A 69,917-nucleotide genomic window follows, 5' to 3' on the forward strand; every position below is an offset into this window, starting at 1 on the left:
CACAGTGTGAGTTTATATAGGTGGCTATCTGCATGCTCATGGCTAGCACAGTGTGAGTTTATATAGGTGGCAATCTGCATGCCCATGGCTAGCACAGTGTGAGTTTATATAGGTGGCAATCTGCATGCCCATGGCTAGCACAGTGTGAGTTTATATAGGTGGCTATCTGCATGCTCATGGCTAGCACAGTGTGAGTTTATATAGGTGGCAATCTGCATGCCCATGGCTAGCACAGTGTGAGTTTATATAGGTGGCAATCTGCATGCCCATGGCTAGCACAGTGTGAGTTTATATAGGTGGCAATCTGCATGCCCATGGCTAGCACAGTGTGAGTTTATATAGGTGGCAATCTGCATGCCCATGGCTAGCACAGTGTGAGTTTATATAGGTGGCTATCTGCATGCTCATGGCTAGCACAGTGTGAGTTTATATAGGTGGCAATCTGCATGCCCATGGCTAGCACAGTGTGAGTTTATATAGGTGGCAATCTGCATGCCCATGGCTAGCACAGTGTGAGTTTATATAGGTGGCAATCTGCATGCCCATGGCTAGCACAGTGTGAGTTTATATAGGTGGCAATCTGCATGCCCATGGCTAGCACAGTGTGAGTTTATATAGGTGGCTATCTGCATGCCCATGGCTAGCACAGTGTGAGTTTATATAGGGCAATCTGCATGCTCATGGCTAGCACAGTGTGAGTTTATATAGGTGGCTATCTGCATGCCCATGGCTAGCACAGTGTGAGTTTATATAGGTGGCTATCTGCATGCCCATGGCTAGCACAGTGTGAGTTTATATAGGGCAATCTGCATGCTCATGGCTAGCACAGTGTGAGTTTATATAGGTGGCTATCTGCATGCCCATGGCTAGCACAGTGTGAGTTTATATAGGTGGCTATCTGCATGCCCATGGCTAGCACAGTGTGAGTTTATATAGGGCAATCTGCATGCTCATGGCTAGCACAGTGTGAGTTTATATAGGTGGCTATCTGCATGCCCATGGCTAGCACAGTGTGAGTTTATATAGGTGGCAATCTGCATGCCCATGGCTAGCACAGTGTGAGTTTATATAGGTGGCAATCTGCATGCCCATGGCTAGCACAGTGTGAGTTTATATAGGTGGCTATCTGCATGCCCATGGCTAGCACAGTGTGAGTTTATATAGGTGGCTATCTGCATGCCCATGGCTAGCACAGTGTGAGTTTATATAAGTGGCAATCAGCAGGTTCATGGCTAGCACAGTGTGAGTTTATATAGGTGGCAATCAGCAGGTTCATGGCTAGCACAGTGTGAGTTTATATAGGTGGCAATCAGCAGGTTCATGGGTAGCACAGTAGTTTATATAGGTGGCAATCTGCATGCCCATGGCTAGCAGAGTGTGAGTTTATATAGGTGGCAATCTGCATGCCCATGGCTAGCACAGTGTGAGTTTATATAGGTGGCAATCTGCATGCTCATGGGTAAAACAGTAGTTTATATAGGTGGCAATCTGCATGCCCATGGCTAGCACAGTGTGAGTTTATATAGGTGGCAATCTGCATGCTCATGGGTAAAACAGTAGTTTATATAGGTGGCAATCTGCATGCCCATGGCTAGCACAGTGTGAGTTTATATAAGTGGCAATCTGCATGCCCTTGGCTAGCACAGTGTGAGTTTATGTAGGTGGCAATCTGCATGCTCATGGGTAGCACAGTGTGAGTTTATATAGGGCAATCTGCATGCTCATGGCTAGCACAGTGTGAGTTTATATAGGGCAATCTGCATGCTCATGGGTAGCACAGTGTGAGTTTATATAGGGCAATCTGCATGCTCATGGCTAGCACAGTGTGAGTTTATATAGGTGGCAATCTGCATGCCCATGGCTAGCACAGTGTGAGTTTATATAGGGCAATCTGCATGCTCATGGCTAGCACAGTGTGAGTTTCTATAGGTGGCAATCTGCATGCCCATGGCTAGCACAGTGTGAGTTTCTATAGGTGGCAATCTGCATGCCCATGGCTAGCACAGTGTGAGTTTCTATAGGTGGCAATCAGCAGGTTCATGGCTAGCACAGTGTGAGTTTCTATAGGTGGCAATCAGCAGGTTCATGGGTAGCACAGTAGTTTATATAGGTGGCAATCTGCAGGTTCATGGGTAGCACAGTAGTTTATATAGGTGGCAATCAGCAGGTTCATGGGTAGCACAGTGTGAGTTTATATAGGTGGCAATCAGCAGGTTCATGGGTAGCACAGTAGTTTATATAGGTGGCAATCTGCATGCCCATGGCTAGCACAGTGTGAGTTTATATAGGTGGCAATCAGCAGGTTCATGGGTAGCACAGTAGTTTATATAGGTGGCAATCTGCAGGTTCATGGGTAGCACAGTAGTTTATATAGGTGGCAATCAGCAGGTTCATGGGTAGCACAGTAGTTTATATAGGTGGCTATCTGCATGCCCATGGGTAGCACAGTATGAGTTTATATAGGTGGCAATCTGCAGGTTCATGGCTAGCACAGTAGTTTATATAGGTGGCAATCTGCAGGTTCATGGCTAGCACAGTAGTTTATATAGGTGGCAATCTGCAGGTTCATGGGTAGCACAGTATGAGTTTATATAGGTGGCAATCTGCAGGTTCATGGGTAGCACAGTAGTTTATATAGGTGGCTATCTGCATGCCCATGGGAAGCACAGTATGAGTTTATATAGGTGGCAATCAGCAGGTTCATGGCTAGCACAGTATGAGTCTATATAGGTGGCAATCTGCAGGTTCATGGGTAGCACAGTATGAGTTTATATAGGTGGCAATCAGCAGGTTCATGGGTAGCACAGTATGAGTTTATATAGGTGGCAATCAGCAGGTTCATGGGTAGCACAGTATGAGTTTATATAGGTGGCAATCAGCAGGTTCATGGGTAGCACAGTAGTTTATATAGGTGGCAATCTGCAGGTTCATGGCTAGCACAGTATGAGTTTATATAGGTGGCAATCACCAGGTTCATGGCTAGCACAGTAGTTTATATAGGTGGCAATCAGCAGGTTCATGGGTAGCACAGTAGTTTATATAGGTGGCAATCTGCAGGTTCATGGCTAGCACAGTAGTTTATATAGGTGGCAATCTGCAGGTTCATGGCTAGCACAGTATGAGTTTATATAGGTGGCAATCTGCAGGTTCATGGCTAGCACAGTAGTTTATATAGGTGGCAATCAGCAGGTTCATGGCTAGCACAGTAGTTTATATAGGTGGCAATCAGCAGGTTCATGGCTAGCACAGTAGTTTATATAGGTGGCAATCTGCAGGTTCATGGCTAGCACAGTGTGAGTTTATATAGGTGGCAATCTGCAGGTTCATGGCTAGCACAGTAGTTTATATAGGTGGCAATCTGCAGGTTCATGGCTAGCACAGTGTGAGTTTATATAGGTGGCAATCTGCAGGTTCATGGCTAGCACAGTAGTTTATATAGGGCAATCCCAGGTTACACAGACAACAAATCTCGTTGGTATAATTTGCATGATGATGTATCCAGCTCAGACCGCGCTAACAACAGATGAGTACATTATCTGCTGGCTGCCATGCACAGGCTCGCCTCAGAACATGCCACATGTGGAGATCAAACAGGAGCTGCGAGCAGGAGGCTAGTTGCCATCTGTCAGCCAGGCTGCAGAGGGAGTGTGGGAGCCAGCAGAGCTGCATTCTCCACTGGGGGAGGGGGGTTGCCCGCAGCTGCTCCACCCTCACTTTGTGTCAGCAGGTAGAGCAGAGCGGCAGTCCCCGGGGAAGGACGGCTCCGTGTCCTGGGAAGAGTCGGGGCGACAGGGTGGGAGGCATCGCTTTCTAAAGGATGTCGCTGAATACGTGCAGAGCTGGAAGCGAGCCGCCCTGGTGTTAGGACCGCGGAGCAGCCACATTAGCAAACAAATGAATGGGCAAGGGGAGAAGGTGCACTGAATCTCCGAGACTGGGAAAGGAATAAACTAAATAGTGTGTGTGAGGGGGAGCACTCCATTCCCTGAGGCCGGAGAGGCCCTGCTGTCATGGAAGGGGGTTCGCGTTCTCCCCTCCCCTGGGGGTGAGCAGTGCCCGTCCCGCCGGAGCGCAGCAAGCCATGGCTTTCCGGGACTAACAAGCCGCACTATGGGTGCCCGCTGCTGGCTGCAGTATGAATAGAGCCCGGCTGCAGCTGGCATCCCTCTGGCTGCTGCTCACGGTGACTCTCCAGGCGGTGGCTTCTGCCATGGGCACCACGGAACGGGAGATGGATGTGAAGGCGCTGATCAGGGTGACCCCGCTGCAGGCGGAGGAGAGCGGGGGAGTGGGACAAGGGAACCTGACTCTGGAAGGGCTGTTTGCCAGGGTGGCAGAGATTAGCCCGGCGGAAGGAAGACTGCTTCAGGTGAGTGCCAGCCGCACCTGCATACGCCTCACACCGGGGAGCTGGGGGCTCTCACTGCCTCGGCACATGGGGTTAGTGGGAGTTACAGTTCTCACAGCTGGATTTATACAGTTTAGTAGTTCCCTCACTCACTGGTCTCGGTTGTAGAGCCCAGAGCTGGTTGCTAGGGGTCTCTTATCAAATCTGCACTGATTTTGTTGGGGTGTGGGGTTCCTGTTGTGCTCCACAAATTAACTGCATTGTTTTCTATACTTAAAGAAAATATCCTCCTAAGCAACTTTCCAATATAGCATCTGTCTTTTTATTCCCTGTACTGCTACTACTTACAACAATGTAGTGTAAGCAAGCTGATTAACAGATCCAGAGGAGAACCGATTTCTGCTACATTTTTTCTAGAGTCAGAACCAGAGAGCAGAGATAAACACACCAAATAATGCATAGCTCTAGCTGCAATTATATTGATGAGTACATTCCATTTTAATTAACAAGTGAGAACATTAAAACAGACTGAAAGCTGCCCTTTCTGTTAACCCTTTCCCTGCCAGAAAGCTCTAATGCAGCACAATACCTCAGTATTTAACTTGTTGGCTTGGTTATTTCTCTGTATTGAGTAACTTACTACATAGGTACACATCTAAGCTTCTCTGGACTGGGTTCTTCCAGCTGTGTTATTTATTTGTGTTTAATTGTACCCTGTGTGTAGATCCTCTTGTCTTACTGTCATGTGCCATGTACCCATGGGGAGAGAAAATATTCACCTTCAATACAGTCAGTGTATGGGACTGGGAGATAGGAATCGCAGTAGAGATCTGTGCAGTACGCTACGTGTTAGACTCACTCCTGTATATTTATATAAAGCACTAACATGTTCTCAGTGCTTTACAACTGTGTGATTCAGTGACAGTGTATTGCTATTTAGTATAATTAAGCTGTATATCAGCATGCTAATGTTGTATACATGGGATACAGAATGGAACTTAAGCTGGAGAGGTAGGTGCCTTTTTCAGGTTGTAGTCTTAAGTGTGGCATTCAAGAGGGTACATGTGTGTGTGTGTGTGTGTGTGAACAGATATGTTGTCATAACTTTGTATCCCATGCTATATAATGTACCCCTCTGTCTCCCCTGATAAAATCTGTTGTTCAGTTGCCATTGGATAATTGTAGCTTTGACTTTAGGAACTCTAAACCAAAATGAATTGGAATAAATTCAACTTAATCTCGACACACCAAAATATGTGCAGAACTCTAAGCTGCTGCAAAGTTCTGTGTATTATGTACATGTGTGCTAGGTTTATTCATATTGAAATGACCTAGAGTTTTGTTTGCTATGTATAGGAATGCATTTAAATAGTTTATATTAGAATTAGGTGGCACAATGCCTAGTTGGAAGCATCAGGTACAAACCAAGGATATTATTTGCTTATTTGCAAAGATGCTGATGGTGTAAATTACTGTTTTGTCATTATATATATATACATACATACACAGAGAAGCCGTGAGAAGCCTCTAAATAATACATTTTATAAATTGTACTTAAAGGGCACCTATTGTACTTAAAGGGCACCCTAAAGTTGTTCCATCACCAAAGGTGCAGGCTAATAGCACCCACTCTCCAGTTGGGGGAAACAATTGCCCCCTACAGTGCTAGGCTAGTGCCACAAGTTGCTCATTATGGGCATGTGACGTAGGTGAGTTGCAGCCTCCATTCCTATATCACGCGCATGCACATAATCCTTATTATGCACATGTGTGCTAAATAACATGGCCGACTGCAGGGTTTTTTTTTTGTTTTTTTTTTTAAAAACTATTATTTCCCCCAACCAGAGTATGGGCAATATTAGCCCTCAAGCTATTTTTGGTGATAGGTGCCCTTTAATGATGTCATCAGTTATAATCAGTGGTTAGCAATGGAATTTGTGTCACATGACTCACTGTTGCTTGTGAATTATAACAAATAATATCACCAGTTGTAAAATATAAAGATATTAAAAGTCACCTCCGAGTTCTATGATCTCCTCCAAAACTTTTAATATGCTTCCTTAGATTACTCTATATATCTCTATATATATATGTATAGATATATATAGATAGATGGATAGAAATTTTTTTTTTTTTTGGTTATTTTCATTTCCCTGCCAATGAGAGATGTGTGGTTGGGACAGCTCAGGTCGTGGCATGTTTGCATGTGGGAGAGGGAGAAGTAGCAGATGTGGAGACTGTGTGCAAGAATTAGGAGTAGAATTGACTCTGTAAAGGCTTTAGGCCTCCTTTTGAAACCTATATTTACATCACTATGGTAAGCCTTGGAGAATCCTAAATCCATTCAAGCACAGAATTAAAGCTTCTAACCATGGGGTAAATCTGGCTCTAAAAGCACAATGGCTGAAAAGTCGCTATTGAAATCCTTTTTAAAATATCACTCATCTGTATTGTCGTACATATTGGGAAGGAGCCGTTTTGATATATCCTCTGGGAACTGTTATATATTCCTGTTAATAGGAGTTTGGCTCCCCAGTATGCTTTCCCTGGTTCACTATACATAAAGATGATAGAAGTTAAAGGGTCACTTCTATAACAGATTGTCTGGCATTATTAGCAGATAGATCAAATATATAAAATTAACTCAGTCCTTTAATTTTTTCGGCAACTGAGGGGGCTTTAAAACATGATCATTTCCCGGAGGCTTTCCAGCCATTTTGGGGGTTACAACTTTAAACATGTCATTAACTCTTTGACTAACGTGGTCCTTTGATCTTGCCGCACAGTGTGCTGCCAGTAAATATGCTGCGCGGCACAGACCAAAGAGAAAGACGGAAACTAAAGATCTATGATCCTGGCAGTTGGGTTATTGACATATGGCACCATAGATTTTACCATCTATGGCAAGAACTTAAACCAAGGGTACTTATTCTGATTACGGTTACCATGCTTTATGTTGGATCCACTTTTATACAGAGATATGTATTGTTATCATAGACATATGTTATGAAAATGATAGGCATAATCTGTGGCATAGCTACTAGGGGTGCAGGATGTATTGGAGGCCCATACCCCTATGGGGCCTGCTGGAGATGTCATCACTGCTGTGATCGCCAAGGTAGAGCATGTGCCGTTATAACCAACCAGTGCTGGACTGAAGCCATTTAGCCCACCAGCAACCCAACTTCATGGGTCACCCCCGGCCCCGCAGACAAGGCTACCACCCTTCTGCTAGCACACACTTTGGCTGTGGAACTTGTGGTAGGTAGCAGGCAATGGGACAAGCTGGGAGCAGCAAGGCTGGGATTGGGATTTTTCTATAACCAGCAATGGGGGAGCATCAGATGACTGAGTCTGTGAAGTTGTTTCTGGCTCCAATAAGATACTATTGATCACAGTGTGAATAACTTTCCCTGGGCTAATAAAGGGATACTGACAAGTTTAGACATATTCTTCTATCCTGCCCAAATGCCAAAAGGATTCTGAACTAGAAGTTCACATGACAGCACAACCATGAATGTTTTTTTTTTGTTTTTTTTTGAAGGGGAAATATCAGGGAAATGATAAGTTTAAACTTGTTAATATCCCTTTAAATGTGAACCTGATACTAATACTGTAACATTTTGACTTTTTGTCATGATTTGGAGATTTTAAATCACACACTAGAATATTACAAAAGTCTGATCGTATTTACTTAAGCCACTTATTCTTTTCTTTCTTTTAAAATCAGTCTTAACTCACAAACCATAATATAGGCACTTTAAAAAAGGGGTTGAAAACAACTGTTAGCTTTATAAATTACAACTGTATTGGAGCAGCCCATAGATCCTCTTGTGTGTCAAATAAGTGTAGGGTGTGTCTTAATGATCTTTGCCCAGACATTAGGATGTGGACATTATGACCTTTAGCCGATCACAGCTCTTAGACCCCCCCCCCCACAGGAAAAGGTGTACTGTGGTTCCTCCACTGCTCTTCTGAGCCACATGCGGCTGAGGAGCAAAGTAGCAGGCCACCAAGATGGGGATGGCTGCCATCCTACAGAGCAAACTCCTGAGTGCCTAAGCAACCTGAGAAAGCTGCCAGGGGAATGGCAGGGTGGTATTTAAATGAAAAGCAGAGGCAAAAAGCAGATTTATCTCTACATGTGGCATTCACCCAGGGATTAACCTGCATGTTACTCATAGCTCTAAACCCTTAGCTTGGGAGTTTGCTCTTAGTAAAGGAAGAGCCTCATGTGTATCTAACAGTAATGCAGCACAGCCCCATGACTGTTTAAAAAATTGATACTGACTTGTCCTTACATGTTATAGAAACTGTGTCAGTGGGCCTCATACACTTTTGTGATTGTTGTTGTTGCTTGTTTGACGAGGTTGCCAAACGAGTCTCCAGGCCAATATTTGGATCATAATGGGGTCCTATAAAGATGCATTGAGAAAGAACTGTATTAACATACTGATATAGTACAGTATCTGGCTGATTTTTGGCCAGATACTTTGGCCGGTCTGGGGGGGCTGAGTCAGCAGCTTTTATAGGCCTGTGTGTGACATTGGACAAAATTGTATAGAACAGTGCCCACTGGCAACCAGTCTGCATTGTCTCATAGGGAACATTTTCCCTTTGTGGATAAATGAGCTTTAATATCCACTCAAAGGATAGACCTTCTATAACTAATAACATCTGAAATCCTGACATAATCAATGTTATGAAAAACCATTAAATTTGCCCAGGTGCAGTAACCCATATTGGTTGCTCTGGGTTATGGCAAAGTGTCTTATATTACATTACACAAAATGACAATCATTTGTATCTGTGTCATTAAAAAAAAACTTTTTTTTGGAACCCTAAACCAAATAGCACTGTTTTATAAATTGCTGTTTAATATATAAGCCTTGTCCTATTCCGGATGTCAACCCAAATTTTTCAAGTCACCTGCTTTGGCCCCCATCGTACACACCAGAGCAGTAAAATTGCCCAAATATTACTTAGCTGTGGGCACTCATTACTTGGCAATCATTGCAATGCATTTGGCTTTGCAGCAACATAGTAATTATATTTCCTCAAGTATCTTGTGTGCACTTTTGCTTGGTGACCAAGCTAGTGGCCCTTCCAGCCTGCAGAAATAAAAAAACACGAGCGTTGCTGAATACTGTGATATCTGAGACAGTGGGAACTGTTGTTTTCCAGTAGACAAAACGTTACCTCCCTACCCCCTGGCATCACACATACTGTTAAGCCTTTTTTAAAATGTCTCTGGTAGTGTTCACTAAAGTATAAGGGCTCATACTCGCCGGTGTCCAGACATACAGACCAGGTGCGATATGGGGACCCACTGGGAAAGAATTGTCACTGATGTGAATGTGGTACATGCTTCTGGGGGGATATAAATGCTTGTGTATTTTTTGTGCTTTTCCTTGTATCCTTTCTCAGTGTGGTGTATTTGCCATGTGTATCAATCTTATGTCAAAATACTACACAACACAGGCTATGTGTCAAAAGGCAGGTGACTAGGTGTGTTGGTACCCAAAGGTAATTGTTATATGTATATTGGTGTGTATCCCTCAAGCTCTCATTGAACTCATTAAAATATTTGCTTGTTTGGTGAGGTTGCCAAACGAGCATATTTTTCACCAATATGTCCACCTTGAGGCGGACAACATTGGCCTGATCAGATTTCTACAGAAATGTGGTCCGGGCCAGGACCACATAAACAAGCTGATGCAGTCAACGTTCTGACACAATTTTTAAACCTGCCTTATATCTGGATTATTTTTGGCCAGATATCAGTTGCTTAGGCCAGTTGGAGGGCCCCATAAACGGGCAGATACACTGCCAACTAGAGGGGCCAAATTGGCAGATAAAATCTGCCCATGTGTGGCTACATTAAGGACTGAATTACACATGAGATTTTGGTCTGGTTGACTATGCTTCATAGTATTGACATGCAGCTGGGTGGGGGCGTGGCCATTACATTGAGGGAGTGGGGCAATGATGTCTGGGGGTGAGAATTCCATGGATCTGAGCTGGATATTAGGTACATTAGGGTTGTGGGGGATGTGACTTTAATTCTGCTTTAAAAAGATGTATGAAGCTTGGACATTTCTGATGATTTTCTACCCCTGCCACTTTTTGTCGGCCCTGTTTTTGTTTTGGATCTCTGTGTACAAATAAACATGAATTTTTTTTGTTGTTGTTCTCTATGTCCATCCTCCTACATTGTTGAGCTGGCTTTTTTAGAGAAATCTGCTGAGGCCTTCCTACGAAAGTATATGTTAGATACTTCTACGTACATCATTTATTCCGTGGTTGCATAATGTGGCGGTTAAGCTGCAGACAATAATCCTGGACAGCGACGAGGCAAATGATGCTGGTTTCTGAAATGCCTTCACACATATCATTATGATTCATTGTGTTTGATGAAGTCATTTGTGGCACTTTTAGCATGTGGGTGAAACACACTTGTGCCAAGGCAGTGTCTCATGTGCAGGAGTCACAAAAGCCGCTTATTTTCAGCATTTGCCTGACTACACACACGTGCCGTAGCAGCTTCCACTAAATCTCAACTACACAAACCTCCTGCCAGATATTTCGTAAATATTTAGGGACCTTGTAAGCATTCCTTACAGCTCTTAATATAATGTCCACATGAATGCCCTGGTAGGATAAACATTGTTGCTAGAGCTGAAGATTGGTGTTTACATTGAATTTGTGGTGGAGCAGCGGAAAAGACTGGGATGTGAGTGGATTAAATGTTTCAGATGTACAGAGAGAAAATAAATATGGTTATGGTGAACGGGGCAGAATGTCGCCTTTAGGACAGAGAGAAGGGGGGATGCTTGGGAGTGATACAGTAAAAATAAGATTATCAGGCTGTACTGACTGCTGCTTTTGTGCAGTGGAAAAGCTAACTGTGCACAAAACTTTACTACATGCAGAGAAGGAAAGTTATTTGGCCACTGATAGTGGAAGACTTGTCATCTATGTGATGCTGATGATCTATCAGTGTGTGGATTAATTGGGGTTTGACACGTATATAAAACACACTCTTCGCAACTTATTGGTAATTAAGTCATCTGCATTGCACATATAGAAGTGAGTTCATTCCTCATTAAACATGTCTGTCCTGTGCTATATTTTGCACTGCTGCTTCTGACTATTAATAAAAAAAAATGTAGTAGAAGGCAGCTTATTAACAACCCTTTGAAGAAGACAGGCATGTTGGTGAATGAAGTCTTGGCTCAAGGGGACTGAATTCTGCTACACTATTTTAAGAGTCAGAAACAGCAGTGCAGAGAGGGACAGAATATGACAACTTTTACTTGTGAGCTTTTGTAAACAAGCGTTATCATGTCAGTGGTGGGGCTGGAACAATAGAATGAGCTTTGGGAGTTTTCTGGCTGGCCGCTAATACGCCTCTCTATGTCAGTGACCTGCCTCTGGGCCCTTGGTCAGCCCAAACCAACCCAAGCCATGGGTTTTGGGAACACACCACCAGTGTGCATGCCTCTTTACATTATAAACTACTCATTCTGATGTCAGAATATGCCATCTATATAATATCACCTAGGTATTATACCTAGGTGGTAATAAACCTGACTAGGCTTTAATACAGGTCATGGAACTCCAGAACTCCGATGTGACTTATAAATTTGTTTTATAATTTTATTTTAACAGGGGGTACATATTTATAATAATACACAGGTATCAGTGAGTCATGTGACAGAAATGACATCACTAAGCACCATTTATAGGGATATCATTTATAGGATATTTTTGTATACAATATAGTGAATAAAGTACCACCTATTGTAAAATATATGATATTATAAGTCACAGAGGCGTTTCATGACCATTTAAAAGCACAAGAGCGATGGCTGAGGTTATGGAATCCCCATATTTTGCAACAGGGGTCTAATTTATTTATCAAAATATACCGGTTTTAGTGAGTCGTGTGATATAAGCTCCGATTATAACTGATGACCTCACAAAGCACCATTTATAAGGATATAGTTTACAGTTTGGTCCCATAGGGAAATGACTAAACTTTATATTATAAAGATATAATTTGCAGTATGGGTCGCTGGAAATTTATTGGAGATAAACATACACAAATATATTCATACATTCACAAAAAGTGGTCTTTGTGATGCAACTTACTTAAGTAGCAACTTTCCTTGAGTTTTAAACATGTGATTGCTGAACAGTGTAGATTTATTAATTGCACCACACGGCATCGCAAGTATTAAGTAATTGCATTCTGCCCCGTGGGTCTATACCCACTAGGGTGGGGACCCAATAATACATATAAAACCAGTCCTTTACTATATAAATCATATTGCTTAATAATCACATATTCAAACCTATTATATATAATAGAGCCAAGGCGTTTTATTGTTGTAATAAAATAATACATGCACGACATACAGATACATAAGGTGACATGAGTTTAAAGGATCTATTTTCTTGGTTGGTGTCAGAAACAGTGGTGATTTTTTTTTTAACCCTCTGTGGCTTGGGTAACCTGTCCTCGCTCAGATGAGCAGGTAACTGTACTGCCCTTCACTACAGGCAGGTTTAGAGAACTAAAGCCTAACTAAATTAGTGGGGCAGAAATGTTGTACATTGTTTTGGGTTCTGTGCCTCCACAGATGCCCCCAGTAGCATTCTATCTTATAGAAAATGTATTTTTCAGACTGGCACACCCTTTTTAAAATTGCAGTGTCTTTATTGTGAGCACATCGCATAAAAATCCGATGTTTTGGTCCTCACTAGGACCTTTGTCAAGGATTAATTTAATTTGAATTTATTTGACTGAGCACTATGATATATCTATAATATATTATTACATCATGATGGCAGCTTAGCAACCAGTGCAGTTAGTATCAGAATTTAATAATCAGCCCTATAGCATCAGCGTCTATGACAGGTGAACTTCATTTTCTGCTTGATATTTTGTGACAACCCCTAAACTCAAACTCTCAGCAATTGTCCAGAGCACACTGAGCATGTGAGTGTTGCAGACACTTTTCAAGATGGGGAGCTCCTGTAAGACATTTGATTTCCTGGATCATTGCTGATATTGAGATGCTGAAACTTTAGGCTGGTGCAATAAGTACAGTATAAAAATATGGCATTTTTAGCCATATTCATTTGTAGGTTTTCCATTAAAGGGGAGCTAAAGTCACAGGCTGCTACAGGGAAAAATAAACCACTTTGCAATCCAAAAAATGGATATTTAAAAAAGAAATAAAGTGTATTATTTCTTTTTTCAATATCCATTTTTATAATTCTCCAACAGGTTCACAACCAGAAAGCCACTGGCAGCCAATCAGAAATGCGTGGGTATTTCTATCATTGCAGAATGCTAATTTACTATTGGCTTCTCAGTAAACAGATGTTCTGTTAGCCAGAGGATCAGAGTCACTCTCAGGTTAAAAACAATATGAGATACTTAGAGAGATTCTGTTTTCCTGTCCAACAGTTGCCAATAAAATATTTATTGGTGACATGTCTAATTTTGTAATATGAAGGTTTTAAGCCTGAATGTGTGAAGCAATTAATTGCCTAACAATTAAGTACTAAGACCATTGAATTCTGAATAGAGGATTAATATTATCATTGCTGACAAGTATCAATAAAACACCAATGTATTCTAGCGCACTGTGCAATAACCCTAATTACAATAACAGTTTTTTGCCAATCCACTTTTTTCCAGCAATTTTTAGCTAAAGCTGTCTGTACACAGGCCAGTATAAACTGTTTATTCAGCCCACCTAGACTCATTCAGTAGTTTACTGGCCCATGTATGGAGCTTATCGAATAGCCTGACCAACAGATACCTGGGCGAAAAACCAGAAAGAAAGCTTGCAGGCAGGTTATACAATCTCATCTGGTGAAGGCAACATCAACCTTCTGATGCTGTCCTCTCCTGACAAGTCTGCATAGGCCCCTATTAATGATACAATCATTGGCCAGGGGCCTAAACAATCAGAGCCGCTCTGTTAGGCCCAGCAAAAAATTGGCACATCTTTATGTGTATAAGCAACTAATGGCCATGCAAGCAGCGTAGACGGAGGCAGGTTGCAGACCATAAGGTGGTGGTGCAGCATTTGAGTTCTGAGGACCAAACCAACAGGCTAGCCCCCAAGAGACACAAAGTGAGAGTAAGCTAATAAAAAAAAACACAGGAAGGTTAATTGGTCCCTGATAATGTGTGTAAATGTGACTTTGGCTGTAAGCTTCACTGGGGTAGGGACTGAAGCGAATGATGTATGATCTCTGTGCTGCAACATACAGTGGTGTGAAAAACTATTTGCCCCCTTCCTGATTTCTTATTCTTTTGCATGTTTGTCACACTTAAATGTTTCTGCTCATCAAACACATTTAACTATTAGTCAAAGATAACACAAGTAAACACAAAATGCAGTTTTTAAATGAGGGTTTTTATTATTTAGGGAGAAAAAAAATCCAAACCTACATGGCCCTGTGTGAAAAAGTAATTGCCCCCTGAACCTAATAACTGGTTGGGCCACCCTTAGCAGCAATAACTGCAATCAAGCGTTTGCAATAACTTGCAACGAGTCTTTTACAGCGCTCTGGAGGAATTTTGGCCCACTCATCTTTGCAGAATTGTTGTAATTCAGCTTTATTTGAGGGTTTTCTAGCATGAACCGCCTTTTTAAGGTCATGCCACAACATCTCAATAGGATTCAGGTCAGGACTTTGACTAGGCCACTCCAAAGTCTTCATTTTGTTTTTCTTCAGCCATTCAGAGGTGGATTTGCTGGTGTGTTTTGGGTCATTGTCCTGCTGCAGCACCCAAGATCGCTTTAGCTTGAGTTGACGAACAGATGGCCGGACATTCTCCTTCAGGATTTTTTGGTAGACAGTAGAATTCATGGTTCCATCCATCACAGCAAGGCTTCCAGGTCCTGAAGCAGCAAAACAACCCCAGACCATCACACTACCACCACCATATTTTACTGTTGGTATGATGTTCTTTTTCTGAAATGCTGTGTTACTTTTACGCCAGATGTAACGGGACATGCACCTTCCAAAAAGTTCAACTTTTGTCTTGTCGGTCCACAAGGTATTTTCCCAAAAGTCTTGGCAATCATTGAGATGTTTTTTAGCAAAACTGAGATGAGCCATAATGTTCTTTTTGCTTAAAAGTGGTTTGCACCTTGGAAATCTGCCATGCAGGCCGTTTTTGCCCAGTCTCTTTCTTATGGTGGAGTCGTGAACACTGACCTTAATTGAGGCAAGTGAGGCCTGCAGTTCTTTAGATGTTGTCCTGGGGTCTTTTGTGGCCTCTCGGATGAGTTGTCTCTGCGCTCTTGGGGTAATTTTGGTCGGCCGGCCACTCCTGGGAAGGTTCACCACTGTTCCATGTTTTTGCCATTTGTGGATAATGGCTCTCACTGTGGTTCGCTGGAGTCCCAAAGCTTTAGAAATGGCTTTATAAACTTTACCAGACTGATAGATCTCAATTACTTTTGTTCTCATTTGTTCCTGAATTTCTTTGGATCTTGGCATGATGTCTAGCTTTTAAGGTGCTTTTGGTCTACTTCTCTGTGTCAGGTAGCTCCTATTTAAGTGATTTCTTGATTGAAACAGGTGTGGCAGTAATCAGGCCTGGGGGTGACTACAGAAATTGAACTCAGGTGTGATAAACTACAGTTAAGTTATTTTTTAACAAGGGGGGCAATCACTTTTTCACACAGGGCCATGTAGATTTGGAGTTTTTTTTCTCCCTTAATAACGTAAACCTTCATTTAAAAATTGCATTTTGAGTTCAATTATGTTATCTTTGACTAATAGTTAACGGTTTTTGATGAGCAGAAACATTTAAGTGTGACAAACATGCAAAAGAATAAGAAATCACACCACTGTATATCATAGCTATATAAATAAAGCATAATAATATTGTACAGTGAAATTGCAATCCTGCTTATCAGTTAATCTCCAGCAATTTCCTGTTGGTAGAAATAGAGATCTGTGGCTAATTGCTCTGGCAGTAACAGACAAGTGTACTTGTGGGAGCCCTGCTTGCAGCATTGCACAGTGGACGCTTTTAGTGGCGCTTGCTCATATAGATGTAAGGTGGCAGTAGTCACAGGAACCCGGCACAGCAATGACTGTCACAGAATAGAATTTGTTTTTGGGATGTAGAGATGTGTAAGTGGAGGAACCAGTCCATCAAGGCACCAAGAGGCAGGTGATCAGAGCAGCAAAGAGTTTATTGAGCTGGGCAGGTGCTGTTTAGATAGAAGCATAATAAAGGTTCCTATAGAGTAATAAGCATGCTTTGGTTTAATAGACCTTCGTTGTAGCATGTCATCATTCCCCATTAGCAAAGAGGTAATCTTTTTATACTCCTTGTTTTTTCTGTGGAAACAAAGAACTGATAGTGTTGTCATGGAAAGTTGATTTGCAAGGAAATATGTAAAGTGCGTGTGAGGAAAAACTGGAATGAACAAAGCTTCCACTGACTTATGAGTACAAGTGTGTAGGGCTGGGCGATATACGGTTTAATACCGAATACCGGTGTTTTTTTTTTTTAAACTATATTAATTTTTCAGATACCGCAATACCGGGGTGTCAGGGTACTCACCCGTGCGGCCCGGTCTCGCGCGCCTCCTTGTGTCAAAGTGCACGTACATGTCAAAGCGTGCACGTCCGCGACGCGCTGATGGCGCCGGTTCTGCGCATGCGTGGGGGGTATTTAAAGCTATCAAACGCCTCCTCCTGTGCTATGTTGTCTGCGGCCTTGCCTGGGAAACTAAGCCTGCCTGATTTACCTTACGACTTTCTATTGCCGATCCTTCGCTTGCCTGACTCTGATTTTCAATACTGCAGTAATTATTCTCTAATTAGGAAATGGGGTTAACACCTAATCATGCTTGAAAAAAAAATACCGTCAAATGCCGTGACACCGATATAATTTTTAAAAATACCGTGATATAAATTTTTGGTCATACCGCTCAGCTCTACAAGTGTGGTACGGTACCCCAGAGGAGACAATTCCCCCACAGGAACAAGTGCTTGATTTCCTTTTTTGCTATTATGATATGTTTGAAATTATTGTTCGTATTTATGAAGCTCCAACACATCCCACAGAACTGTACAATAAATAGATAATAAATAATAAACTGAATATAGAACAAACAGGGCCCTGCTCAAATGAGCTTGCATTCTAACATTTGCATTGTTAGGTAACATTTGCAGAATGGTCTCCCTCAGAGCAGGAGTGACTGGAGGAGATGCATGCTTTAAAAACAAAATGCACAACATGGCTCCAAAGGATCATGAGGAAAAAACTATTTTGTTACATATGGAACTGAATTTTTGATGGCTGAATATAAAAAGCTTGCTACCATTACACTGAAGGCATATGGCCAGGATGATGGGCAATTTGTTTTGCACCCAAACTATTATTAGAAGAGGACATAGGGTGTTACTACACTTTATATAATGATTTAAGTAGAAATAAAAAGAATACAAGAATCTATTATCCAAAATGCTTGGGACCTGGGGATTTCCAGATAAGGGATCTTTCTGTAATTTGGATCCCCATACTCGTAGTACAAGGTACTGATTTATTACAAATAAAAAGGAAATAATTCCTTGCTAAAATTTGCTCTATGGGAGATGGGTTTCCAGATAAGGGATCCCATACCTGTATTGCTTTGTGAGTGGATTTATTTTTCAGTTCTTTCTAGAACTATCATTGTTAACTTGCTGGTTGAAAAAAGACTGCAAAACGCTAATGGGATTCAGGTGCTTGACCTTTCACTCTCCGTTTTGAAGTTGCAACTCTTATCACTGTAACCATTACAGAAAGGTAACTGGTTATGTATCCATATCCTGGTTAGTCCATAACCTACCAGGCCAATGATGATGCTAAAAGTTGCCATCCAGTGATTAGTGCAGGGTTCCCCAACATTTCTTACCCTCTATGCACACTTTACAGGAGGCTTTATTTGGTAGTAAATCTTGTTTTTATTCAACCAAAACTTGCCTCCAAGTCAGGAATTGAAAAATAACTACCTGGTTTTGGGGGCACTGAGAACGACATCCAAGGGGTTGGTGAGCAGCGTGTTGCCCCCGAGCCACTGGTTAGGAATCAGTAGATTATTAGTGTGTAGGTAAGAATCCTTGTGTTCCTTGCGCTACTGGAAGCTACCCCCCAAATGTAATAAGAGGCACTAAGTTTGCCCAGTAGCAGTAATCCCTAACAACCAATAAGATGTTTGCTTTTAAACAAAAAGCAACAGAACAACAAGTGGCCATACAATGTGTGACCCCTCATACAGTCTTCATCCATTCACCCAAGTCGAAGACCATACAAGATTGTCCTGTGCATTAGAAAGTCTGGTAGCAGGAGGATGTGCAGCCTCCGAGCCTGCATGTGAAGGTGCAGGCAAATTATTAACTACTGATATTTCTACGCTGAACAATCTGTTTAGCTAATGGTTGCTGGGGTCCAGGCAGGCAGAAGCTCACAATTGGTCCAGTAACTAGTCAGGCAGCATTCAGCTGTCACTATAAACAAAGGGGTCCATGTGTAATAGCCTTACTTGGGGTCCGGTCCTGAAGTTTACCTTGGACACAACTCAATAATATTAGAACAAATTTGGCCATTCAATACACTAACAAGCAAGGGTTACAGAATGAAACATTATTATTAGTGATACCTGTCTACAAGAGCTTGCAATCTAAAGGTTATATATTTTTTCTGTGCTATTTGTGTGCATTTGCAAACAGTGTTCCTTTGATCCCTTCACCCAGGAAGTGTTGGTAAATGAGTTTGGCAGAGAAAACAGCAAAGCAGGACACAACCTTTCAAAGCTTATCGCTTCCCTAATAAAAGGGGGTAGGAAGGGATACATCACAGGCTCCGCTCCATTTGCCTTTTCTTTTTATTACCACAGAGACAAAAGAAATTGTTTTATAGCCAGGCTACGTGCAGCTGCTGGCAGGAATGATTAGAAGGAACATGTAAAGAGAGAACCGCAGAACATTCCCAGCTCTACCATAGCAAAGTTAGCAAAGGATTCTGGGAGCTTACAGTTAAAGGGGAACCACCCCTATTTTAACAATTCAACACACTGGACTGGATATTTTATAAAAAACACAAATATTTTTTTTAAAGTTGTATCTATCTATAACCATTTATTTGTGAGTTGCCCAACCTAACATTTTCCCCTGGCTTCAACCAACATGCTCATGCTGTGAGTCACTGAGGCTTTTATGTTGTGCTGTAATTGGCTGTTTCTAGCATTCAGGCAGCAGTTTGCAATGCAATACTGACATTCAGCACGGTTGAGCTGTTGACAGTAGAACAAAGTGTTATGTTGAGGATGCACGTTAATAATCCCAAAACTATAGGAAAATAATCATATAAATGAATAACATAATTCTTTAGTTATCGAGCACTCTCTACAACCCGATCTTGTTTTCCAGGGGGCGGCAGCAAAATGGCATAAAATCTGGGTACATAAACTTTGGGTTCTACTGCAAATAAATGATAGTAATAATTCAATACCACTAACAAAGGTGGATTGTTAAGTTGCAGCTGGTTAGAGTACTGTGCAGTGCCCATGTGTTCACAGTATTCAAGCACCAGAAGTAGAGAGAAATTATTTATTAGGCAACACACACATAGGATCCTATGGAATGTGAGAAATTCAGAACATGAGAAATGTTTGCATTTGAGGCCGCGTTATTTTCCCAATAGGTGCCCATACATAAGCAGAAATTTTTTGCTGGCTGAACCTGGCCATTTCCAGGGTGAGAATTTATTGGACTGTTGGGTGCACTGTGTGGTCGTCCTTTGAGCATGGGGCACCTATATGGTCTAAGCATTGGTACTAGGGCCAAACAATGAACCCAATTTAGCAAAGATTTACTACCCGAAAGATCTGCTGTTTGGGCATAAATTTGGACCACCACCAAGAATAACTGCACTGAATTATTCACGTGCTGCTGCCCTAGCAGGTTTCTGATCACTGAAATCTCTACAGGGATCTAAGAATCAAACAATCAGGTTCACAAGCAAGAAAAGGCTTTTAGGAGATAAGATAATGTAAACTTGCACTTTTGCCCCGCCTAGTGATCAATCAGGAGGTAATTATGTGAACTTTTTATTAACTGTTGAATTGTCTGTATATACACTACTCCACTACTACTTACATAGTTGAATGTGCTGACAACAAAATCACACAAAAATTATCAATGGAAATCAAATTTATCAACCCAAGGAGGTCTGGATTTGGAGTCACATTCAAAATTAAAGTGGAAAAAACACTACAGGCTGATCCAACTTTGATGTAATGTCCTTAAAACAAGTTAAAATGAGGCTCAGTAGTGTGTGTGGCCTCCACGTGCCTATATGACCTCCCTACAGCACCTGGGCATGCTCCTGATGAGGTGGCGGATGGAAAATTCATTGAGATGGAAAAGTGCTGTTGCAAAATGGGATATTATAGCTTTGCTATTATGTTATAAATAATGACTGGGACGGAACCCTGTACTTTGCATATATGATAAACTGTGTTATCACTGAAACGGGAATGGAACCCTATACCATGTATTTATGATATATTATGTAGTCACTTCCCCTTTGTGGATTATAAATAGTTTCCTTTCGGAGTATGCATATGGAGTTACTGCCCACAAGCCTCGAAACGTCTCTTTTTGTCTACAGTATGAATATGATTTTTTAATACATGTTTTGCACTTTAATGTGTGTGCTGTCCATTTTTCAACTTATTTGTATATAAGGATATCGGAACCTGTTTGGGACATGCACCACGTGTTGAAAAGTCTGAAAAGTCTGAAAATTCAAGCACACTAAACAAAAAAAACCTTGGTGCTATCCAGGCCAGTAGTACACAAAATCAAAATACAGTTGCACACCAGGTATTTTTAATATGAAAAAAACTTAACTTTTAATTAGCATCATTAAAAAGAAAACAGGCCGACGTTTCAGTTCCCCATCTTGGACCTTTCTCAAGACACTGAAGTCACTGAAGAAGATAGAGTGGAGGGGAGCAGTATTAGGACTGCTGCCTCAGCGCCAGAAATGACACTGGTAGGTATAGCCACCTCCCTATTCAATAGTATACCCTTACCAAATCCATTGGAAGTCTCACAACATGAATTAGTGCATTAAACCTTTGATGAGAGATATACACACAAGTGTTTTAGATCACACAGGGTTCCTTCATCTGGTTGCACCCTAAACATGTGGTGCACTTATTCTGGTGAAGGTGCCCACTCAGGCCAGACTTGCATTGCAAGTAAGATAAAGGCTGAGCGCAACAGAATCAAATCTATAAAAGGGATCCATACCAGCATTCCTCCTACTTTAGTTCTCCCACAGTGCACTATGTTCCCTGGATGTTTGGCTTAAAGGAAAAGTAACACTAAAATTTTTTAAGTAAAAAATCTATTCTACCCTGCTCCAATAATTGCCCTATCCTTCCCAGCGTCGGCGATACGGTGATCCAAAGAGATGCAGAATCCACTATGTGACAATCAACATCTCCTCCTAGCCTTCCTTCTGTACAGGCAAACAACTGACTTTGAACTTCTGGAGTCGGGCTAGGAGAAGATCGTCACATAGTGGATTCTGCATCTCTTTGGATTGCTGGATCGCCGTATTTGAAATAACCGGATGCAATGTTTTACAAGGTATTTTCCAATAAAGAATAGAGAATAATAAGTGCTGGGAAGGATAGGGCAATTATTGGAGCAAGGTAGAATAGATTTTTTACTTGAAAAATGTTAGTTTACTTTTCCTTTAACATCACCTTGTAGTATGAACATGAAAGAATAGGAACAGCACTCACATATAAAATTGCCTCTGCCAAAACACACACAGAAACAATTATCAGTTAATGATCAGAATTGTCTATTTTTGTAGCCGTGACAAGTAGCTTTTACTAGTAGCTCCGTTTGTCTTCACCCTTAGGCTCCGTGCCCTTTATTTCAAGCCACAGTTTGACCTACTGATGCAGTCCTCAACCCGACAGCCTACATCCTGCCAATGTAATTTGATATTTTGGCCCTCAGACCAAAGGATTGGATCAATCTCATTCCTCTCACCTCAAGGTGTACATATCGGGGAAAGATCTGCTCGTTTGACTACCTTGCCAAATGAGTGAATATCTCTGTATTTAGCCACTTTGAGGTGGGAGATATTGTACCACCCAAAAACAACATGTTGCATAATGAAAGAAACTGTAAGATTATAATTCTAAGAAATTTTCCAATATATACGACTTACAGATTTTCTGTGGTTTTAACGTCTGTAGCTATAACAGCGGTGCTGCTTTGGGGGTTTTGGTTTTTGCAACAATGTAGCAGAAGCCAGCAAATTAAAAGCCATATAAAGATGCTTGCATTGCAGATTTCTATTACTTTGTTTCAAGAGACAGTACCAACAGTGTAGATTAACAGTACATGTATGTATGTATGTATGTATGTATGTATAACTTTATTTAGTGTCACTAAGTGCCACAAGGGTACGCAGCGCTGTACAATCTTACAGAATACAAAATTACACACAGGGAAGACAAGTGATATAATAAATAAATGCAATAAATATATATATAAGTGCCATGTGGTATGAGACACAGTAGGAAGGAGGTCCCTGCCCCGTAGAGCTTACTATCTAAGTGATTGTAAAGTACTGCTTGCAAATACATAAAGAAACAGCATTTAAAATGTTTCATTAATATATAAAATGTTGCTTAGAATTACACGCTTTATCATTAGGTACATTTTTTTTTTTTTTTAATGTTCCACTGAGGTACCAGTGTAAGCCCACAGGGCTCATTTACAAAGCGCAGTTGCAGTCATCAAAGATGGCCACATTCATTGCGTGAATCAACACCATTTATTACAGGTATTAGCACCCAAAGCCACACAGTTTGTTTATCTCCCACTGGCAAATGCAAAGACGCTGGAATCAAAGGCAACAAAAGCTGCTTTGTGCGTTAAAAACATGGTGACTTCTGCCGAAGTTTCCCTTTGCGCACTTCACTTGCAGTCGTTAATAAGCCCTCATATCTTCTATGAAATATTTGATGGCTGGGAATGATTTTTTTTTTGGCTGATTCAGATAGTTTTCAGGGGTGTATACCAAGCTAAGTACATTAGAGGCTCACTCCTCCCATGAAGTGGCAGCCGGCACAACCAGATCTTTTATTCACCTTAGATCTCCTCTGTTTTGGGCACACAGCGCCCTCCTGTTTGTGTGTGTGTGTGTGTGTGGCACTGCATTGCCAGCCTTTGAAGAAAGGAAGACCAGGAAACAGATTAAGCTTGTCTGCAAGCATTAGTAGAGTGAAACCTTACTTCACACCTGTATGTTTACTACAAAGCTGCATTAATAAAAACATTATTCAAGAAAAAGTGAGCATTTCTCAGATATATCCCCACCCACTGCCATAGGGCTGGAAGTCCGACGATAAGATGGAGATAATCGAGTTTGGAATACAGAGGGCTACACATTGCCAGAGTACAACTTAGTAGGAAATCTGATACCGTTCCCTTCTCCCCCCAAAAGAATAGTTGGGCTTGTTCAAGCAAATGAATTCTTTTGTGCTGTGAGTGGTGATTTGCCCTGTAGACATGGAGATGCTCAGTAATATATGGCCTTTTCCACACTCAGCTCCCTGGCTGTTAGGAGGGAAGGGAACTTCAAAGAGAGTAAAATCACTGGGAAATGATTGTTTAACAAACATTTATCACCTGCTAACATGCTCGCAGGCACTGCTGCACTATGCTATAGGAAACGTCAGCAACTTGTGTGTGTGTGTGTGTGTGTGTATATATATATATAAACTACACAATATCCTTATAAATGGTGACTTACTGAACAAAACTTGTGTTTTATAATAAAGTGCCACTTGTTGAAAAATATAAGGATATTAGCAGTCACATCAGAGTTCCTGAGAACTGAATCCGAACCAGAGGATTCAAGTCTCAGATTATGTAGATGCATTGTTAGAATACAGACCAGGTAGGAGTTGATATTGGGAACTCATTAAGTTCCCATGAGTTCCCAGATCTGCTCGCCCCAAGTGAGCAGATGTGGCATGATTTGCCCACCTACATGCTGGCCTAAATCAGACTGATCCAATAGTTGGTATTGCATCATCTATCAGAACCTACAGGAATCCCATTAAACTAGGTCCAAATGTTTCTTGTTGATTTTTAAACCTGTCGATGGATATCTGCTTTAAGGGATACTGTCCCAATTTTTATGGTATACTTTTTATTTCTAAATTACACTGCTTACATTGCAAATAATTTACTCTACCATTTTAAATTTTATTCTTGAACAAACAATGTATTTTTCTTTAGTTGTAATATTGGTGTGTAGGTGCCATCTCCGTGCATTGTGCCTGAGTCTGAGCTTTCAGAAAAAGCCAGCGCTACACATTAGAACTGCTTTCAGATAACCTATTGTTTCTCCTACTCCCATGTAACTGGAGGAGTCCCAAGCTGGACTTGGAATTCTTACTATTAAGTGACATTCTACTTGGAGCTGCTGTCTTGCTCCCTTCCCATTGTTCTGCTGATTGGCTGTTTGGGAAAAATGAGGGGGATGATATCACTCCAACTTGCAGCGCAGCAGTAAAGTGTGACTGAAGTTTATCAAAGCACAGGTCACATGGCTGTGGCACTCTGGAAAATGAAAAATATGGCTAGCCCCATGTGAAATTTCAAAATTAAATATTAGAAAATCTGATTGTGTTTTTGAAAAATGGATTTCAATGCAGGTTTCTGCTGGAGAAACTCTTATTAACTGATGGATTTTGAAAAAAAATGTTTTCCCATGAAAGTATTCCTTTAATTTTCAGCAAAATATTGGTCTGTGTGCCCCATATACAGGACACTAAGTTGCTGATTTGGGCTGGAGGGACTGCGTCAGCAGCTTTTGTTGGCCCATGTATGGTCACTTTTTATCTGCAAATCTCTGCTGTGTGTGTATGTATAAGAAAGTAAAATAGCTTACATTCATTAGGGTGAAGACACACACAGCTACTAGTAGCAGCTACTTGTTACGGCTACAAAAATAGACAATGCTGATCATTTACTGAAATTGTCTATATGTGTTTTTTTACAAAGTCAATTCTCAGTATTGTCTATGGCAGAGTATTTTCTGGTGTTTAGTAGCTGTGATAAGTAGCTGCTATTAAGTAACATCCCAGCCCTATGCAAGAACAATTGAATGTACATGAGAAGATGGCAGCCATTTATAGATACCCAGGGTTGCTCATGTACCCCCTGGCAAATTACTAAGTCTGCCTATATAGGAGCAATATTTAAGTCTTTATAGTGTACTGTTTGTATGCCTTTAATTATCTGTCAAGCCCTTTCAAATTGCTGTGCTTTGCTGCTGTAAATATGAAGTCCAGCTAAACAACATAACATTCCACAGAGTTGTAGCAGCTCTGCCCGGGGAAGGAATAACACGGCCCTACCTTACAGGTACAATATCACAGCTGTGATTGTCTGCTATCTCCAATGATCAAAGGCTGCCCTGAAAACTTCATTTCATACCTGAAAAATTTCTAAATGAGTCGACACGGAAAGTACAAACACCCAGAGTTCAGTGTTACCAGTTTTCCAACTTGAGAATATAGAAGCCGCTCTTTACACATTTACCTTTCATTGCTCATGACTGCTTTATAGAAAAGTAGGGAATGTATGAACATAACAATCCAGGTGCCAGGGTAATCATTAAAGGCAAATAATATCTAGTCGCCAACAGCACCTAAGGAAGGTTCAGGCAACTTGTGACCCAACAGATGTTGCACTACAAATCCCATCTTGTACCAGTAGCATTTGGATGCTGGGAGCAATAGTAATATTAAAATTTAATGCAAAATAATACAGTTTGGAAGAGCTTTTAATCCTTGTCCCTCTATATAGACTATCCACTATCTATATAGACTATCCACTCTCTATATAGACTGTCTAATACACAGGACTGGTGTATGTATCTGATGATACACCATCCCTATATAATACACATACCAGCCTTCAAAATTGTGATGACTTATCTGCACCTGGGGAGAAATATTGGCTCAATTCATGTTGCCAGTTGGCTAGCTATGAGCTAAAATGTTGAAGGGTCTGTATTTATATTTCTAAGATGGCTTGTACTTGGCATGTCTATAATCTGTATGCATTGTTTACATAGTGGTGACAGCAGCCAGTAAAGTGCTGATTGTTTGGACCAGGGCTGTCCAGCTGGAGGCCTGCAGGCTGAATGTGGTCCTCCAAGAAATGAATGATGTGCGGTCCTAGAGGTGGTTTCAGATTACCACTTCCAGCATCAAAATAATATCCAAAGGCTGTTGTACAAGATAGAATTGCAGTCCAGACAAAGACAAGAAATTCTCTGCTCTCACCTATATAAACATATATGTACATATTAATTATTCAGCCCCCAAATATATACAATGTCAAGTAACTGGCCAGTAAAATAGGACATCTTAGACAAGGCCATTAGAAAAAGCCTGTCCAACAATTACAGGAAGATATTTATTTTTAGTTTTCATAGGTTGTAACTGTTGTAGCACTGTAATTTTGAGTGTTCCAAAGTGTAGATCTGAAATTTGGGCAATGATGTAAACCTATGGAAGTGCAGAGCTCTTTAAAGGAACAGTAAATCACTCATACACAAGAGCTCAAACAAGATTTTTCTCTAAGCTTCCTTACACAAAGGTTTCCATATCATGTTTGACCTTCTGAAAAGAGTGGCGCCAGCTTTTGTGTTTGGCTTAGAAATGTTGTACTTGGATCATGGTCCCACTTAAAATGTTTATGATCCCGTGAAGCAGAAACCACAGCAGTATTATCATCATTTTCTGAGGGCAAGAAGCAGCTTGTTCATTTATAGCATAGGACATGCTTATTCCATGGCAGAGCAGACTTTGGGAAGGCAGTTCCCTTTGGCACACTTAACTTCCTGTTCATTAGGCAGCATTGTGCTATGGTGAGATTTGGGCAAATTACAGGCAATGGCACAAAAGGTGATTTTGAATATCCTGTCGCCTGTGGCAGTTGATCGTAGCTCAGGAGTTGGGGACAAAATTATCTTGGTCAACCCCAATTAGCTACTATGGAAAATCATCTGCAATCACGGGTTCTCTTGTGACACAGCTATCAGCTGGAAACGTGGACTAACTGCCACATTTCTAAGCAACCATTTCCTTTTTCAGTGGACCTGAGCTTGTAGGGAAATTCTATAGGAATAAATATGGTGTGATTTTGAGCATTTGGCCCCTGCTTCTTAAAGTCTTAGAGGGAAAACACACGCCGTCATTTTGTTATGTTCTGTAGAAAAGATGCTTAAACACTATGTGAGCTTACAAAAATGTTTTATAGATACTACCTGATTCCTTAGAAAGGAAACCATAATAGTTTGCCTGTGCTGCAGAGACCAGTTTCAAGATTCAAATAACTTTATTAATCCCAAAGGGAAATTGCTTATGCTCGGTTACAGGTGCTCACAGTTATCTAAGAAAAGATAATAAATAAATAAAAAACCTTCGTAAAACAGTAAGTACCAACTTGTAGAAGACCACTCGTAGGTATTGCACAGGTAATAAATAAATAAAAAAACCTTCATAAAACAGTAAAACCCCCACACAGTGATCTGAACTCTCACTTTGATTGTAAAGTCATGGCTTCCAGAAAATCTCTTCACCAACCACTATGGAAAGCAAAGGGACTTCAAGTCCCAGAATCCTTCACTTTACTATAGAACAAGAAGAGGAAGGGATTCCGTTACACTGTGAGCCTAAGGGATGTTGGGAAATCTTTCTTAAAAGTAACATGGCTTCCTTTCAGTCTGTGGAATCAGGTACATCTGTGAAAAAAAAAATATATATCTATTTCTGGAAGTTCAGATAGTTCTTATGTGCCTTTTCTACATCATCGCAACTAAAGGTGCTCATCAGCTATCTTGCCTTTAATACCCGCAGGCCATAAAAAGCTCAACATTGGCCCATGTGCCATAGCCCTTAGCCTACTGAGAAACATCACACAGAGTAGTACATATCCAAATTCCTTTCTAGTGGCAATATTTACATACATATTTGTAAATGTTACAACACGCCGCTTCACAGACGAGTAGCTGTGACGCTCCCTTTAACATTGCCTGAATGTAGGTAGGAGTAAAGCAGGCAGATACATGGCATCTTCAGTCAGAATTGCAGAGGGCAGCACAGTGGCATTTCCATGGCTTACACATGGCAGGGTTAATGAGTGTAGGACTGAGTGTACTAGGCCTCACTTGTGATCACAGGGCATATTTAGATTAAAGGATAGCAAACATGCACATACCTAGGCTGCCTTTCCAACAGAGCAAGGTACATGGTATTGCTGCTGTTATATGACTGTACCTGGCTGGGCAAAATGAAAGCCCATGGAATAAAAGAGTAAAATGCAGGCTTGAGGAAGGGAGAGGGGGAGGGTCCTGGGCCTTGGTTCTGCGGCTACCCATGAACACTCCTTTTATCAGCATGTTGGCTTCTGTGAGAATGTGCCACGGGTGTGTAAGAATTTGGGCTGCCGGCCAAGACACACAGAGCCTGTAATCGTTAACTCTGCTCTGCAAAGAGTTCAAACAGCATTAAAGCGACCGACAGTTAATACAAGATGGAAGGGGAGAGAGGGAGGGAGGCAGGCAGGTCACTGCCGAGGGAAAGCGAAAATCTCAGCACTTTGCTCTCCTTTCATCTAGTTTTTTTTTTTCTCCTCTCCTTTTCTTCTTTGGCTTTCTCCGCCTGACTTTGCCCTGTCCCTTTCAGGCTTTTCAGTACTAACCCCTCTATCTGTTTGTGTTTGGAAGAGCCGAAAAACACACACTTTATTGTGATGGTTCTGTAGGAAGGTGTATACGCCCAAATTTCATCTCTGTTTCCATTACAGCTACTGACCTACTGCAGTGAAATCATTCTCACTGCCCTCTTCTTATCAAATGTATTAAAGAAAGTAAAGCAATGTATTAAAGATTAAAGCCCCACATAAAGCTGGGGTGAAACTTGGCGAGAATCAGGGAAACCCCGAAATAGAAACATAACCATTAAAAATGAAGCCTCCCTTAAACTGCTCTGCCAGGTTGGACTGACTGTACCAGGTAGAAAGCAACAGAGCCGGGAAGAGCAAAAAAACAAATAGAAGAAAAAACAAGATTTTCTGTGGCTTCCTCCTGTCAAATTGTATGAGAAATATCCTGTCAAAGAACTGTCAGGGTCAGGAATTGAAAGCAAATTCTTATGGTGCACCTAGGGTTTGGTTGTACAGCACCTTTACTCTGGCCATACACAAGCAGATAAATGCTCTCTACTCAGCCCCTCCAAACTAAGTTGGTAGCTGAGTATGACTGATATCTGTCAAGGTATCGGTCAGGCAGGTTTGAAAATCTAGTCAAGCAAGGACACCACATTGATGTGGCCTCTCCCGATGGATTGCAATAGGCCCCTGCCTTGTGATTCGATCAGTTGCCTGAGGGCAAAACAGTCACATCATTAAAAGGTGGACAAATTGGGCAAAGACCTGCTTGTTTGGCAACCTCACTAACTGAGCGAATCTGTGCATGTTTGGCCAGCTTAAGGCTAGGGTGTGCAGCAACAGGCTCATGAGATTCATGTCACTGTCTATATACATGGGGGCTTATCCTGAAGGTTAATTGGGGAGAACACCTATTTGTTAGATACTCCTGATGATAATCCCAATTTGAAGGTCACTTAAGGTAAGATTTGGGATAAAAACCTGTTTTTCTTATATCTGTAGCCTTGTTTTAAGCTAAAAGTTGAACTTACAAGGGTGGCTTAAACTGAACCTTCTGGTGATATAAACCCTTTAGCCTCATTTGCTCTTATTTTGTTTATGTTGGGGGTGGGGGTTCATTTACTGTATTTATAAATTTTAGATAAGAGAATGACATTATCAGATGCTAACTGTACAGCAAAGGGGTTGAGCAATTCTGCTACTCAGTGTTGGGGTCTGCTTTGGATTTCTTGCCTCTACAAATGTGTGGTTCTTCAGGTTGTGTGTGTTGTCAGTGTGTATCTTTGTTGCAGGTAAAGTTGTTGTACTGTGTTAGAAAAAAAGTGGCATGAAGGTGATGCCTTCATTGTCTTACTAAGATATTTATAGCAAGCTTTCAGAATCAGACTGGACCGCCCAGGCCCGATCCCCCCAGGGCGCTCCACCGATCAACCGGTCTCCCTCCCCTGACACGCTGCAGGTTACTTTACTTTATGCACACTTGGGGGAGGGGGGAGGACGGGTGGTGGTGCCCGTGCAGGGGGTGGGGGTAACAGCAGCGGGGGGCCCTTGGGGGGTGCAGCTGCCCCTGAGGCAGAAGCCCCGGTGGGCACAGCACCCCCCAGTCTGACCCTGTTCAGAATGTTTTAGTTCCTTAAGGTTTAGTGTTGCAGGTAGATGGGAAGTCCTTTTCTAGTTTTGCCATGAAGAGATTGGCACATTGGGGTGCAAAGGGTGTACCCATACTGGATCCTTATTGGCCAAGTTATTTAACTGCATGGGGGGTAGTGGCAGGGACTAATGTGGATAATAAACTATTGAAATGTGTTATTTGTTGGCACTATATTAATAAAGAAGTATAATGTTGACAGATGCGGGAAAAGTGAACTGAATGGCACATGTCCAGATGTGCAGGCGTAACCTGGCATGTCGCTGAAGTACTGGAGACAAAAGGACATTTGCACTGACCCACCCCTATGAATGAAAGCTAATGCCCAATTCCCCCCTACTGAGATGCAGGCCAAACCTGCATTTTACTGTGTTTTACTATGATCATGTTCCTTTGAAGTGCAAAAGACCCTAAAATGCATCATCATTGCATAGTTACATTTTAATGTGACCGAATGGAATGTGACCAAATGGAATGCATCTCTGAGAGCTGCAGTATGAGCCTGTATCGAGCAGAATCTTATACTGAGCTACAAACTGCATTTATTCCAACAATGGCAAACAGCAGGTGTCAGAATCATCGATACAGTTTTTATCTATGTTTTACACAAGCATCTTTGTGTAATTAATGTATCATTTCTAGTGTTACCCTGTAAAACATGTCTAACTCACTTCATTTGATGTAAACTGGATGTTGTTACATTTGTAGCCATCGCAGGATTATTTTGGCACAGCGAGTTTCTGTAATAAAGTTTTTACAATCTTAGAGGCACAGGTACATTGTGTCTTGTTTAGTGCCTCAAAGACAGGATGAAGTAGTTGTTCCCAGGTCTTATTCTGAGACTGGGATTATGATGTTTCCTTCTGGTTGGGAACAGAGGGAAGGGTGACCTTTGGCATGCACCGACCTTTAACGCTGCTTTGTAGACCCCCTGCATATGTTTACTTTTATATATAACCAACAGCTTTAAAAGTGAAACATGCAAACATTTATTGGCTCAAATTGATGAAGCACCCAATGGTGCGAAATGCGGAGTATGGGGACCATGTGGTGCTGGGATGCAACTGTTTGTTGCTTGGTATAGTATGAATTGTTTTTGAATTTTTGTTAACAATTTGAGCCAATAAATGTCTGCATGTTTCACTGCTAAATCTGTTGGTTAATGATATATTTATATTCAGGACCTTAACAGTGAGATATAGATATTAGATGGTCTTTTTCTCTGTCTATTATTTATTGTTATGTTTACTTTTCATGCACTGTAGCCTGACTCTAGTATGCAGATACAAATAGGGGGGGGTGATTTACCTATGCCCTGAAGCCCGTCAGGCCCAAGGCAGTCCTGTACCTACAGCAGAAGCAGTTTAAAGGGATGGATAGGAGGTGCCTATGTGCCACCACCAGCCCATCTTTCAAGCTCTACCACAAGCCGGCTGTTCTGTATCCAGGGGAGAAGTTCAGTTCTGGAGCACAAAGAGCAACACCTTGGATTCTAAGTTTGGGACATGGTACAAAAAACATGGTGTTTGATGCCTGTTGTTTGCATTTGCCACATGCGCTTATTAAATGACCCTTATGCATCTAGTATGTCAGCAGTGATTTAGTAAATCCAAAAAAACCCATCTTTTGGGGGAATTTCAGGTTTAAAGGGTAAATATTTGAAGCCACAACTGGGTGTGTGACCTTCAGAAGAGTTGCCAGCAGGTAATTCTCAAAAGGCTGGTGGTTTTAATGCTTTCTTGCAAGAACAATAGAATATACAGAACTAAATGTAACTCTTGCAGAAGTAATTATAATGCTCTGAATAGAGAACAGTGGCATAAATAGTGCTGCCAAACATTAATTTACTGAAGAAGACAATAAAACAGAAACATTGATTGGCAACTTTCACCCCCATCTCTTCTGGAGGGTCAGTGGGCAGTAGTATCTGGGAGTTAAATCTGTTGGATCCACTCCCCAATGCTGCAACAAATAGATTCCCTCTCGCCAGCTGGTAATAATGATGGATACAGGGTGCACTTCCATGTTTTATAGGTGTCCAGTGAGAATACAGCATTATTCCACCTGAATTTTAGGGCAGCGATTATTTGAATACACCATTTTTTAGCTGTTGTTATATCGGTGAAAGAACCGGGTCCCTAATTCACTCCCATTGACCTTCACCTAGTGCAGGTGCGTTGAGATCTCCACAGCTCAATAACAGGTGTTTTTGAATAGGCTCAGTCTTTTAATGTTCCCAAGCAAGGTTACCAACAAGTATCTTAAAAAAAAACAAAAAACCCGCTGCGTGCGTGGCTGCTTTGAAACCAGTGCAGTACTGTAGGTGTAGGTATGTATTTACCCACAGGTGTTTATTACTTGTCTGTCTTTTGATGTGCAATGAATTTTCATGCTCTCCACTCTACAGAAATGCAAGTGTTACATGATCCCAGTCTTCTCTGAGAGTTCATATTAAAACCAAAGGCAAAAAAAACAACCTGTTTCTTATCATTTTGTTACCATACGTGGAAGGTGTGAGAATCTGCCATATATCAAAACAAGAGTAAAAACACGTGTGGGCCCCTTACTACAGATTGTTGTTGGCAACCCTAAAAGCAGAAGGTTGGGCATTATCTTTTAGTTTTAAAGGGACAGTAACACCAAAAAATGAAAGTGTATAAAAGTAATTACTATATAATGTAATGCTGCCCTGTACTGGTACAACTGGTGTGTTTGCCTCAGAAAGACTACTATAGTTTATATAATAAAACTTCTGTGTAGCCACGGGGGCAGCCATTTACAGGAGAAAAGGCACAGGTTACTTAGCAGATAACAGATAAAACCCCATTATATTCTACAAAGCTTTTCTGTTATCTGCTATGTGCCTGTGCCTTTTCTCCTTTTCCCAGCTTCATTGGCTGCCCCCGTGTTGACATAGCAGCTCATTTATATAAACTATAGTAGCATTTCTGTTGCAAACTTACCAGTTTTACCAGCACAGGGCAATTGTACATTATATTTTAATTACTTTAAAACACTTTCATTTTTTGGTGTTACTGTTCCTTTAAAGTGTCCTAACTCTGTGTTTACTATAAATGAGGTTGAGTTTTTTGAAGGGGAACTCTACCTACCACTGTATTTTGTTTCTTCAAAAAAGAATGAATAAATACAATTTTTATATGCTGAAATCCAGCTGCAAAACAGTTCATCTCTTCTGCTTCATTTGCCATCCTGGCAGGGGAGGAGGGACTAAAACACTTGATGTTACAAATTGTAACAACTTACAGACAGCTTTGATGTTACTTTCCTTATTGGCATCACATGTGCAGGGAATTGTGGGATTTGGAGGATGCAGGCTGAAGACAGACTGAGGACATTCGACTACTGTTACTTTTTTTTTTTGAGTCTCAAAAGTAGTCAGCCAGATCAGCAGGGGAACATGGGGGCAGGCTTAGGTAACTGTTCCAAACCATATTATTACATTAAACATCATGAAAAAGCTGCATATGTTTTTAATTGATGTATATTGCAAAGTTGCTTGAAATTATGTTTACATTTCAAGTTGTTTTTGGGTGGAGTTCCCCTTTAATAAAACATGAATATTAGATTGCTAATTAGTCAGCTCAGATGTATTCTGCAGACTGCAATGACTTTTGTGTAGTCCTGTGATGAGCAGAAGAATTTCTCTTTGGGCATGAGTACTGTATAGGTGTCTGAGTACTGTATAAATGTCTAGATTTAAACTTATGGTTTGGGAACTCTAATACCATGCTTAAGTACCAATAAGGTAAAATCGGCATTTCAAGGAACCAGTGCAGTTGGCAGAATGCATTAGATTAGAGATAATTAAAGTCAGCAGATATCTTGTCAGGCTTTTAAATATCTAGGAAGTGAGTGTTAAGTGTTAATGGATTGTGTTTGTGTCTTTGCAGTTTCACCCCCTGTCTCTGTGCAACACCAGTGAAGATGACCAGACCAAGCCTGGCTTCATTTCCATTGTCAAACTGGAAACTCCTGATCGTGATACCCAGCCATGCCTGTCCCTGGCCAACAAGGTATTTATAGCTGAATGTCCTTAAAGAATGGGCAGAAGGGCAGGATTGTCCTCGAATTATCTTTGAGTATGATAATAATGATGTTCTGAAAGACGTTATCATTGGCCTGTTGTTAAATTATTTCTATTATTTCTAAGCTGCCTCTTCTGTAAAGCGCTGCGTAAATTAATGGCGCTATATAAATAATACTAGTTCTAATTAATGCTAAGCTTTCTAATACTAAATATATTTTCCAAGAGGTGATTGAAATGCACATAACCACCGATGCAGCCCACCAGCAACCCCTAACACAGAAAAACATATTTCATTAATAATTAAAATGTAATCGCCCACAATTTAAGACTGTATCTTTAGTAAGCTCTTGGGACCAGGGCCCTCTGATCCCATTTTTATTCTGTACCGTTGTTTACTAAATAATTGTAAGACACTAGGGTTTGTTATAAATGAATGATGATGATGATGGTGGTGGTTAACAGGGCTAAGTTTTTATCTCGTAGGGCCCCAGAAATGGCCAGTCTAGGCTACTGCAGACTGCGCTGCCTGTATATCTGTGAAATTTTACAAAGCACTGTTTGCTTTCATCTCCCCGGGGGCTTTCCAACTGCATCTGATCACACAACTGCCTTCTGACCTTTCACCCTGCACCTGAGGCACTGAAAAGTAATTGAAGAAGGCTGTAAAATCCATTTGCCTACCCCACCATACACATGCACACAAACATCAGCTGTGCATACATACTTACAGCAATATTGCACTTGCATGTGCCACAGGGCACAGCTACAGGGCAGGCTGGTTGGATAGACTGATCTGACACAACAGCATAATTTTTAAGACATTAAGTACAAGGAAACCCAACAAATTTCCTCTATTGTTCGGACCTTACAGTAATTAGTCTCTGTTGATTGGTCCCTTTTACTGAATGATAACAGGTACTCAGTGTTCTTATTTCTTCTTCTTTATTTGTGCACACTTTTAGAAAAAACGCTGTGCCCAGGACATAATAAGTACAAATGTATGTGTTTTCCATCAAAGTTCTTTGTGCACACCACAGTTTATTGTGTGTGCATGCACAAGCACACTAATGTGTCATTAAAGGAAAATATATCAGTAAAGCTGTGGGTTATCTGGAAATTATTATATTCTTTTGTTTCAGTGCTATTCTGCTTACTGATCCCAAAGAGCAAAGTCAAACAAACCAGCAACCCACTAAGAAGCCCCTGTATCAATAAAGCCTGTTATCTAAAGATGGCCACACACGTGGCAATTTGCGATCTTTCATGCGACCACGAAACGGCAGATAAGGAGGTAGAAACAATAGGATTTCTACCTCCTTCTGCCGATTCAGCCCTGAAGGCAGATTTTGCTCAGGCACCTTCTATGGCGCCCGATCAAAATCTTTTAACCTGGCCGATCGGCAAGTTGACTCGCCGACTTGTGCCATACACGCACCGAATATCGTACGAAACAAGGTCAGCTTTAGAACAGCTCTCAATACACAGATTTCTCAGTGGACTGCCAGTTTGCTTGACTTTGCTCTTTGGGATCAGGAAGGAAATTATGGCTTTAGTTTTCTAATTAAAAGAATAGGCAAATAGTATGTTCAGTGGAAGCCCTATTCATTGCACCAGTGTTGAAAAAGGCAGTACCGGTATGGGATCCGTTATCTGGAAAACCGTTATCAAGAAAATTGTGAATTATGGGAAGACCATCTTCCATAGACTCCATTATAAACAAATTAATTCTAATTTTTAAAAATGATTTCCTTTTTCTCTCTAATAATAAAACAGTGCCTTGTACTTGATCCCAACTAAGATATAATTAATCCTTATTGGAAGCAAAAAAATCCTATTGGGTTTATTTAATGTTTAAATGTTTTTTCGGTGAACCTAAGGTATGTAGATCCAAATTATGGAAAGAACCTGTATCCGGAAAACCCCAGGACCCCAGCATTTTGGATAACCAGTCCCATACCTGTATATTGTCCCTTTAAGGCTTTGCCATATTTGTCAGCAATTTCTTCATCCTAAGCCACACATAGCTATAGGCTGGGCACTGTATTATACAGCAGCTGGATTGAAACTGGTTTGCCATGGGGCAAAAGGGTAGACACTGGCTTGCCATGGGGAAAAAGGGTAGACACTGATACTGAACTAAAATGAGAAATCTACACATCCTGATTTGTGTGCTTGGTAACAGAAATGAGAGTCTAAAAAAATGCAAATAATGCTACATTACTCTGTGACTGTATGTTGGCAAGGGGAAGCAGGGGGTCACCACCATAATAAAAAAAATAGCAACAGTAGAGTTTTTCTAGGCATAGTGATTTATTTTCATTAAAACTGGAATGTGTCACTATCCCTTTAAGGGAAGCAATATATTTTAACGCAATTCTCAACTAATCTATTTATTTCCCAACTTTCTGTTACTGCATCCAAACTTATACAGAGTTCCATACAGGGTTCACTATTCATAACTGGGTCACTGAATTGGGTTCAAAGATTTGAACAGAAAGTGGTTTGTACCTATGGACAAAGTGCATGTGGGTTAAACACACCCAAGGATAAGAAACTATTAGCACCCATTAAATTCCCATGCATAGATATCGGTAACAGAGGGAGTGGGCACAAGCACGTGGCTAGAATACGATAGGCAAACACTCATATCCATCCATAGCTGAGTGATGTTTGTGTGTACGCACGTCTATTTACCCGACACATTATCTCTTTGTTTCTTTAAAGGTGATGTGCTTTGGCAGGTGAATGGCATCACTTGCTCAGTACACAAACTCTATAGTTCCTATGAAGCAATGCCGTCAGATGCATAACGCTTGGGTTGACAGTCACACCTGTACAGGTTGTTTATAACCACAGCGTGCACATTTCTCTATCCAGCCACAGCCCAGTATCATACATAGCACTTATCTCAATGCAGCCAGGCTCCATAGGCTGCCATTTGGTTTTACGAGGGCTAGGCACGGCTTTTGCTCTTGATCTTCTTGTAATCCCAGCATTCTCAGCCAGCTGCTGAGTGATATTATGATTAGGGGTAAGCAGATACAAGTCATGTAGTAACATGAAATAAGGCTGTGTACCCATAGGCCCCATGTGGTCAGCATCTGAATAGCTGGGTATCCGTGTAACTGATTGTTACTCTAGGACTTATGTTCATAGGTGTCAGCCTTAATCACCACTTATGGCTTATAGAGAAATTTCACCTTTAAATTAACTTTCAGAAGGTTACACATGGGCCTATGTCTAAGCTGCTTTCAGCTGGCTCTCATATTATACTTTTAATGTTTTGTGCTAACTTTCCTATTCTGCGAGGCTACAAGTGAAAATGGCTGGTTAATGTTCTGGTTGACATGACAATAATTTAAACTTTACTCTGAACAGCTGCATAACGAAAAGATAATTAGAAAAAAAAACAAAAAATGCGAATGTTATTACAGGTATGGGATCCCTTTTCCGGAAACTCATTATCCAGAAAGTTCTCCCATAGACGCCATTAAAAGCAAATAATTCTAATTTTTAAAAATAATTTCCTTTTTCCCTGTAATAATAAAAAAGTATCTTGTACTTGATCCCAACTAAGAGACAATTAATCCTTATTGGAGGCAAAACAATCCTATTGGGTTTATTCAGTATTTAAATTGTTTTTAGCAGACTTAAGTTATGGAGATCCAAATTACAGAATGATCCCTTATCCGGAAAACACCCGGTCCCAAACATTCTGGATAACAGGTCCCATACCTGTACTGTCTAACACAATGCTAAAAGCTCTCTTTTGTTTATGTAAAGGGCCTGAGTTATATTCCTTCTGTTCAGACCAAGCAATACCCCTAGCAATGCCTGGCATAGGGGCTAGAAAATCAAAATGTGTTCCAAAGTGATATAAAGCATCCAAGCACCGGTGCATAATATGTTGACCTGAAATTGAGCAGAGGTGGTAAAGCAGCTATGGCTGGAGGGCCATTCCAGTGCTTGGATGGATTTATGTTTTTTTTCTAGTAAATGATTGCTGCATTGCTAAGAATCCAGATAATTACTTTGCAAACCACATTGGATTATTTAAATGTACTTCGCCCCAGGCCTTCGCTCGGACATCCCAGCTTCCCTGACCACGCTAGCCAAACATTAGCATGGAAATTTAAGAGAAAGAGGGTCAAAACAACTTTTTTACAGGCTGCATCAGGCATGAACCCCTTTGAGGTGTTCTAGGATTTCAACAAAGTCACTGAATTGTGGATTATATGTTTCTGGTTTTAAAGGGGCCTATCAAAGCCCCCATAACTGTGTGCACATAAATATGTAAAATAATATAAATGATTATGTATATATAGTTATATCATATTTAATTCACATCTACTAAATGCAAAACCTTACTATGTACCATTTCCTACTCTGAGTTATAGTTCATCTACCTGTTTTCAGGTTTTAATCCCCCAGTGTTAGCTAGGGGAATGGAACCTGAAGCAAAAAAAAAAAAATAGAACCTTAGATCAGTAGCCAACAAAGAAAGGGCAAATCAGTTCTGTGAAAGCATGGCTTGCACATACTGTAAGGCCTGGACATTACTGTAATGTATACGGGTGTATAGTGATTCCTTGTGTGTTTGTTTCAGGCCCGGCTGGCGGGGGAGAGAGGAGCTCATGCTGTACTCTTTGATATTACCAACGACAGGGGTGCCCTACAGCAGGTAGGTATTGTTTGTGCTTACACTTCCACGGCAGATCCATTCATAAAAGTGAACACCATGGAAGTACTTTGTAACTGGGTATAAGAAGTAATAATGCATAGGTTGATAATTTGCTGGCCCATGTCTGCCCTAACCAGGTCCTCATATATATACCTGATCCGCATACAGCAACTCTATGCAAAAATCTACTATCTATATCTACTTTATATCTACTGTGCTGCCATGTTAATTCCACCCAGAACCAAACACCTGCAGAGAGCTGTGCCCCAGGAGGTGGCAGTGGTATTTGCATGGTTCTAGCGGGGGGACATTAGGCTAGTTAGGTCGGGAAAGTGAACAACCTCAGTTGAGATAGGGATGATATCTTTACTTCCATAGTACTGCTGTACTGGATAGCAAAACAGAAGCTGTGGGCTTGTGGACTAAATTATATGGAGATCTGCACACTGTACTGTACACTGACAGGCACTAGGACTCGTGTTCTAGTCCTATTTGATTAAATGGTTAATTTCATCAGTCCGAAAAGCAAATTTAATTTAAGGGGCAGATCACCTTTAACTCGGTGGCCATACATGCACTGACATTATCATAATCAGTAAAGGTAGCCTTACATGTTCGTTGGTCTGTTGAGGGCACCAAACGAGCGGATCTTTTCCCGATATGCCCACCTAAGCTGGCTGATATCAGGCTAATTCATTTGTTTGGCCCTCAGTTAATTGAGTTTCTCCAGCAGAATCCTGCATTAAAATACATTGCAAACACTTCTTTTTTTATATTTCATTTTTAAATTTCTCGTGGGGCTAGCCATATTCTTCATTTCCCAGGGTGCCACAGCCATGTGACTTGTGTCTAGGAAAGATCATATTTGTAACGTGTATGGACACCATTAGTATCAATATAGGAAGATCATTTTTAGCTGGCTTTGGAATTATTTTCTGTTCTGCACTTCTGTAGTTTGTAATTAACATTGTTAGCCAATATGTCCCAACCCTAATAAATAGGCAGTGGACTGAATAGCAGATTTGTAAAACAGAACAAAGAGGGTCTGAAAAATGTTGACATGGGAAATCCATATAAAGAAAACACCTTTTATTGGGAGGGGGGAGCTTTTTATTTCAAGGCTTTAATAAATGCACTTTTTTATGTTAAAGATGAATGTAACACTATTTTTAAGTTCCCCTCCTGTGACATTAACCTTTTAGCTCCTACTCTATGTACAGCAACCTTGACCCCAGGCTCCAAGGAATCCCCTGCTCTATACACAGTACAGACCATTTCCATAAATCTATGTACTGTGCATCCGCTGTGTTTGAGCTTACAGAGGGGTTACCTAAGAGCTAAGGTGGAGGCTGTTCACTGAGTGCAGAAGAGGAGTTACCTTGTACACTGTTTATTCCATATCCCAATACCATTGCATTCATGCTGCTCTGTACATTCCCTGGAATTTGCTGCAACATTAACTCTAAAGCCCTCTGTTCTGTTTGCCCACTTGCCTCACTGATGATGCGGCATTGACACCAAACAGACACTAACAGGTTGCCCTGTATTTCAGCCAGTTCCCAAGGAATAGTACACGGAAGTGCCATACAACAAAGGAAGCACCCAAGAAACACAGAACATTATGTTAAATTAATGAAGCGTAGCTTGTATTTTGGATCATACATTCCCTTTGATTTGATTGTGCAATGCTGAGAGAGAAATACTCTGTGTATTGTAGGCCTCTAAATTGTAGCTTGCGTGTTTAGTTAAGAAGATAGTGTTCTGAAGGTTTCTCCTGCTACAGTTCCCCGTATGGCTGAAGGGTGCTTGTTTATTAAATGCTTTTACTAAGGCTTTAGGGCAAGGGCACATTAAGCATATTCACCGTTTTCCCTGCTGTTTTCACTGCTGTTCTCCGCAGGCATATGTATAGGCGCAGGGAAAAGCAGATCCACTCTTATTCACACACCCCCATAACTTCAGTGACAAGCTCAACGTTGGCCTATGTGGAGCAACACAGAGTGGATATCAACACAAAAATGCATGCACTGTCATTTTTTGTGCCAATATGCGCTCCATGTAGCTCACACAGGCCAACACCAGGCCTGTCAATGAAGCTATTGGGGTGTGCGCTTACGAGCAGATCCACTTTCCTCTGTGTCTATAAAAATGCCTGCCAAGGACAGCAGTGAATCTGCTTAGTGTGCCCTTGCCATTATAATAAAGGTGGCCATACATGCCTAGATTTGGTCCAGTGTAAACAATACAGCCCAACTATTTGGTCATGGGTTGCCAGTTGAGGTCTGTATAGACCAATAATCCTACAATCCATGTGGATCAAGCAATACCAGTGCCAATGGAAAATTGCAATGTGTATGGTTTGTCCCTTGGGTTTGATCCCTGGGTAAAATAGTTAGATATCGTGCCTGGTTGGTCTGTGTATGGCCTTCTTATGTTGTACCAAACAGACACATGCTCCCGTCTCTGCCCACAGTAGGGCATGCTGCCATAGGTGGCATTTGCCATAATGGTGTTAAGTGTGAATGGACAATCTGTTCTCTTGGGATATTGTTATAGAAAACAGGCATTGAAGTAACTATGCAGCCAGTTTCCTAATGTGCTGTGAACTCTCTGTATGACATGCAATAATATCATATGTAGTGAATACATGTTTATAACCTGCAGTATATAAACTTGTATACTAACTTGTATTTGTCCTTACCTCCTCCTCTTCTCCCACACTAGTTGCAGCAGCCAGCTGGCATTAACCAGCCTGTGGTACTGATCTGGGGCCCTGATGCTGAGAAGCTGATGGATGTTGTGAACAAAAACAAAGAGGCTCTGGTGAAGATCGAGGTGCAGGAGCAGCCCAAGTGGGTGAGGCAGGGTTTCTAGCAGCACTTGGAGGGAGCGGGGAGCTGTGGGATAACTGTATCTCTATGTTTGCAAAGTGATGATTGAGTTGCACTGATGGATCCACTTATCACTTGCAGCTTCATCATGACATCTGGATCCTGCTCACTGTGGCTGGCACGGTCATGTTCTTTGTCTTGTATGCAGTTGCCCGGTTACTCTGCAGGCAGCCCCCTCCACAGGTAATACATTCTTAAATAAACCCATCTATTGGAGCAATATGGCAGTACTGTTATTCATATAAATTAATTTTGAATTACAAAATAAGGGATATCATGTAATAAAGGAAGCATATACATAATAGCATGTGTAACTAGAGCCAAGAGATAAAGTTATCAGAGGTAAGTAGGGTGCCATTACCATATAATGGGTGCCATAATGCTCTGCTCTCACTCATTGTCTCAGTTAACTTCTTATATCATAATATTTCCCTTAAAAACACCTTAATGTCGAGAATTAAGGAGAACTCCTATATAGAGGGGGAAGGATATCTTCTTTTATATAAAGACTGATGCACCCCATTTTGAAAAATATAAAGACATTAGAAGTCACCAAGAAATCAGATACCATATAAGCCAGATGGGAGTCAGATACCATATAAGCCAGATGAGAGTTAGACATCTCTAATAATACACAAATTAGTCAATGTGCAGTGCCTTTATTGGTTCCGTTAACCTGCTTCTAAGCTTACACAGATCTGTGCCATGCTCTGGGAGCTTGCCAAGTGCCAAGGCATGCTTTAGTTGCATAAAAACCAGGTGTACTGCCAAACAGCGCCTCCTGTAATCTGCCAGTCCACTTAGGGACTACCAAATAGGCAATCACAGTCCTTATTTGGCACCCCAGGAACTTTTTGCATGCATGTGTTGCTTCCCAACTGTTTTTTCATTTAAATGTGGCTCACAGGTAAAAAAAAAAAATGTTGGGGACTCTCGAATTGCTTTAAAGTCTTGACTTGCAGCTGGGTTATTTTTATTGTCCCAAAATTTCTTGTTCCAATTAAGAACATGTTTATTTTTTTTTCCTTTTCCTTTTATCCTTCGCAATGAGCACACACTGACTAATCCCTTAATTTCAATTAAAAAAAGATCCAATGCCATATACAAAGTTCCTTGTTTCAATATAACAATATAAATGTTCCCTTTTGTTTTCAGTGTTAAATAGCAAAACATATTAAAGAGGCATTATACACCTATGTACATGTTTTAGCATAAATAACACAAATATGTACACAAATAAATATATATATATATATATATATATATATATATATATATATATATATACTTTCTTAAATAGTTGTAGAGTAAAAGTGCAAAGTGCCAAAATGGATGCAAACGTGATTGCACATTGATGCTTTTTCAAAAGGTACTTGCATCTATACAAGCTCCTTGGCAACTTGCAGTGAGCATCAGTTTGGCCCTTCCACCTGCTCTGATGAATTACTTGCAACTGATGCAATCAAAATCAGATGCAGAATTAAAAGCCATATTCTCTGACTAGCAGGACTAATTTGCATTCATATTGGTGCATTGCATGCAAGTTGCAGGGGATACAAGTTAAATCCAGCAATTGTTCTAGAATTCCAGGAAACCACCACCTTGTGGTGCCTCTCCTTACACTTCTGTAAAGTTGAGCTTGGCACAGGCGTGTCCATCATGCCTCCTATTCCAAATCATGTGGAAGTCTGTGTGTTACTAGAAATTCCACCAGCACACCCATGCCTCCTCCAGATGTAAATCCAGTGCACAGCCTAGAGGGTTGGCACCCTCACCAGAACACAAAAAGAGTTGACTGGCACAACGAGTATAATGAAAGGAGGGCTTAGCCCCTGCATGTTTATTGAAAGTGAAGCAACATTTTGGGGTGTACCCCTTTGTTTGGCATGCAGGACTGCACTGCACTCAGCAATTCAGATGTTTGTTTTTTCTTAATAAGTAGCAGCTGCCGGTGTGACCTCTGGTGACCAAATTATAAAAAGCAGTAAAAAGTTACGTACCTGTACCAAGAGGTACACACTTCACTGATTTAGATATTAAGGAACTCTGTTGGGTTTTTTTTTGTGTGTTTGTTGTTGTTTTTTTTTTAACCAAATCATTTCTTTTCTCTGCAGGACTCTATACAACAGCAGACCCTTCTGGCCATTAGCCGTCTGGGTACTAGAAGATACCAGCAACGGATGTTAAAAGACCAGCGTGCAAGTGGGGGTTGGGTAGAAACAGCCAGCACTAGCAGTTCTGTGCCAGTTTGTGCCATCTGCCTGGAAGAGTTCACAGATGGGCAGGTAACTGCTATAACCATTTTATATCAGAGAAAGTGTGGGAAAGCAATCCTCATCCGCTGCTCTGAGTATCACATTTCCTTTTGCTTGTGTGTGAGAAACAGGAGCAGAAAGCCAAGCACAACCTCTCCCATCTGGCCTTTATCTTCCTGATTTCCAAGCCTATGGCAGAGGAATATATTTTGCAGGGCAATGGGCATTGATTGTTTTTTTTACTGTTTAAGTGTTTTTTAGAAGGACATATAATTCTGGGAGGAAGATGAGATTATTAACTCCCTTAAAATGTTTTATGCCTGTAATGCAAAGCTTTTTAGCATTGTAGCGTTCTGAGCACTGTTTTTGTTGTGCAGGAGTTGCGCATTTTGCCCTGCTGCCATGAGTACCATTTGGGTTGTGTTGATCCATGGCTGAGACAGAATCACACCTGCCCCCTCTGCATGTATGATATACTAGGTAAGTGAACTGATACTTATGTAGTAACATTGACTTCGTTCAGTGATCCCCAACCAGTGGCTCGTGAGCAACATATTGCTCCCCAACCCCTTCAAAGTGCTCTCAGTGACCTCAAAGCAAGTGCTCATTTTTGAATTTCTGACTTGGAGGCAAACTTTGGAGTTATAAAGATCATGTGTTCTGTCAAACAGAGCCTCCTGTAGTCTGTCAGTCCACATTGGGCTACTAAATAATCAATCACAACCTTTAGCAGTCACCCCCTAGGAACTTTTTTCATGATTGTGTTGCTCCCCAACTATTTTTATATTTAAATGTTGCTCACGGGTGAAAAAGGTTGGGGACCTCTGACGTTTGTTTTTTGCAGAAATCCTTAAGGGCTCTGGCACACGGGGGAGATTAGTCGCCCGCGACAAAACTCCCTGTTCGCGGGCGACTAATCTCCCCGAGTTGCCATGACCCGCCATCCTGCCGGCGAACATGTAAGTCGCCGGCGGGATGGCACATGTGGCGGCGCGATTTCCCGAAATCGGCGGAAAAGACTCGCGAGTCTTTTTCGGCGATTTCGGGAAATCGCACCGCCGCGTGTGCCACACGGGACTAATCTCCCCCGTGTGCCAGAGCCCTAAAACCCATATAGGCCATACAGAAAGCCCTCAAGCTCTTGTGAATTGCTAGTCCCTCCTTCCACTTTCACTCCATGTAAAGGCTGGTTGGGTAGTTCTACCCCCAATGCTGGATTATAAAATTTGTTAAATACTGGAACTTAAAACTTATAGTGGCTGTGGGTAGTGATGGATAACCACTCACAGGATGGTTATTCTTGGAGGCTGTATGGAGTTAGCTTTATTTGACCAATGAATACATTTAGCATTAATCTGGATATTTTAAGTCACCTTGGAGAATTAACAGCAGGGGAGGCAGAGGACTGAAAGCGGCCTACTGGGACCCTGATTGCTGGACAGTGTTATTATATGTTTGTAAAAGAAGTCATGTTGCCAGAGTTTTGGTAGCCCTTAACTAAATTTGTTTTGGAGCCCTTTATATTCTGTTTGTACTACTGCCTTTGTAATTGATTCTCATGTTGACCCCTGTGATGCTTTTCATATATTTACATAGCCAGGGGCTACATTCTGTTATTCATTTAGAATAAATATAAATTGCTTTATGCTTTCCATTGAAGAATGAAATGGTTTGATTAGAAAGACATTAGTGGGTCTCTTGCTAATATCAGGGTGGTATTACTTGCCTTTAGCTAACATTTTGGTCCTTACTCCAGACAGTGGGACCCCACCCCGACCTCTGGCTCACAGAGCACCTTCACAGACGCAGCTATGGGGCCGATACCCAGGTTCTGCTCGTCTCATGTCTCACCTGCCGCCCCATGGAACACCGATGGTCTTCCCTACCCCAAACAACAGTCTATTCCTGCCAAGAGCTCCATATTATCTGGACCATACACATCACTGGCAAATGCCAGAGCAAATGGCTATGCAAATGCGCACTCATCGGCGAGGAGCAGAAGGTACACGAGAGTTGGGCATCTCTCCAGGCTGCCAAGACTCCAGTGGCTACTTGCCTGATGACCCAGGCAGTGATAGTAGTTCAGGACCATGCCATGGCTCTTCCAGTGAGAACTGCACAGATATAAGCCTGCACTGTTTGCATGGTACCTCTTCTTCCTCTGTACACAGCTCTCAGAGCAACCAGGAAGATTCTTCCCCACCAGCACTTGCCTCTTATCTGCTACCTCAGGGTGAACTCCCAGCACTGAACCCCCTTCTGTCTACACAGGCTTCTTATGCTAGCCATGTTCATTTTCATCAGCACCGTCATCACCACTATAGGCGAAACCAGCCTAGTATGTCTCACTCTCATCCCCACAGGTCCAAAAGGAGGACCAAGGTTTCTAGGGCAGATCCCAGTTATTACAGGGAGCACAGACATACAACTGGAGCTAATGGCGAGTTAAGATCACTTATGGTTCGCAGAGAGCCCAGACCTTCATGTTCAAGAACTTGTTTTGACCCCAGGACTAATAGGGAGCACCCAAGGCACCAACAGTCCATGCCACAGGCTGCTTCAGTAGTGCAGGGCTCAAGTGAACCTGATGTAGCCACCTCCCTTAGGGGCTCAAGAACCGACCCACCAAGTAGGACTTATAGAAAGAAAAAATCCTCTGCCCCTTCGCACCTCCCATTGTTGTACAGTCCCCGACACTGCCACCCAGCTAACAGTGTTCAGATGTCTGAAAGCAGCCACCCGAGATGGGCAGAAGAGGTTCGACTTCTACATTCCAGGGTGAACTCGCATCGAGAAAATACAGCAATGATGCACCTATATCATCCACCTCATCACAACCAAGGTGAGTAATGAGTGTTTGTATGAACATCTCTTACACAGTGCACAATAATTATCTTTCGTGAGCATTATGTTTGTGCATAATGTGTTCTTTATACGAGAGGTGTCATTTACTAACCGCAGACGCAGTGTGCAAAGAACCCTTAAAGACAAAATTGCCTTGTTTTTTTTTACCTACAATGGAGCATTTTTTCCCAGAATACTTGCAGAATTGTTGCAGTGGCAAGGGGGTATTGTGCCTGACACCAGTTGCGGCTGATGCATCATAATTTATACAGTTACAGCTATACAGCTTAGAGCTGCCTAGTTGAGGCTGGTTGCAACACCTCAAGAAATAATATGCTTCAGGCCTCCCCAAGGGTTCTTTGTATAGCATTATAATCCAGCCCTTTAACATGAGGTATGGTGGATAACTGGCTAATTTACATCATTTTTATGTGATAAGCATACTTTGTATATGTATAAGTGACCTGTTATACATGTTTCGAATTGGGGAAACAAACTTCGCTGAGGCATTTATTATGATTACTTTGGTAGCTTCACCTCTCTTATATTGGGGGGCAGCTGTTCAGTGCTTGTTGCTGTCTAACATTCTAGCTCCCATGTGGCTAATGCCATTTCTTTTGTTGTAGGTGCCACGGAGGAGATAGAAGCTGTGTGTGAGCATGCAGTGTAACTGCAGGACATACGAGCATGTGTGGCAGGACCTAACAGTACTGGATGCAGTAACATGGGCCACAAAGCTCTCAATGTTTTGTCTCCTTCCCCAACTTTCCAGGTCCCGCCATGACCTCCCAGACTACATTAGGCTTGGTTCCTGTCCCAGCAGACTTATGCACCTGCTAAAAGGTCCCCAAACACATAATCGGAGCTTTGGCATGTAGGTTTGGCTTTTTTCCTTTAAGTACCCTCACATTTTTCTATCGATATGTAATATCTAGTATCTTTCTGTGCGTTTCCCCTCTTATATGGCCATAATAATGAGCATTAGTCTGAATTCCACCTACTTTTAAGCGAAGCCCTCGTGTCTGGAGCGCTTGGTGTTCTATGAGTGGGGATTTGAATACCATGGTTACATTTAGTTACATGGTTGCCAGTGTAAAGGATCCTTGGTGCTGGCGCTACCTCCATATATCCCTGTTTAACATATTCCCCCGTCATTCCGTTTGAGACTCCCTTCCCCCAGCTGTCGGTTTCCATGCTTGCCCCCTCTCTGGATCTGACCCCACAGCTGTCTCACTTTATTCCCTGCTGAGTCAATGTCTTTCCCTCTGTCTGTCTCTCTCGCTCTCCATTGGAATCCTGCCTGTTCTATACTGTACCTCTGTCACCAGCTGTTTTTTCTCATTCTTTGTACCACACTCAACTCTTTTTGAACCCTTTCCTATGACTAAATCTGTCTGTTCCACTGTGATTGCCCCCAGCTCTCTCCCACTCTTCCCTGGTTCTCTTTCTATCATCCAGTAGTTTTGTTTGTTTCTCTCTGTCCTTCTGCTTTCTTTATGCCTGCTGTAATCCATCCATGGGAGGCTGGGAGTTGTAGGCATAGCAGCTCTAGGGGTCCCATGTTTGACAGCCCTAATTAGTGGAGGGAAGTGTCCCAAATGCTAAGTGCAAAGTAGCTCAGTGGATGCAGAGCACTCTGTACATCTTTGCAGCCAGCAGCAGCTCAGACTAATGCAGCAATACTCCAAATACAGAGCAGGGTGGTAGGCAATGGTACAGAAACTCGAGGCAGAAATCTTGTAAGAGCTCCATAAGGCTATAAAAATGATACAGTTGAAAACACCCCAATAGAAAGAAGAGTACTTCTCTAGCCTAACAGGCAGTTCATATTCATTGCATTGTGATGTTTAGTGCAGCAGCTGCTTATAGCACTCGCTGCTCGACAAGATCTGCCACCTGTGATTATTCATGTGCCCTTTTCATGTCTTAATCAACTGTCCCGAAAGTTGGCATTGTGTTTCAGCCCCTGTTAAACAACCCCCCCCCCACCCACACACACAATAAAAACAAATCTTTGGGGGGGGGGGCAATGCACAGTCCCTTTCTTAGCCCCCTTGGCCACTCACCTGCTTGCTTGTTTGCTGTGTGGAACAAAGTTGAAGGGGCTTGGGAGGGCAACTACTAAACAACAGATGCCCTGGTCTGAGCCCCCCTGTACCAAGCCCCCCCCCCCCCTTCCTTATTGCAGGGTCTGCTGCTTGGTAGTTAAGCAACTGACAGTTTCATATTCATAGAGAATAAGCTTTTAGTATAAGCATATAAATCATTCTCTTGCATAAAAGCAGTTAGTACTTTTACTTGAACTGAAAAGTATTTTTACTTTTGAATATACCATGGTCCTTATTTACCCAAATGGGTATATTTTGTGCCTGGCCTGTAACATGGCAACAAATCAGTAATTAGCTTTGATTATTTTGTAGTATAATTAGAAAGCAAGTATCTGTTTGGTTGCTAATGGTTACTGCACTGGTGCAGGTTTGTCCCCAGGTTAAGAAACCAAGGCCTGTAAGCCATTATAAAAGAGAAGCTTTGCTGAATGATTGGGGCAGCCAGAGCAGCATTGTGTGCCACACAATTAAACCCACTAAGGCAGGATCCATTGAGGCAAACAGTCTTTCATATTAAAGAAAAGAAGAAGAATGCATGTTATTATGGTGTGACACATTCCCATCATAGAGACTTTATTATAGGTCTGATTTCCTGTGACCACAAGCCATAGAATATTTAAGGAATGTTCATGTTTGCGTCACGTTGTCAAATCTTGGTTTTTGCTTTACCTCTTTAGGGAGCCTACCTGTAATGGGACCTCACACTTCAGAGAACTTTTCCTTGCCCCCCAAGAGTGGTGGTAGAATCTCTGTGGAGCATCTTAAGAGCATTGCTGCCCATGATCTGCAAGCAGTTCTTCCTATGCCAGCAGGATAATCAAGGCCTTCGTCTGAGAAATATCCTCTCTGAATCCATTCCACATCCTCCCACGAATGCCTTTGCTTGGAGAATCATTCCCGATAGACCCCACCATGGGCATCACCTCAATGATGTTTTATACAAGGGAGTCGCCGAGTTGGTTATTCACTTCTTACAGTTTGAGTTTATTTTGTTAAGCTAAATTGCCAGCCTGGTGATTCTTGCTCTTCACAATTCCACACTACACTGGTACATTGTTGTTTTCCTACCTGTAATTTGCACTTCTTAATCATTCACTTTTGTATACCGTCCTATTAGGAAAGTCACACTGTGACTATGATCTTAACTCGTATTGCTGCCTCTGTCCAGAAAGCTCTGGTATGTGTAGTATAAGGAACAGAGAAAGGCTTGTGGAACTTTAAAGGGCCAGTAACACCAAAAATACCATTGCTATTGCTATAGGTTGAGAGGTTCTAATACACTTCATGGCCAAAAGTATCCAGACACTCAGTCTAAAATGGCATATCCTCAGTTGGACACTTACTGCTGAGTTGTCTCTGAAAGCAGTCAGTGCAAGAACTAGCGGGAAGTTAGATATTATTTTCTGGCAGTAGTTTGGGTTCTTTCCTGTTTCAGCACGATAATGCCCCATGCACAAAGCAAGGTCTATACAGAATGGACTTGCTTAGATGGGAGTGGAAGAACTTAACTGACCTGCCCAGAGTCCTGGCCCAACCAGACATCAGTGGGATGAAATGCAAGCCAACTGTGAGCCAGGCTGTTATATTTTCCTTTTAATACTCTTGGTTTGGGGGGGGATTTTGGACAGGCAGGTGCCAGGATGGTGATATAGTGTATGTTTTATAAACAAAAAAGTAAGCTAAGTGGTTGCTGAAGTATAAAGGATCTTGTGGGGGAAAACAATTGCTTCAGTGCTATTTATTATGGTTTATTCATATAGTGCTTTACCGAGACTGTACCTCATCCCTGCTCCACTTTAAGTTCCCTTCATAATCACCATGTGTATACTGAGCACATAAAAATATATCATTCAGAAGTGAGTTACATATAAATGCCATAATAAATAGGAGGAGTAGCAAGAGCATATTATAAAAGGTGGCAGCTACTATTTCCACAGGGTAACGAAGAATATAAAGGGAAAGCACACTCTAAAAATATATATATTTTTTAATACAAACAAAAATACATAAAAACATTGCAAACAAATGCAATAAAACCTCCACTGACAATAGATGATAATAGAAGTTTTATTACATTTGATTTTAATGTTTTAATGCCACTTTATTTCAGTGCATAATATATTATCAGTGGTGTTATTTCCCTCTATATTTGTAGTTACTTATCACTTGGGCTCTTACACACAGCATTTTGTCAGTTCCAAACACAACCCTTTATTCTATCATCTATATGACACATGTCAAGCACAAGAAAATGCAGCAAAACTCAAATGCCATAAAACACAACTCTGAATGCTCATGAATACAACTAGGAATAACATAATGGAACCAATTAGATGATGTGTTTAGGCGCACCCAAACCTGTGTTTCAAATGCATAAAAAAAATGCCTGTAAGCCCCTAGGGACACTGGCTCAGAATGCAAACCACTTACAGACCATTCTCTGATTGGATCTGAACTCAGCACCTCAGGGTTAAGATTTGGATATTCATGTACCATAGGTATCCAAAACCTGAATATCCAAATATTTGGTCACTGCAACTTGTTTCTAGAAAGAAACAAAGATTTATGTGATAAATCTGTTAGGTTAGCATTAACCTTTAGGCCATTGTCACACACTAAATTTGTATCCCAAACAATGCATTCCCAGCAATAACATTAATCATTTGACTTTTTAATAACACAGCAGATTTGTGGGTGTTACTGGCTCTTTAACGTTGGACCCCAAAGGTTATTCCAATGACAAGATGTTCTGCCTGTACCGGACTAAAGTCAGTACCGTGCCACACTGTCCTGTAAAGGGATGACTGTTTACAACAGGAAAGTCACAGCATTTAGTGGCTGCTGGGAGTTGGGGGTCCTGCGCAGCCCATTGGGAACCCCTGTTTTACTGATCAGCCTTGTACAGGCCTGATATGCCTGAATCTAATGTTTAAGCTCAAAAGAACCTATATTCCAGTTGCCTTTATTTAGGTGCTATGCCTACAAAACTGTGAAGCCTTTACAGTGTTTGCCAGCCTGTGTTTCCAAAGCTGTTGGTGGACTACTTTTCCCGGCATTCTCCACCTCCACCAGAGAAGTTGGGTGTTGTAGTCCAGCAACAGCTGGAGAGACAAAGGCCGTGAATTGCTATTTTTTTTTTATACAAATAACCTTTCCTGTGCCTCACATACCAACATTAGATTTTAAGCTATTGTGCCTCTGTTCTTCCTTGTACAAATTTGTAAAAAAAATATATATTTTTGTATATTTGTAAAGGTATTATATTTATGCATAACAACGTTCTGTGAAGAACCAATGAAGTCAGTTTTCCTATGGAACTGCGTTTTGTGGTCATTTCATGTTGATAATGGGAATGCCAGTGGCTAAACAGGAGCACCCTCTAGTATCCAGTGTTTGCACCTCCCTGTCTCAGTTTTAAGGTGGCCATACACAGGCAGATTTCACATGCCAATTTGAGTCCTTTAGGGCCGTGACACATGGGGAGATTAGTCGATCCGCAACAAATCTCTGTTGTCGCGGGCAACTAATCTCCCCGCAATGCCACCCCACCGGCTGGAATGTAAATCGCTGGTGGGATGGCAGACGCGGTGTCGCGATTTGCCATCCCATCGGCGATTTACATTCTAGCTGGTGGGATGGAATTGTGGGGAGATTAGTCGCCCGTGACAATGGAGATTTGTTAGGGCACAGAGCTACTTAGTAGCAGCTACTTGTCACGGCCACTAAACTCCAGAAAATACCCTGCCATAGACAATACTGAGAATTGCCTCTGCTAAAACACACGTAGAGACAGTTATCAGTGAATGATCAGAATTGTCTATTATAGTAGCTGTGACAAGTAGCTGCTACTAGTAGCTCAGTGTGTCTTCACCCTTAGACCAATTCAGCAGCTTATCTGCACACTTTTGGGAACCATGATGGCCCTACCGGATCGATATCTGGCCAAAAATCAGCCCGGTGTCAGTCGGAAAGGTTTGATTTCATAGTTGGATTGGGGGCCACATTGGCTCATTGATGCGACCCTCAATCCCCTGTCTACATCAAGAGGGGTAATATTTGCATTTAAAGTTCTTAGGCCATGAATCCACTGCCATTGGTACCAGTGTTCAGCTGTACCAGAACATGTACTCACATCTCAATGGGTCGCTGTCACTAATGCTTGGCTTGCCCCTGATGCATTCATATTCCTCAAGATACTGTAGGTCTAGTATTAATGCTGCAGTGACATTCCAGCCAAAGGAATGTTTTTATTCTGTGAATAGGCTCTCTGCATCAGTGTTTCTATACCCAGAACCCAGAATAAATCTGTCCTGGGGGCCCAAGAATTGGTTTAGAACTAATTATGCACTTTATATTTTTGGGAAGGTCTTTTACTATATTAAACGGTACCTTGGAGACCCTCTTCCTTCTTAATCCATGCCGGGCACCCAAGGCACACCCTGCCTCCCAAACGCCCCATCCCCACCCCCTATTTTCAACTAACAAACTGGCATCCACTCCTCCTTGACCCCTCTGGCAATGCAGCAAATCTTGTCTTCACCCCCACCTCCAGCTCCCTGTGCTGACAGACTGGCCAGACCTAGGGGTAGGCAGACAGAGAGGCTTTTCTGCCTGTCCCTAGTTCCGTCCCTGCACCCAAATACAGTGTAGCGCAGGGAACCATTTTTTGGTCCCAACATATAGTTTGAGAATCTTTGTTGTAGATCAATAGCTAACCTGCTTTGTGAGCCTCTCAGGTACCAAAGAGTAAGTAACATGGCCATAATTGGAATATTAGGCCTGGCGCTTATATCTGAACCTTAGCATCCCTAGGTGTGCTACTCCTGCTTTAAAATCAAGACTTTTATATGGCGGGGAGAATTACGTTTTTCTTTTAACAGACCCTGTCACAATGCAACCCAAAAGGGGATATATACACTTCAGTTTGACTTATTGTAATATCCCTCAGACTGCTCTTTTGAGCACTTTTGCAATTTTACACTATGTTTCAGATTCCATAAATTTGCAGTTTTTACACTGAGCAGAAATATATAGCAGATATGTCACACACCATTTGCAGTTCACACTTTCAGCAATGTTATTCTTCTGTGCCCCGGAGCCATCTTCAAAAACACAAGTTCCCAGATTGTCCTCAGGGTAAGTCTGTGGCATTTCTTAGAAAGAAACTGCGCTGGTAGCGTCAAACTTCGCCAAAAGCCTGGAAAGTTGGTTTGAAAGCACCCCATTAAGACATTGGGTCAAGGGGGAACAGTCTTCCCTATCGGTATAGTCAGGGATGTGTCTGTTGTTGACAGAAGTGTATTCTGGCTTCAGCAATGAAAGCTTCCCTGGTAGTGAGGGCACTGCATATTCCATCTACTGGAGGAAAAGGGGCGTTGCAGCTGGCAGACATTAAACAAAATGGCATCTGGTTTTCCTAGGGAGAAAAATAAACTAGCTTTTGTGCAACTAGGAAACTTGGCTAACTGCATAGAGGATTTTTGCACAAATATATTAAAGAATTTGATGCACCCAGCATTGCCAAGGAAAATTTGATATTACATCATTAAAATTATAGGATGCATTTAAGAAAAAAGTTGCTGAGAAGTTCTCAAATGGAAATGCTGCAATGTCATTGGTCAGATGGGCAGGTGTGTGATTTTAGGGTTAATGGCAGATTGAAACTCAGCACCTTTGAAAGCCCTGGCTACATGTTTTGTCCTTTGCCACAATGTGCTGCTTGGTACGTCTCAGAAATTATGGAATAGTGCTCTCCGATTGGTCAGTTGGAAGGGATGCAGTCACAATGTCCTAGGTATGGAATGGCGCAATCCAATTGGTCAGATAGACAGATAAAACAGGTGACAGAATTAGGCTTCAGACCTTTAAAACAGAGGTATATTGTGTCCTTTGCTACAATGAGCTGCTGGGAAGTTCTTTAGAGTTATGGAGTGGAGCAATCTGATAGGTCAAATGAGAGGCATATTATTTTAGGATAAACAGATGGCAACATTAAGCTCAGCACCTAGGTATACATTCAATTGCATTTTGTCCAGGGGCATAACTACAGAGGAAGCAGACCCTGCAGCTGCAGTAGGGCTCAGGAGTGCAGGCGGGCCAGTAAGTTTCTAAGCAATTAGCCATTTCAATATATCTTGGTAGAACTGGTCAACTTAGCAATGTTTCTGGCCCTAAATTTGCTGTGGGGCCCAGTAGCATCTATGTACGCCATTCATTTTGTTGCACCTTATGTAAAGCTAAAGTCTGATTGGTCAAACAGAATAGTGAAAAGTCCATCTGTAGTTACACTTCTCCTGGATAAGGAAATTCACAGCAGAAACATGAAATAACCCACGAGACAAGGCATCAAGATATCTTTTCTGCCAGTTTATTATATATAAAAACCCATCTCATCTATTCAGCCAATAGCCTGGCCATGCAGTTCTACGATACAGATTTACCCTTATGTGCAGAACTCCAGCATGTATATGGGGGGTTGGCAAATTCCAAAGACTCTAGTGAAATAATTCTTCTTACACAGGCTGATTGCACAGGCAGCTTGCCATTCTCAAACTGAAATATCTGAAATATTCAAAGCATTATTGGAGTCAAGCCAGAAATCAAGAGTCTGATGGTAAACAATTGGCTTAGCCCCTATTTGGGGTGCGAAGGGACAAGGAGCTCAGTACAGACATAGTATCATCATCATTTGAAATAAGACATGAGGTGTTTAATTAGGAATGTATCCATTGATCCCTATGTCCCCTGCAGCACAGTTCATTATACTTTTGATGTATTTATAGATTTAAAATATACACAGCAGTAGCCATATCACAGTAAAAGTTGTGGATCGTGAGTTTCTTTCATTTTGCTTGTCTCTAGGAAATGTCATGTAAAGGAACATATATTCTCTTAGTCACATAAGAGGGGTTTTTTCTAAAGTTAGTAAGTGCACCCACAGGCCCAGATGTTGTACAGAATTCTGGGTTCCATTCCAGAATGTATAAATATTAGCACAGTGACTGAGAGCTTTGGAGGGAGATAACTGAATTAACTGCAAGACAAACTATAATCTTCAAAAAAGGTCACACAAAAAACATCTCCCAAAATTTGAAAATCAAAAATCTGGAGTGGACAATGCAGCTACTCCACACCCTGTTAGTCGCAGGCACCTCCAAACCCTCCAAACCAAGTGTTATTTGTTTATTGTGGATCCAAGATGTTTCGCTTTGGCTTCCCCTAAAAACCCTCGCCTTAACAAGTAACGAATTTCCCATCTGCTTTAAAATGGTCCCTACACATTGTATCAGGAAGATGATATCCTGCACCCTCTTTTGCTCATGCCTGTTGACTCCAAAAATGAAGCAGTTGCTTTGGTAATTTCTATAATTTTTGGCATTAAAGGACAAAGAAAATCAAATATACCAGGGGGGGGGGGAAATTCTTAATATAATTAATATAATTGCTAACCTTGGATCCTAGGGCAGTGTGCCCTTTGCTATCTCCTTTAAAGCTGTCCTATGTTTTTTTTTATTCTGCCTCCAGAACCAGTATTCAGAGCTTTCCCAGGTATAAAGCAAAGAGGCAAAAAACTAAAGACAAAACACACACATAGGGTTTATGAATGAAACCATGTCCGCCTATGAGACCATTTGTATGCATTGTCTCATTGCACCTGTGTAAATCCTGCTCCTCGCCGTGTTACTAACTTTGGAAACATAGGGTTTATTTTACACTTATGCTCTTTTTGAAATGCAAGGGATAAAAGTATACAGAGCACACTTACATTTTCCACCTTCAAAGTCAATATGTGGGCGGCTGCGCTGAGTGTAAGAATGTGTGCCGAATGAGCTTTGTTGCCGGCCATGCGTGACTCAGTTCTCTGATGCTGCATTCACTAAACTTGTGCCCAAATCCCTTACATCTTTCCTCTCACAGGCTCCTAGCTCTGCATCCTAACCCTGTTCCTTAAACATTTCCAGGCAGTTAGATATTTTTATGCCAACATTTTAAAAGCTGCCTTGATTTTACCAGTTAGTTGATCAAGAGGAAAGCAAAAGAACCATGTAAAGCCTCAGAGCAAATTTGCCTCAGAGGCAGAAAAATTCCTTCAGGGTCAGACAGGGCCAGCGGGCACCGGGGAGAAACCATGAAGGGTTTGTGGTTCAACCAAATCCCAAAATAGTGATTTTAGTGCCTCCCTAATTAATTGGAATGGGCACCCTTGTGTCTACTGGAGGGACCTACTGGTAAATAAAGCATTAGAAATATATTTTTTTTATATGATTACATATTTTTTATATCCCCCCTCAAGTGCATCTTCTCCAGCTTAAAAACCCCCAACTTGGCCAGTCTTTCCCCATAACTGAGACTTTCCATACCCTTTGCCAGCTTAGTTGCCCTTTTTTGGAATCTCTTTAATTCAACAATATACCATTTGAGCATTAAAGACCAACACTACATGGAATATTCTAGATCAGGGGTCCCCAACCTTTCTTACTTGTGAGCCACAGTCAAATGTAAAAAGACTTGGAGAGCAACACAAGCATCATAAAAGTTCATGGAAAAATAAGGGCTATGATTGGCTATTAGGCAGCCTCTATGCACACTATCAGCTTACAGGGGGCTTTATTTGGTAGGAAATCTTGTTTTTATTCAACCTAAACTTGCCCCCAAGTCAGGAATTCAAAAATAACTATCTGGTTTGGGGGCACTGAGAGCAACATCCAAGGGGTTGGTGAGCAACATGTTGCCCCTGAGCCACTGGTTGGGGATCACTGTTCTAGATTTACAAGCTTACCAGTTTATTAACAGCGCTCTGTAAAGTGGAAGTATCGCCCCTCCTCCCATCTATGCCCCTTTTACATACATTCCAAGGGAAACCTACATAGACATGGGGAGACCATGCAATCTCCTTGCATATAGTGCCCCGGCTGGAACCAAACCTGGGACTTCACACTGCAAGGGAGAGGTTCTACCCACTGAGCCACTGTGCTGCCAACCTGTGCTTGACATGATAGTAAAAAGTATGGAGTGCATAGTAAGAAATTAAACACTGGAATGCATTTAGAATTGCAATAATATCAACATGGTTTTACCAATAAAAAAAAAAAAAAAAAATCTTGCCAGATCAACCATTCTGACGCCTATGAGGATCCAGTCAATATTTAGATTTGTCTTTGCTAAATCTATTGACACAGTAAATAAAGGAATACACATGGATAGAAAGATAAATATGTGAAGGAAAACATCAGAGTGTTTCTTAGAACTTATTCCTGTGTCGGGGCTCCTTCATTGAGAGGGATTTAGGTATTACTTTAGAGCAGTTATCCCCAACCAGTGGCTCGGGGGCAACATGGATGTTGCTCTCAGTGCCCCCAAACCAGGGAGTTATTTTTGAATTGCTGACTTGGGGGCAAGTCTTGGTTGAATAAAAACAAAATTTACTACCAAATAAAGCCTCCTGTAAGCTGATAGGGTGCATAGAGGCTGCCTAATAGCCAATCTTAGCCCTTATTTTTCCATTAACTTTTATGATGCTTGTGCTGCTCCCCAAGTCTTTTTACATTTGACTGTGGCTCACGAGTAAGAAAGGTTGGGGATCCCTGCTTTAGATAATTTGCTGCAAGAGGATGCACTCTAATTTAGTGTTCACAAAAGCTAATAGCTTACAAACTATGTTCAGGAACTGTTGAAAACTGAGCAAATAAACAACCTTATAAAAGGGCCAGGGACCGCCGGCGAAGGAGCAACATAAGAAGAGAAGCAGCACAAGGAGTCGGCGCGCGTATGGGGGGCTCTGTGTATGGGGGGGCTCTGTGTATTGGGGGGCACTGTGTATGGGGGGCTTTGTGTATTGGGGGCTTTGTGTATTGGGGGGCACTGTGTATGGGGGGGCTCTGTGTATGGGGGGGCACTGTGTATGGGGGGCACTGTGTATGGGGGGCTCTGTGTTTGGAGGGCTTTGTGTTTGGGGGGCACTGTGTATGGGGGGGCTCTGTGTATGGGGGGGACTGTGTATGGGGGGGCTCTGTGTATGGGGGGCTCTGTGTATGGGGGGCTCTGTGTATGGGGGAGCACTGTGTATGGGGGGGCACTGTGTATGGGGGGCACTGTGTATTGGGGGCACTGTGTTTGGGGGGCTCTGTGTATGGGGGCACTGTGTATGGGGGGTACTGTCTGTGGGGGCCTGGGGGGCACTGTGTATGGGGGGTACTGTCTCCCCTGTGTGGGGGGGCAAAACTGGTAGATAGTTATAACTCACTTATATTTATTATAACATTTGTCCTCCCTGTGTGTAATTGTGTATATTGTAAGATTGTACAGCACTGCGTACCCTTGTGGCGCTTTATTTATAAAGTTATACATACATACATACATAACTGACTCCCTTCTCTCTATATTTGTATTTTATATGTAGGAGTTGCTATTTTGTTTTCCTTAGGTAGTACAGTATGAGGGTATAGCACATTTGCATCTGATCCCGCCATTTCAACTATATAAAAGGAGTATTTTTAGAAAAAAATGGGGTGTGTTAATTGGGGCGTGGTCACAAAAGTGGGCGTGGTCAGAAAATTTGCTGCGCGCGCCAAATCTTTTTGTCCCTCTTTTTGTTTTTCAAATGTTGGGAGGTATGCAGTACTGGAAACTGGTTTCTGTATAGAATTGAACAGGTAAGTACCCCTGGTTTAGCCAAGGGACACAGGTTCCACCAATGGATTACAGAGGCTTAAGCTTGCTGGTGCCACTACAAGTAACTACATAATAGAAACTTAAGATGGGTGGGCTGCATTCGTATGTGACCTGCTCAGGCTTTCCCTATGTGGCTAGAAGCACCATTTTCAGATTTTAAAAAGATATATGTGTGAAGGAAAATCAGATAACAGGGGAGTGCCGCTGATGCACCCTATACTGACTACAATGACTTAGTAACCATGGTTTTGTGCTGTTGAGATCCACAGCTCAGGTCCCAGTTAAAGGGGACCTGTCACCCAGACATAAAAAGCTGTATAATAAAAGTCCTTTTAAATTAAACATGAAACCCAAATTCCTTTTTTTTTTATTAAAAAGACATTTAAAAATCTCAGCTGTCAATCATATATTGCCTGCCCATCTCTGTGCCTTAGGCATAGAAACAGGGCAGACAATTGCTTTCACTTTCCATTTAGCACTCTGTTCCCCAACCTTCAAAACCATCTAATTCTAAAGCGAGTGCATGGGCATGAGCATCAGGTCCCTCATTCTGGTACATAAACAAGATTTTACATAAACAATTTAAAATATATTGCATAGGCAAAGGGAGCACACACTGAATATGTCGGTGCCGTATAAAGAACATGTCGGTGCCGTATAAAGAACATGTCGGTGCCATATAAAGAATATCTCGGTGCCATATAAAGAATATCTCGGTGCCATATAAAGAATATCTCGGTGCCATATAAAGAACATGTTGGTGCTGTATAAAGAATATATCGGTGCCATATAAAGAACATGTTGGTGCCATATAAAGAATATATCGGTGCCATATAAAGAACATGTTGGTGCTGTATAAAGAATATATCGGTGCCATATAAAGAACATATCGGTGCCATATAAAGAACATGTCGGTGCCATATAAAGAATATATCGGTGCCATATAAAGAACATGTTGGTGCCATATAAAGAACATGTCGGTGCCATATAAAGAACATGTCGGTGCCGTATAAAGAATTTGTTGGTGCAGTATAAAGAATATGTCGGTGCCGTATAAAGAACATGTCGGTGCCGTATAAAGAACATGTCGGTGCCGTATAAAGAATATGTCGGTGCCGTATAAAGAACATGTCGGTGCCGTATAAATAATATGTCGGTGCCATATAAAGAATATGTTGGTGCCATATAAAGAATATGTTGGTGCCATATAAAGAATATGTTGGTGCCATATAAAGAATATGTTGGTGCCATATAAAGAACATGTTGGTGCCATATAAAGAACATGTCGGTGCCATATAAAGAATATGTCGGTGCCATATAAAGAATATGTTGGTGCCATATAAAGAATATGTTGGTGCCATATAAAGAACATGTTGGTGCCATATAAAGAACATGTTGGTGCCATATAAAGAATATGTTGGTGCCATATAAAGAATATGTTGGTGCCATATAAAGAATATGTTGGTGCCATATAAAGAACATGTTGGTGCCATATCAAGAAAAAAATGGAAAAAAACAAAAGATATGCTTCTATTCATACATAAGAGTTTGGGCACTGATGTTGAGTGATCAGGTCTGGTTCCAATTTATTTCACAGGTGGGTCAAGGTCAGTTGGGTCGAGTTCAGGCTTCTGCCACTTCCATCTCTGAAAACTCATTCTCTATAGACCTTATCTTGTGTATGGGGCAATGTCCCCCTGAAACAGGAAAGGGCCTACTAAAGTAGAAAACACTGAATTATAAAGAATGGTACGCAGTGCAGTGAAATTTTTTTTGACTACGCCCATTTTGCAACTACACCCCCTAAATACCACTCCCATTTGACTAAATTTGGCAGGTAATTTAAAGTTTGAACACATTTCTGGCAGTTTTTGAGTCTTGTTTTATGTGTTATTATAGTTTTTTTTAAAAAAGCTAAAATTGCCCTTTAAGCTGCGAATCTCAGTTCCCCCAAGAGACCTGTTTAGCTTATTAGTTACAATTGTATCTCTGTAAGCTACTTATTTAATTAAATGTGAGAAACAATGTATCTAAGTGCAGGTGACGCGCGTTAAGATTTCTGGCCTCTCTGCCAAAAGCTATTTTTTAATTAAATTTGTATCTTTTTTAGCTTCAGTGCAGGAGATCAAAGGGAAATGAGGGACTTTTCAGTAAGAATCCGAGACTGCGGGTTGAGCTGTCAAAAGAGGGACTGTCTCGTGAAAATCGGGACAGTTGGGAGGTATGGATAAGTAGTGGCATCTGTACCAACAACGATTGCGGTGGCTTAAATAACAATAAGGGGTATCTACATATCTTTGGCCATAAAGAGTTTCATGCAAAGCCACCCATCTGTAATTGCCCTAAGGCACACAAAACATTTTGTCCAAAATAATAAAAGGTTTTCCCTGGTGCAGTAACCCATAGCAGACTATAAAAGGTTTGAGATTAAACAGATGACCAATAAATGCTAGCACTTTATTTTACATTTATTTTACATTAGCCTGTCACTGCTTTCTGTAGTAATCTCTGCAAACCACACATAGTGATGAAAGGGGCAACTACGTAGGGCACCAAAGCAAAGCCCCTGGCCTCATGTGACCCCCATCCTTCCAATCAGAGAGCAACCTGTCACCAGTATGTGTGCTTTAGGCACAGTGTTTTCATAGTTCTTGGTGGGCAGCAGTGAAAGAAAAATGGCAGTGGTCAAAATGCCATGTCTACCATTAGCTTTAATTCATGTGAAGTGTTTTAAACATCTACATGTGTAATTCTAACAAATGGATCATTCATAAAAACATACCTTTTAATCTTGTGTTGCCCTTCTTTGAACACTACTGTAATGGCATGGCTCAGAACATTATAAAATTGTAATAACTGCCAATAAAACTCTGCCTGAACTTGAATGATATTTTTACAGCTATTCCTGCTCTTATCATAACAGATAAATGCCTATGATTTACTGTTTTCCTATCTCAGTTTATTGTGTTATAACTTGAGACTTTAAACTGGAGATTATCTTTAAAAGGAAGCGAGCCAAGATACAAGCTACTCATGGAAGGGCGTTCATTTCAATTTTTTTTCTAATATGCGTGATCTTCCTTAGCAAAACCAAATGCTTCCTATTTATATAGCCCCAACATATTCTGAAGTGTTCAAGCCTGGACTGGCATTCTGGGGATTCTGGCAAATGCCAGAGGGGCTGCTGTAAGATGCCACAGTCACTGTTTCTTGGGCGGGTGGGTGGTGGCTGCTGGGGACTCTGTGTTAAATGCCAGGGCCTATTTTAGATCCCAGTCCAAAACTGGCAAGCATTGTACAGAGATTATACATCAGTCCCTACCCCAGTGGAGCTTAGAGTCTAAGCTCCCTATCACATTCATACACAATTGTATCAGGAGCCAATTATCTTGACTGTATGTTTTTGGGGTGTGAGAGGAAACCCATGCAGACATGGGGAGAATATACAAACTGCTAGAACCCCAGCATTACTACACAGTAATATTAGCCACTGCCCTACATATCTAACTCCTACCAAAAACAAAGAAGGGCAACAGTCTGAAAGCTATTAAACTAACAGTATGGGTGCATCAGTCATGACCTGCACTCGTTTTCAGGCCACATGTTTTTGGCGCCATGTCATTGGCCTACTTTCAGGCAAAGCTGCAAAAATGCATTATTTAAAGGGGAAACATGTTTAAGAACTGGGTATATTTTCAAGCAGTTAAATATAGCTTTATTACCTATTCAGAGCACTAACAAGTCCTTCTCAGAATATAAGGACTAGAGCAACCATACTGCTAGCCTCTGCTACGGCATTCTTTATACCGTCATGGGAAAACATGTTTTTTACAAAATGCATCACTTCTCCAGCAGAATCCTGCATTGAAATCCGTTTTTCAGAAACAAACTTTTTTATATTTAATTTTGAAATTTCACACACGGCTAGCCATATTCTTTATTTCCACATGCCACAGCCATGTGACCTGTGCTCTGATAAACTTCACACTTTACTGCTTTGCTGCAAGTTAAGGGCTCTGGCACACGGGGAGATTAGTCGCCCGCGACAAAACTCCCTGTTTGCGGGCGACTAATCTCCCCAAAATGCCATCCCACCGGCGAATATGTAAATCGCCAGTGGGATGGCAAACGCGGCGGCGTGATTTCAGTGAAATCGTGCAAGTTTCCTCTAGAGGCAACTTGCCCGATTTCAGTGAAATTGCGCCGCGTTGTAAATCGCCGGTGGGATGGCATTTTGGGGAGATTAGTCGCCCACGAACAGGGAGTTTTGTCGCGGGCGACTAATCTCCCCGTGTGCCAGAGCCCTTAACTTGCAGCATAGCAGTAAAGTGTGAAGTTTATCAGAGCACAGGTCACATGGCTGTGGCATGTTAAATATAAAAAAGTTTGTTTCTGAAAAACGGATTTCAATGCAGGATTCTGCTGGAGAAGTGATGCATTTTGTAAAAAACATGTTTTCCCATGACGGTATAAAGAATGCCGTAGCAGAGGCTAGCAGTATGGTTGCTCTAGTCCTTATATTCTGAGAAGGACTTCTTAGTGCTCTGAATAGGTAATAAAGCTATATTTAACTGCTTGAAAATATACCAAGTTCTTAAACATGTTTCCCCTTTAAATAATGCATTTTTGCAGCTTTGACTGAAAGTAAGAAATCCAAGTCTGGCTTGGGACTCCTCCAGTTACATGGGAGTAAACAGTGTAAAAATCACCATAAAAATCATGATAGAATCCCTTTAAAGTTTAAAGGGGATCTGCCAACCAAACATAAAAAGCCAGGGGCGACAGGTTCGCTTTAAGCCATACAGGGAGTTTCTATGCTCCAATGGGCCTTCGGATGTTCCTGCCCCAGAACACAGAGTGGCATCACAGTATTGACTTTACTGCCAAAATCTGCTCTGTGTGCCTGCACCTGCGTCAACGCAGTGGCTCTGGGTGCAAGCACATGGAAAGGCCTTTTGGAGAGTAGAGGCTGATTCTTAGCTTCTGTTTATCCACAGGCTGAGAATCAGCCCCATGTGGACTTAGCCTTATAATCACATAAGGGATCCAAACACAGGCAGCCAAAATGGCTTCTCATATCTGTGTTTGCTCCAGGGCAAACTGTGATGATTCCCTCCATCAGCTGATCCCCACTGGACTAAACACTATGTTAAAATGATTGGTTGAATGATGATTGGAAATTGACTGAATTGTACAGAATACCCTGTGGGTTAGTGGCAAAGATACCTCCAGCCTCATCCAAAAGACTCTGTGGTTCCATCTTAGCAGCTCCCACCAAGGCAGGCAACTTTTATTCAGCTTTAATTATTACTTTACAGCTGCCCTGGCAGCACAACAAAAACGACTTTATAATAATGTAGAAGCACATAGAAATGTTTAGGGAATGTCTGGGCGGCAGCTTGTTTCTGCGGTGCAGGACAATGATCCTTAGGCAGTAATGTGTGGTTTTGATGGCAATCCAGGGAATGGCAGCACTCCAGCCAGGGAATAGTAAATGAGCCAATCCTTAAGATCAGAGTGTCTGAACTTGTGTCTGTACCACTAATACTAAAGGATCATCTGCCTTGAGTTATAAGGGATTTTTTATACCCCTCTAGTCTAGATCTTAGGGCCCGTGTTAGACTGGGTGTCCTGCCTCCACAACTTCCCCTTGTGCCATGTACTTTCTACTTCCTCCCTGTGACCACAATCAGTTGTGGGGGTGGAGAGCTCAATGTGATGGGAGCGAGCAGGGGTCGGAGGGGCCCACACGGGCTGGAGCCCACCAGGTTTTTTCCTGGTATCCTGGTTATACAATGTGACAGGAGCGAGTCTGGGTCGGCAAGGCAAATTTCTGGGGTGTCTCCGTTTTTTGCCTGCAATGCTTGTTGATATTCTCAAACAATTTGCAACTGGTCTTCATTTTTATGGGGTTTTTTTTCATTTAACTTTTTGTTCATCAGCTCTCCAGTTTGGTATTTCAGCAGTTATCTGGTTACTAGGGTCCTATTTACCCTAGCAACCAGGCACTGGTTTGAATGAGAAATAGGAATAATGTGCTTTACAAAGCTATAGTTTTTGAACCCCTGTTCAAAAGATGTAAAGCAGTGCCAGGCCAAGCCAGCCGAGCACCCTAGGCCCCCGGGGTGGCTTCCTTTCCCCTTCCCTTATCTATAACATATTCTCAAGGTTAACTTAAATATGAACCACCACTTTAAGAGAAGCCCATGTTTGTACACATGCATGCCCATTACATGTGTGACACTGAGTAGGTGTAAGGAGGCTCAATGGAGACACTGAGACGTGTTTGCAGCCAATAGATGAGTGACCCCAGTGAAAAGTGTAAATCCCACTCATGATGCAGCTAGGAACAACGCTCTCTAAATCCCTTTTATGGAAAAACTGGTGGTTTTGGGCAAAATGTAGTGCCACTGACTACATGGAAGTTTATTGCATGCAAATTTATTTCATTACCACATTCAGATCTTTCCTGTGAATACCTTAACAATGTAGCTAAAGGGGTTGTTCACCTTCAAGATAACTTTTAGTATGATGTAGCGAGTTGCAATTGGTTTTCATTTTTTATTATTTCTTGTTTTTTTGGTTCTTTCATTTTCAGTTCAGGAGCTCTGATTTTGGAGTTTCAGCAGTTATTTGGTTGTTAGGGTCCAAGTTACCTTAGCAACCAGGGAGTGGTTTGTATGAGAGACTGTTATATGAATAGGGGAGAGGCTGAATAGAAATGAAAGTTACAAAAAGAAATAGTTTTTGTCTGCCAGTGTCAGTGACCCCCATTTAAAACTGTAGTTGGAAGAAGAAAGCAAATAATTCAGAAGCTATAACAAATAAATAATTAAGACCAACTGAAAAGTTGCTTAGAATAAGTATTTCTATAACATTCTAAAAATTAGCTTATGGTGAACCACCCCTTTAAAGGGTCACCACCCCCCTTTTTAGTGTTTAAGTCCTAAATAATGTACCCAAAACTACTAAGTGTAACCTAACCCATGCATCCTGCTGTATTTATACATTCTACACAGTTCTCTATACATTTATGGCAAAGGAATACATCATACATTATAATATGTTACAAGCACACACGTGTGCCCCTCCCATGCCACAGATTGAGTGATAAAAGCCTGACCTAGAAAACTCAAGGGAAATGACACCAAGGCAGTGTTCTGGGATTTACTTTCTAAAGGTAAAATAAAGACCCCACCCTATGTGAACTATGCAAAGATTTAAAGCAACCTGCTAGGTTTCTAGGAATATGGCTGCATTCCATTGTTCCACATGAGCAGAGCAAGAATTGTTTCTGGTTCATATGGGATGTTGCTAGACAAACAGTCTTTATAAAACATTAGCTGGGATTAGGTTTTATGCCTTTTTCTGAAATTAAGTTAAAGTTAAGCAGATAAAGTGTACATGTATTCCCTTGTACCGGCCTCTCCATGGCTACTGTGTGAGCAGCAAAAGAGATGTAGTTCATTTAAAAACACATCTTCATGCAAGCGAACCAGCGCCCTCTGCTGGCACAATTACTTGTAAGGAACAATCCGATATTGGTTTTCCAGCATAAAGCTAATGCCACATGGAGAGATTAGTTGCCAGCGATAAATCTCTGCTACGGCAGGTGACTAATCTCTCAGAAAATCCTTTCCACCAGCAACAAAGGGAAATGCCTGTGGAAAGGACTATGCATTTGGCTTTCCGAGGTTGTGTAAAGTTTCCTCCCGAAGCGCCGTGTAGACCTTTCCATCGGCAATTGCCTTTGTTGCCAGTTGAAAGGCATTTTGGAGAGACTAGTTGCCTATGGTAGCAGAGATCTATCGCAGGCAACTAAGCTCCCTGAGGGATATTAGCCTTATACAGGAGCGTTTCTGAAAACAGATCTCAAAGGAAAGAAAAATGTCTAAAAAAAAAACTTTCCTATGAAAGATTAGCAACAAGCAATAACCAGAATAACACACCAAGAGAACTTTTACAAAATGTTATATAATTGGTACCTAACCACCTTAAAATTGTCACAGATTTATCCAGGAACTGTTAATACTTGTTGGAGATGTAACAAAGAATTAGGAGATATTTTACACATATGGTGGTCCTGTTCTATCATCCAATCCTTCTGGGCTTCAGCATTTTCTCTGATATCGAACTACATGAGATTTTGTTTTATCTCTGGAAGTGGCATTATTAAACATTTATGATAAAATTCCTAACAAAGTTCTGGAAAGCTCTAGAAAAAAACAGGAGGTTCCAAACATTTCTCAGCTGATGAGAGAGATTAGCAGTAATATAGAATATGGCAATTCCAAGAAATATTTCGGAAAGAAGATTCATACAGGAAGCTCAAAAAATATGGAAGAACAATTTCTGGTCTTGATACTCTTTAATTACGTGTGATGTGTCTGAGGTTTTTTTATGTTTGTTTGTTTATGGGTTTTTTTTGGTTTGGGGCTACTGTTTGAAATTTCTATTTGTTAAGTTACGATGTTTTACTTTTCTCTCTGGAGATATTGATAAAGTAAACTGTGTAATTATTATGGTCTACATGTATTGTAATAAAAAGCAAGTTGAAAAAAAAAAATGAGGGACTGTCCTGCAAAAATCAGCACTTGGCAGCCTGCACCTCCGCTCCCCCCACACAGCAGTGGCTGTCTCCTCTGCCCCCCAACACTGAGGACTGAGCACAGGGTAAATCAAAATCATAGGTGCGTCCACTCCCCAGTACTCCTGGTGTCTGTAGGAAAAAGGAAATACAGATGTTGCTGAAAAAATGTGCCACCATAGGCCTGGCCCTTTGTGGTGTTCCCACAAATCTAGGCCTATCTACAGATGCGATTGACCTGAATGACACACTAACATTATTGGTGCTGCATGCCCAGAAGTGACACCATTTACACTCAAATTCAATAAAAATGTTTGTTTGATTTACCAAAGCAGACTCCATTTTGTTAAATTGCATGCAAGCTGCAATGATGCTGGAATTCTGGGAGAAACCCAAGAGTAGAAGGAGTATGGCACACACAGGCAGTATAGGGCAGACAGAGTAAGGCACACACAGGCAGGGTAGGGCAGGCAGAGTATGGCACACACAGGCAGCATGGGGCAGGCAGAGTATGGCACACACAGGCAGGGTAGGGCAGGCAGAATATGGCACACACAGGCAGCATAGGACAGGCAGAGTATAGCACACACAGGCAGCATAGGGCAGGCAGAGTATGGCACACACCGGCAGGGTAGGGCAGGCAGAGGATGGCACACACAGGCAACATAGGGCAGGCAGAGTATGGCACACACAGGCAGCATAGGGCAGGCAGAGTATGGCACACACAGGCAGCATAGGGCAGGCAGAGTATGGCACACACACACACACAAGGGGGGGGGGCATGCAGTCAGTTGGACAGCACTGCCTTATACCATTGAAAACAAGGCATTATGTGTAGTAAGTATGATTTAACCCAAGGGGCATGCCATTGTGGAGTTGATAAAAATAATCAAAAATCCTAAAGCTTACCTCTCAAGTTGTGCTTGGTACCTCCTGTTCCAAATAGAGCACTGCTGCACCTATTGATGCAGGGGAAACTATCACTACTTCCGAACCACACAGAAGTGCCAGGGTTCC

At 41.6% G+C, this 69,917-nt stretch overlaps 1 protein-coding gene across 1 annotated transcript; it reads left to right on the forward strand.

The window, feature by feature from the left end:
* Nucleotides 1-3,638: 3,638 nt before the first annotated feature.
* Nucleotides 3,639-52,959, forward strand: rnf43 (ring finger protein 43). The gene is made up of 10 exons (XM_002935192.5): nucleotides 3,639-4,369; nucleotides 34,727-34,849; nucleotides 39,470-39,544; nucleotides 42,269-42,400; nucleotides 42,517-42,618; nucleotides 44,550-44,720; nucleotides 45,068-45,170; nucleotides 46,447-47,532; nucleotides 48,161-48,408; nucleotides 50,320-52,959. Exons 1-9 carry the CDS (start codon nucleotides 4,136-4,138, stop codon nucleotides 48,202-48,204), a joined length of 2,070 nt encoding a protein of 689 aa, XP_002935238.2. The 5' UTR covers nucleotides 3,639-4,135; the 3' UTR covers nucleotides 48,205-48,408; nucleotides 50,320-52,959.
* The last annotated feature ends 16,958 nt before the right edge of the window (nucleotides 52,960-69,917 follow it).

This window comes from Xenopus tropicalis, chromosome 2 (genome assembly GCF_000004195.4).
Source record: "Xenopus tropicalis strain Nigerian chromosome 2, UCB_Xtro_10.0, whole genome shotgun sequence".
NCBI lineage: Eukaryota > Metazoa > Chordata > Amphibia > Anura > Pipidae > Xenopus > Xenopus tropicalis.

What these genes read in the sequence shown, in the direction of transcription:
- rnf43 (XM_002935192.5), top strand. Translation starts at nt 4,136, where the DNA reads ATGAATAGAGCCCGGCTGCAGCTGGCATCCCTCTGGCTGCTGCTCACG. An exon ending in GCCTGTCCCTGGCCAACAAG is followed by an intron (nt 34,850 to 39,469) that starts GTATTTATAGCT and finishes TGTTTGTTTCAG; the next exon opens with GCCCGGCTGGCGGGGGAGAG. An exon ending in AAGAGTTCACAGATGGGCAG is followed by an intron (nt 44,721 to 45,067) that starts GTAACTGCTATA and finishes TTTGTTGTGCAG; the next exon opens with GAGTTGCGCATTTTGCCCTG.